The sequence below is a fragment of the Eumetopias jubatus genome, unplaced genomic scaffold (assembly GCF_037043125.1).
Source record: "Eumetopias jubatus isolate StellerSeaLion01/CBP00866 unplaced genomic scaffold, mEumJub1_p1.0 scaffold_9, whole genome shotgun sequence".
NCBI lineage: Eukaryota > Metazoa > Chordata > Mammalia > Carnivora > Otariidae > Eumetopias > Eumetopias jubatus.
Window position 1 is genome coordinate 80,628,450 of NW_028274815.1, and position 56,294 is coordinate 80,684,743.

At 44.3% G+C, this 56,294-nt stretch overlaps 1 protein-coding gene and 1 pseudogene across 1 annotated transcript; both read right to left on the minus strand.

The window, feature by feature from the left end:
* Positions 1-15,065: 15,065 nt before the first annotated feature.
* Positions 15,066-40,817, minus strand: CREG2 (cellular repressor of E1A stimulated genes 2). The gene is made up of 4 exons (XM_028103791.1): positions 40,401-40,817; positions 37,970-38,139; positions 17,717-17,830; positions 15,066-15,213 (listed from the first exon to the last, which is right to left on the minus strand). The coding sequence occupies exons 1-4, from the start codon at positions 40,815-40,817 to the stop codon at positions 15,066-15,068; spliced, it is 849 nt and encodes a 282-aa protein (XP_027959592.1).
* Positions 40,818-46,577: 5,760 nt separating this feature from the next.
* On the minus strand, positions 46,578-47,435 carry LOC114209851 (inositol oxygenase pseudogene; annotated as a pseudogene).
* Between the last annotated feature and the right edge of the window lie 8,859 nt (positions 47,436-56,294).

A 56,294-nucleotide genomic window follows, 5' to 3' on the forward strand; every position in this document is an offset into this window, starting at 1 on the left:
ATGCTCAACATCACTCATCATCAGACAAATGCAAATCAACACCATAATGAGATATCACCTTATACCTGTCAGAATGGCTGGTACAAAAAGACAAGAAATAGCAACTGTTGATGAGGATGTGGAGGAAAAGGAACCCTATGCACTGTTGGTGGGAATGCAAACTGGTACATTAGCCACTGTAGAAAACAGTATGGAGGTACATTAAAACATTAAAAATAGAAAATACCACACAATCCAGTAATCCCACTGTTGGCTATTTACCCAAAGAAAATGAAAACACTAATTCAAAAAAGTACATGCAGGCCTGTGTGCATTATTTACCATAGCCAAGATATAGAAGCAACCAAAGTGTCCATCGATAGATAAATGAATAAAAAAAGATGTAGTATGTGGTACACACACACACACACACACACACACACACACAGGAATATTACTCAGCCATGAAAAAGAGTGAGATCTTTCCATTTGTAACAACATGGATGGGCTTGGAGAGCATCATGCTAAGTGAAATAAGTCAGTCGGAGAAAGACAAATACCACGTGATGTCACTTATATGTGGAATCTAAAAAGCAAAACAAAACAAACAAACAAACAATAAAAGACTCTTAACCACAGAGAACAAACTGGTGGTTACGAGAGAGACGGTGGGTGGGGGAGATGGGAGAGAGGGAGGAAAAGGATTGAGATACAGAAACTTCCAGTTACGAACTACAGAAAAAAAAGGGAAGAAAGAAAAAATAGGGGAGAAAGGGCATTAAAAACTTATAAAGGACTTCTGCCTCTAGCATGACAGAGTAACAGGGACTGGATTCACTCCCCCCTCCCGAAATGACGAAAACAAAGACAAACTACGTGACACAATGGTTTGCAGTCACTGTACCTCAGATCATGAAGAACAGGAGACCTACAAGGAGAGAGGAGTGAGTGCTGACCTTGCTGTCTGGGGACATCTCCAGGTTGTGGGGGAAGGCAGCTCAAGCCCAGGGGGTTCCCTGAGTTGAGGAAATGGGATCAGGAGTTCTGGGAGGCCAAAATGGCGAGAGTGTGCAGGGCAAGAGTCAGAGAGGAGATAGCTGCGCGTGTACACACACACACACAGACACATACTGTGCCAGAAATCGGCAGAGGGTCTTCTTCTAGTCCCAGTGCATGTGTACGAGGGAAGTACTCCAGGCTGCGGAAAGAATCAGCCTTTCAGATTAAAGGGAACAATCCTGAGAGGCCACACAGGGCTAGGAATTGTTCTTGTGCTCACGAGCTAGAGTGGGAAGCCTCACAACTCATGGTCAGTGAGTAGAGTACTCAGAAAATTATTGCCTCAGTAACGCAGGCATATTAGTCACAGACTAAATGCTGCTTTGATCCCACCTAACCAACCCAAAGAGCAAAATCGAAAGGATCAAACTGTTTCTAAATAGCTTAACTTCATCCCAGAACAAAGCTCAATGATATTGCAGGAGTACAAAAACATCTAGTACTCAAAACAAGATACAATATTCAGTTAAAAAAAAAAAGTGCTGGTGTTCTGGTATTCAATCAAAAATTTCTTTTTTTTCCCCCCAAACCAAATCATTTTTTTTCTTTTTTTTTATTATTATGTTATGTTAATCACCATACATTACATCATTAGTTTTTGATGTAGTGTTCCATGATTCATTGTTTGGGTATAACACCCAGGGCTCCATGCAGAACATGCCCTCTTTAATACCCATCACCGGGCTAACCCATCAATCAAAAATTTCTGAGCATACAGGGGTGCCTGGCTGGCTCAGGTCAGTAGAGCATGCGACTCTTGAGCTTGGGGTTGTGGGTTCCACACTGGATCTAGAGATTACTTAAAAAAAAAAATCTTAAAAAGAAATTTTCTGAGCATGCAAAGGAGCAGGAAAATATGACCCACAGCGAGGAGAAAAGCAAATGAATAGAAACAGACCCAGAAATGACAAGATGATTAAATCAGCAGACAAAGCAAACCGTTAATAAAACTCTGCTACTATGTTCAAGAAGGAAAAGCTTGGATGTGTTAAATAGGGACAAGAAAGATATAAAAAAGACACAAATGAAAACTCTAGAGGGTGCCTGGGTGGCTCAGTTAGTTGGGCATCTGCCTTCGGCTCAGGTCATGATCCTGGGATGGAGTCCCACGTTGGGCTCCCTGCTCAGCAGGGAGTCTGCTTCTCCCTCTCCCTCTGCTGCTCCCCCTGCTTGTGCTCTCTTTCTGATTAATAATAAAATATTAAAAAAAAAAGAAAACTCTAGAGATGAACCATACACTAGAATTAATAGCCGATTAGACACTGCAGAAGAAACAAGGCCTAAGTACAGAGGTAACCACCAGGAGAAAACATGAACTTTCCTAAATACTAAGAATGTTTTAATAAATAAGAGTAAAAAATGCACACTTTTTTTTAAATTTTTTTTTTTTAGAGAAAGTGGGCATGCGTGGGGGTGGGGAGAGGGAGAGGCAGGAGGAGAGAGAGAATCTTAAGCAGGCTCCGGGCTGGATCTCACAACTCTGAGATCATGACCGGAGCGAAATCAAGAGCTAGACACTTAACAGAGCCACCCAGGCGCCCCAAGAATACACATCTTGTAGAAAAAGAAGTATAGTAAATAAAATAGACATCATTATAAAATCTGATAGAGACCAAACACACCAGTTGTGAACAGGCCTAACTCACCTACTATAAGAGTAAGGTTTTCACTTTGAGTCACAAAACTAGACCCAACTCTATGCTGCAACCAAGACACATACCCCAAACAAAATGATTCAGAAAGACTATGCATGAAGGTATGCACGAAGCTTCATCAGACTTACAGAAAAAGAAAAGGAGACAAAATATAGAAATTATCACAACAGAGCTTTATGCTTACCCGTACACATTCTTTAGTATTCATTAACAGAATTTTTAACTTCTCAAATCGACCAATGGACATTAAAAATGGTTCTATGTTTGTACTTGGCTTCACTGCCTTTTTTATGTGGGACCGAATATAACTACAGATACCACTTAAAGAATGACTGACAGGCCAGGCACAGCACCAGGAGGCTTGATTTACACATCTCATTTCATCTTCAGAACAACTCTATGGCATTAGATATGTATTATGTGTATTACTCCCAGTTCACTATGGAGAAAATGGAAGGTCAGGGAGGTCAAGTGCTTTGTCCATGGTCATACAGGGGTCAGTGGCATAGCCAGTACTCAGCCTCAGGTCTGTCTGAGTCCCTCGCTCTGGACTCATCCAGTAGTCCACACTGCCTTATCTTTCGTGAAGTCCTGATGAGTATTTAAAAACTATGGACAGGTTACCAGAATACATGTTAAATACTAATCAAATATAAAAATATGCCACATAGAATAAATACCATTCATTTTATTTGGTTTTGTTTTTATTTATTTTTTTGAAGATTTTATTTATTTATTTGACAGAGAGCACAAGCAGGGGGAGCAGCAGGGAGAGGGAGAAGCAGGCTCCCCGCCGAGCAGGGAGCCTGATGTGGGGCTCGATCCCAGGACCCTGGGATCATGACCTGAGCCGAAGGCAGACGCTTAACTGACTGAGCCACCCAGGTGCCCCTAAATACCATTCATTTTAGAGAAGACTTTAAAATGCCCAACGTGGAGCTCCAACTCATGACCCTGAGATCAAAACTACACACTCCACCAACTGAGCCGGCCAGGCACTCCATACCTTTTCTATTTTTAATAAAAATAGGAGGACAGTGCTGCTTTATATTAAATGGCCATTGCAACAGGTTTTGTATAAAGCAAAAGGTTACTTCAGGATCCTAATTAATTACACTATTTTATATATATAATCTCCCACTTAGTTTTTCTCTGGGCACAATCAAATGAGCAGAATCATTAATTAATTGTTGTTTTAAGTTTTCTTAAATATTTTGATGTTATCATAGACATGCTCTATTTTTTTTTTCCAGATTTTATTTTCAAGTGATCTCCACACCCAACGTGGGGCTCGAACTTACAACCCTGCGATCACAAGTCGCTTGCTCCACTGACTGAGCCAGCCAGGTACCCCTGACTTGCTCAACTTCTGAACTGTACAATTTCCATGGGTTATGGATCCTAACACAAACTGCATTTGTATTCCCGACCTGAGGAATGTGAATATGCTGACTGATGCGAATGATACGAATACACACAGCAATAAAGGCTTTCATGAGATTGCATTTATACTAATGTAATTTAAGTACATAGTATCTCCATTCAATTAGGAGTAGTATCAACTTTATTTTTATCTGGATTTAAATTCCCTAAGCATTCTAGCAATGTCCATAATGAGAATTCCTGGCCTCAGGAACTGTGTGACATGATAAATGTTTGTTTGTGTTCAGCTGCTGAGTTTGGGGGTAATTTGTTACATAGCAATAGATAACTAAAACATTGTGATACATTCTACATCAACTAAGCAGATGGTATGGAAGTTATTGGTTATCACGGCAGGACATCTCAAAACTTACTGAGTGGTTCTAATTAAATCAATACGTAATAAATTGTTGGAGACAGAATGTCTCATGGCTTACAGAACAGTGCCTTGGAATATAGCTTTGTCAGTGATATTAAGCATTTACTCATCACCATCTTCTAGGGAGCGAGCCACTAAATCTGGATTATAAGAATAATTTGGCTGCATTCTCTGTTGGGGAATAAAGGTGATCTTGTTTTCCTATCTCTGAATTTAGATGAATGACCCCTGCCAATCTATTCTACTCTTTTGATCTGTTTTATGGCCGTCAAACAACTCTGAATAATAATTCAGCTTTCCTGATGGCTGGGAAGGAGGGTGGGGTGGGGGTCTTCACTGTGAGGCAAGAACATTTGGATCTGTGGATGCTGTCCTAGCCTGCTCAGCCAAAGGCCATCTGGACAAACCCCAAGTCTGACAAAGTTAGGTGTATTGGTTCAAGGAAATAGAGCCTGCCTATCAGCAGAGCCCTGGGGCATTTCACCAAACAAAGAAAGAGATACGTTATTATGTAATGTGGGGGAAGGGAGTTTAGGTAAAATTTAAATGAAGTAATGTTTGGATAACTTCAAGCAAATAGGGCTGTGTGTAAGGGGTCAGTTTTGGGTGTAAACTGCAAATCAGACTCAGGGCTTTGCTTCTTGGAAATTAGCAAATGAAGATAGCTATATAAATGTCTTATCTAGAAAACCCTTATCTGGAGCCTGCATTTGGGTTGAAAGGCAGGCTGTTTCTCTATGTTAAAAGACATAGATCTTCCTGGCAGAGGTGGGATCTTTCATTCTCGCTGATTGGATTTTAAACAGCAAAGTTTCTGACAGCTGATTTTAGGTTTCTCACCAAGAAAACAGAAGAAACTCAAAAGGGGGTTTGTTATGACATTTTACAGCTTTAGCATGACCTTGGGAGTAATACTGTTTCCAGTTAACTTTGCAGCTGGCTTTGCGTCTGTTCTGCTAGCCAGATTCAGGGTAGGGCAGTTTTCCTTTCTCAGTCGAGTGTCCAGAGAGAGAACTGTTTGAATCTTTATTTAAAAAAAAAAAAAAATCACCAGCTACTTTGTTGAATGTAGTACACCACAGATGAATACAATGAAAAATAATTGCTGTTTCAAAACCAACCAACCCCAAACAGTTATACTGTTCCCCTGTTCCCAGATACTTTTAGGTCAACTACATCATTATCTATAAAAAAGTAGCATTCACGTCAGAGAGATCCGGAGCATGATCTTAAAAGTAACTAAAATATTGTATGACTTGGGAAATGTTAGTCAAGACAAAACAGGTGTTTTTTTCTTATTCCATGAGAACCTGAGAGGTCAATGCCAAGAACACGTCCTTCTTGTTAGAAGGTGTTAATCGGTGTCCAATCCGAAAAACAAACACTCTAGATAATTCTAGTAAACATCGATTTAATGCAGGGACTTGTCTAGAAAGACGCTGGAAGGGCTGGAAGAGCCAAAGACCCAAGAAGCGGGGATTATGGCAAAAAGCTCCGACTGCCTGGCTGGGGGACGTGGGTCTGTGTTACCATTCTTATCTTATTGAATCAAGATAAACATTTGAATCGCGATCTGATACTGAAAAATCCACAGATAAGCCTGTGGAGTTCAGAGCACGGACTCGACCAATTCCTAGCTGCGTGACTCTGGGCAGGTTTTCTCACTTGGCAATTAGAGGAGGACCTACCTCCCAGGGTTGCGGCAGTGGCTAAAGTGGGCACAGCTTGTGAACGGCTCATAGCAGGCCTGGACCGTAAATCAGGGGTCCCTCGATCCGCTGGAAGCGGCACCTGCCTAAACCCGAGGCCATGCCAGGGACGGCCACCCACCCTTGTGGAGAATGGAAGGAAAACTACGTGGAAATGACCTGGATCTTCCTGAAACCCCTACAGCTTTGAGAGGAGGGAGGGGCAGTTGGTGTCTGACAGTCCTGGGTTTAGTACCCGCTGGGCTGCCTACCTGGTCCTGGGCGCCGGGAGGGCAGGTCTGAAGAGCTTGCTGAGCTGCAGGTTTTCCACGTGGAAAACGGAAGCATTTTCTTCCTTGCAGGGCAGATGTAAAAACTAAATGAGATTTTTTTTTTTTGAACGTATGTGAAGAACCTAGCTTATACCAGTGCAACGACAGGAACTGCCATAATTAAATAATTATTTTATAAATAATTAACATGTAAATAATTAAAAATAATTGAAATAATTAAATATTTAATTAAAATCACTATCAAAATGTCAACGTATTGTGTCTGTCCTGTCATCATGTGCGGGGAAAACACTTATCTGCGCATGTTTTCAAAGGGAGAGCGTGGTCTGCATGCCTGTCCACCGCGGATACTTCATGAAAGGTGGCTCGGGGCCGCACTCTCTCTGGCCTGAATCCTGCATTCCGGATTTGGGATTCTTTGTCCCCGGATTCCAGGTTCTGGAAAAGGGGAAGTGCCCAAGTATCGCCAGCAGGTGGCGCAGCGATCCTTTGCCAGGCTATCGTGAAAAATCCGCCAGGTTTGGAAGCCTGGGAAGTTGAGTCAGAAGCTCTTGTAGGGTCAGCAGTTTATCTGGAAGTGGCCAGGAGGATGCACAGCCTCAGTGAGGGGCAAGAAGGCTAGGGACGAGGGTCACAGCAGGAGAAGGAGTAAAGAAAATGTGTCAGTGAGAGGTACCCATGGGACTTGGGGTGGGGCTCTGGCCCAGAGCCCACAGATAATTCATCCCTGCTTGCCAAAACATGTGTCGAGTGCTTACCTTGAGCCATAGACAGAGCACAGTGTGAAATCAGCCCCCTCAAGCAGCTCACAGTCTTGCTGAGGAGTTTGACACATGGACAAATGGCTAATATGTAATGTGAAAATAACGGGACATCATGCCAACATCTCTTTAACCCTTAGGACGAGCCAGGCACTTTATGATACTCTTCCTACTTCGCTCATGAAGAAACCGGATTCAAGGGATTCACTCATTTCCCAAATTCACAAAGCTGAGAAACAACGGATTCAAGCCATGCCGCTCTATTTTAAAGGCTATGGTTAGTAGCGCTTTACAAATCACTACTCCTCCACTAAAACGAAACAAAACAGCCCCGCTCCGTTAAAGCTCACCACTTGAGGTTAGTCTCAGCAAGTGTTGTCATGAACATGGTGGGCATCCCCCTCCCCCACTGGGCTTGGGTGCCCCTCTTTCCCTCCTCCCGACTGGCACCTCCCCACCTCCTGCTCACTGTTCACTCTCTAAGGCATCTGGCTCACCTTAACCACCATCTTCTGGTCACTTCAGCGGCCACTCCCACAGCCACAGCCTGGCCTTGGTGATCACTGACAAGAGAGGCTCTAGAGAGCACTAGCTCCCACACTTCCCTGTTTGCAGTGACTTGGCCTTCCTGCTCCTTGGCTCAAGTGCCCCCCTGCAGCTGTGAAAATTGGTAGAAGGAAACCTCATTTAACATGGCGTGAGGAGGCCAGCCACTCGTTGTCAATTGCAGACCCAAAAGGAAGACTTACCCCCGCAGAGAGATAATTGAGTTAGCTACTACACTCTCCAGGCAGGAGGGAGAAAGGGTTCTCCCTGCTCCCACAGCGCAGCCAATGGGAGACTGTCACACTCAGCCAATGAAAAGCCACTGCACTTTGAACTCCCAGTTTACACCAATGAACATTTTGTAACAGCTCCCCCAACTCCCCCCATTTCCTCCAGGAAAGACCCGTCCTCCCCTCTGTTTTGCGGGCTTGCCTAGGATTTTGCCACCCCCTGCTTGTCCCAAGTTGCCATTCTCTGCTATTCCTGAATTAACCCATTTTTGATGGGAAGATAACTGACAGTTTTATTTTTAAGGTTAACACAGCTATTCTTTGCTTTGCTGGGTTCCCTGACAGCTGGTCTAGCTTCTCCCCGCAATCATCTCTCCTGACTTCACTTCCTTCTTTCTCCAGCTTGGTTCCCAGGATGTGGCATGTCAGCTACCCTTAAAGAGCACCGGAAGCTCCCGCTTGTCCCACTCTCCTCCTCCGTGGGGCTGGCTTCTACCTCGGATCACCTGTCCTTGCCCATGACTGCATCCCACAGCTGTGATGGGAAACCTTGCAGCAGAGGAGCCTGTTGGAAGAGGGGGGAAGGCAATTGGCGATTCTGAACGGAGTTGAGGGAGTGCTCATCCGAAGGCTTCAGAGTGCCCTGGGGAGGGGAACGAGGGTGTGGGCTCCCAGGGCTGAAGGCTGTGGAGGGGCCCTGACAGCTGCTTGAGAGAATGGGGAACACCCGGGAGGAGGGGGGACCTCGGCAGCATGGAGGGCCCCGGGGAGGATGTGGACCCTGGATCTAAGGTAGGACCGATTCTGTGGTTGTGGCTTTCCTCTGTTACCACTTGGTTGCAGAGATGAACAACCAGTTTATCCACGGCGGGGGTTTGCCAGGTGGTTCCAACACAAAACAGTGGGGATGTTGGCGATACTGGCCAAAGTGTTGGAGCAGAAGCTGCAGACATTACCAGATGACCTGGCTTAAAAACCTGATTGTTTACCGACTGTTTACAAAACAAGCTTTCTGAGGGCAGGGCCTTGCTCTGCATGGAGTCCTACCCTGTTGTGGGTCATTCCTTGAGCGGGTGAAGTCAGACGAGGAGAATCAAGAACCTCAGGGCTCTGGCAGCAGGACAGAAGGCTGAGGGAGAGAGGGCGCAGCTGCAGGAGATGTCCAAAGGCACACGGTTGGCAATGGGTCACTTCTGGGGATGACCTGCTCAGGACCCGAGGCCCTGAGGTCGAGTGCAGGTGGGTGACCAATCCATCTCCGTTTGCCCAGACCTTCCTGACTCGACCACTGAAAGCCCTGTGTCCTGGAAAACCTTCAGTCTTGGGTAAATGGGCCAAGGGGTCACTAAGCGGTGGACGGGAATATCTCTGAGAAGCCAGGATATCAGTCGGTGGTCTATGGAAGCTGCAGGATTGATCACTCTTACGGGGCCTGTGTCATTTTTTTTGCCATACTCGATGTGGGACTCCTTGGGCATGTTTTCTCAGCTGTGAAAGGGAGCTTTTTCATAGCCCTGAGCTCTAGGAATAACAAGTATGCTAAAAATGGCAAATACTTCCAAGAGCGGCAATGCCAAAGTGTGGCTACATCAGCATATTCGAGTCTGCAAGTTAAAGTGCATTGTACTCAGAGCCTTAAAGAATCCTATCAACAAAGGGCAAAATGAAGGGGGGGACATCAGAGGGGGAGATGAACCATGAGAGCCTGTGGACTCTGAGAAACAAACTGAGGGTTCTAGAGGAGAGGGGGTGGGGGGATGGGTTAGCCTGGTGATGGGTATTAAAGAAGGCACGTACTGCATGGAGCACTGGGTGTAATACACAAACAATGAATCATGGAACACTACATCAAAAACTAATGATGTAATGTATGGTGATTAACATAACATAATAAAATTAAATTAAAAATAAAAAGAATCCCATCGACAAAACTCCCCCGCTAATTCTTTTCTTTCTAGTGGAAATTTTCTTTCTAGTGGAAACTGTTGATTATTATAATAGTATCTATTTTCTTAGGAATATAATAATGTCAATTTGCAATATTATATGAAAGGACTATATATAAATAATCATAATTTTATTTAATTGAGCATAAGAATCATACCATGAATGAAATAGTCTTTGGTTAAATAGACATGACTAGTGTTGAAAACAGATTTCACACTCCACATGCATTACATAGCATAGACAAACCATAGCTTCACTAGAATTCAAATTTTCTAATAACTGACTTGCTGTTATAGTAATCAAATGTGCATCCATAAATTATTCTAGAGATGTTTTATTTTCAGAATGGCATTTGATGGTTCAATCAATAAAAGTGAAATACTGACTTTCTGGAAAAATTGCAGAAATACATCTCAACCAAAAAATAACTCATAATGCATCAATACATACAATGTATATTGAAATAACATCAGAATTGTATTCTCTATGTCAACATCATGGACATGTACAATCACTGTAAATAAAAACATGAGGGTCAGGATGTAGTTATTCACAGAAACAAAAGAATTATTTCCCAGAATATTTAGGAATATTCCAGGAAGATTACCGGGAATACAGTTCTTTGCTATAAACATCAGGGGAGATTCACTATGTACAGACTCGGATTCCTATACGTACCTATAGCTCACTCAACACGCTTATGTCAGAAACTTGAAGATATCCTCCCTTTCTAAGTGTCCCACATAAAATCTATATAGAGATTTGTTGAATTCTTATTAATTTGTATTCAGTATTAAATTGAATACATTTAAGGAAACTTAAATCTTCTCCCTCTTTCACACATGCATATATTAATGGTTAACCAAAGACAACTAATGTCTGTTCTGCTAGATTTTGGCATAGTTCAGTACTTTGTTTTCATTAGGGACTAACAAGATATAGCATAAATGCCTTAGCACATAAGCTAAACCTTATATTTTGTTTCTATTAAACTTTTTACTCTAAGATAATTGTAGATTCTGAGATAATTGCAGAAATTGTAGCTTCACATGCAGTTGTAAGAAATAATACAAAGAGATCCTGTCTGCCTTTTACCCAGTTTTCCCCAAGGGTAATATCTTGTAAAACTATACCATATCCCAACCAGGTTTTGACATTGATACAATCAAGACACAGAACGTTTCTGTCGTAAGGATCCCTCGTGTTACTCACTTCTCTCCCCCACCCTCCTCCCTAGCAACCTCTAATCTGTTCTCCATTTCTAGAATTTTGCATTTCAAAATGTTGTATAAGTGGAATGGTACAGCATGTAACCCTGTGGGATTGACTTTTCACTCAGCATAATTCTTTGGAGATTCATCCAAGTTGTTGCTCACGTGAGAAGTTATTTTTATTGCTAAGTAGTATTCCATGGCATGGATGTTTCACATGTTTAACCAGCCACCCATTAAAGGACATCTGGTTGTTTACAGTTCTTGAGTATTATGAATAAAGCTGCTATGAACATTCATGTACAAGTATTTGTGCGAACATAAGTTTCCATTTCTCTGGGATAAATGCCCAACAGTGCAATTGCTGAATGGTATGGCATCTGTATGTTTAGTTTTATAGGAGACTGCCAATGGTTTTGCAGAGTGACTGTTCCATTTTACATTCCCACCAGCTCTCTTCAACTGATCCAGTTTCTTTGCATCCTTGTTAGTATTTGGTGTTGTTACTTTATCTTAGCATTTTGTTAAGTGCACAGTGGCATCTCACTGTGGTTCTAATTTGCAGTTCCCTAATGATCAATGATGTCGAGTATCTTTTAATGGACTTATGTGCCATATGTGTATCTTCTTCAGTGAAATGTTTGTATATGCCCTCCAGTTTTGAAATGGAGTTTTTAGAAAAACAATTGTTGAGTTTTGTGAGTTCTCCATATATTCTAGATATTAGTCATTTGTCAGATACGTGCTTGCAAATATTTTCTCTCAGTCTGTAGCCTGTGTTTTCATTCTCTTAACATGGTCTTTTTCAGAGCCAAAATTTTAAATTTTGATGAATTTATGTCAAGCTTTCCTTTACGGATTGTGCTTTTTGGTGTCAAATCAAAGTACTCTTGAGGCTTAGCCCTAGGTCCCTATAATTTTCTATTTTTCAAAAAAAGTTTTATGGTTTTACATTTTATATTTAGGATTATGACCCATTTTGAGTTCATTTTCATATAAGGAATGAGGTTTAGGTTGAGGTTTTTATTTGCCTGTTGATATCCCATTCTCTAACACATTTATTGAAAAGACTGTCCTTGCTTGATTGAATTACTTTTATACCTTTATACAAAACCCAATTGAGTATATTTGTGTGGTTCTATTTCTAGATTTTCTATTCTGTTCTGATCTCTGTGCCTTCACCAATAAAAACCATATTGTCTTGATTACTGTAGCTACATAATAAATTTTTATATTGAATAGAGTGATTTCTCCTACTGATTTTTCTTTTACAAGACTGTTTTTAGCTATTCCAAGGCTTGTGCCTTGGAATTTTTAGAAAAACTTGAATATGTCTACAAACTTTGCTGGGATTTTGACAGAAATTGCATTAAATCTATAGATAAATCTGGGGAGAACTGACATCCTTGCTACTTTGTGTCTTCCAATCCATGAACATGGTGTATCTCTTCATTTATTTAGGTCTTTGATTTCTTTCATTAGCATCTTTTAATTGTCAGCATATAGATCTTGTACATGTTTTGATAAATTATACCTAAATATTTATTTTCTTTGGAGTGACTGTAAATGGTATTGTGCTTTTAATTTTGGTTTCCACTTTGTTCATTGTTAATATTTAGAAATGTGATTACATTTTGTGTGCTGACCTTGTATCCTGAAACCTTGCTGAACTCTCTAGTTCTTTGAGTTTTCTTTTTTTTTTTTTAAATAGAGTCTTTGGAATTTGCTATGTAGACAATCATATCATCTGTAAACAGAGATACTTTTATTTCTTTCCAATCATATGCACTTAATTTGTTTTCTTGTTTATTGCCATGTGTAGAATTTCCAGTACACTCTTCAACATTTTCATCAATGTAAATTTTCAGAGATTTGCTGAAACGTACTGGCTTGAATGGGGCCAGATACACTTTCAACACTCATCATCCAACCTGTTTAGACCTCATTTCCTGTCATTTGGATAAATAATTGATAACATTCATTAGTGGTTATAAATGGCACCCACCCTGCAAAGCCCCTTGAAGCAGCAGAGAAGGCTTTAATGAGCTGAGTGGAACCTGATTATAAAAGCAAACTTAGCATACGAACATTATTCTTAAGACAGAATCAAGAGGTAGTGATGCCCAAAGAATTAAGGTATGAGGTTGACTTATGGAGTATGTGGTTTATCCTTCTGGTTTTCCCCTCTTACCTCTAAACTGGGGGTAGCAATAATTTTTAACTCGGAAATACAAAGTACCATCAAAGTGACCTTATTCTTATGTATTAGAAATTGTTATTGTTAGAAACTCTTTTGAGAATTGGCTTTTGACAAAAAAGAATTCTGTGCATCTTACTATGCTTTTAGTAACAGGCACTTAAAAATATTTTGACACCTCAAACTCTGTTCATGTCTTAATTTTTTAAATAAAAGTATAATCGTTTATAACATTTTCCCTATTTTAAAAAATGTATATTTCCTATAGAAAGTGTATTTTTATGTTATACAACACACCTAACCCACCACAGAGGGTTCATAGCCGTTATAAAAAGACGGAAAACTGGGTACTGCTAGATCTTTACAGACTTCAATGTAAGAGGTCTTGGATGTATACACATAAGTCCTTTATAGGCCTTAGATGTGTACTCAGGTACAATGTCATTTCTTGCAAAACCAGGAGCTCCTGCATATAATTTTGTAGAAAATTTTAAATCTGTAGTAACAATCAAATTTCAGAGACTTTTTTTTTTTTTTTGATAGTTAACAGCGGCAAATCAGCCTCAGGCAGGTTAATCCTCACTTTACTGATTTTGCTGATTCAGTGACCACCCATGCATTTCAGTTCTCAAGATTGGAACTTGTCTAAATACCACTCCATCCATTGTGTGTGGAGAGTCAGACCCTGGGACGCTGACCTAGCCTGTCTAATCCCCAGTTTTCTTGTCTGTAAGTGGCAACAATGATGTGACTCTCATTGGTTGTCAGGCTGACACGAGATGATCCTGCCAAGGCCCTGGTCCAAGGCTGGGCAGGGGGTGTGCTTCCAATCACTGACTTCTTTGCTTCCTTGTACATTGTCCTTGCTTCCTTCCCCACTCCTCTGCTCTCCCCTCTCCTCTTCTACATGCCACAGAATGAGATGCCTTTTTTTTTTTTTGGATGCCACTCCTTGTGCCTATGGGACGGGAACCCTCTGTTAGAAGCATTAGCCGTGGGGATCTGGGGAGCTTGGTGCTGAAGCTGTCCCACCCCATGAATGAGTCACCACGGCCTGCTCACACAGAACGGGGCTTCGCCCAGGACTCTGTGTTCTCAGGCGGTTTGTCAGGTTATAGTGGGACAAAGGCTTCCTAGGTGACCAGGACATTCTAGCAAATGTGACTTGATCATGCATCTGCAGTCCAGTAAGTAGCATGATGAGCACTCCACAGACAACCAGTCCTGCGTGCCCACCCCAAACACAAGACCGTGGCTGCGCGATGCACGTTCAGCTCCTTCGTGTGAGCTCCGAATCAAGACTGCTTTGGGCACAGCAAGCAACAAAATACTCTCACAATACAATGCAATCACATGGAACATACTTTTTTGTTTTTGTTCTAAGGAATGGAACGGCAATGGTCTCAGCATGTCGCTTTGAGAACCATGAGGATTCCCTAGTTGGCGAGACTGGGTGGAATACGATACAAATGGAGGCTATATATAAGTGAGTACCTGCGTGAACTGGGGGCTTGCAAATGACCATTCTAATCTCCAGCCAGGCCCAGGGTTCCCCGGTCACCCTCTCTCGTTCTGCTGTGAGGGTGACAGGGCGGCCATAAAGTCGGCGAGAGACAGACAGCCGTCAGGCACCGTGTGGCAGCGCGACGGAAAGGGGTCTCGTTTCCCGCAAACCCTGACGACTTTCTTCTTACTGCATCAGGCCTTTCGTGGGACTGCTTTGAAGTAGTCCTCCTTTGAAATGTCGGATACGCCTCCATACCATTTCTGAAGCCAGATATGTTCTATCCTCATCTTCATAAAGAACCACTCATACTGACGAGGCCACTTCCTCATCACGGGGTGTCTGCAGAAATAAAGGAGAGGTCCCATCAGCGGGTGGGCTCCCGGGGCCCCGCGCCCGCCTCCGTGGCACCGGCCAGGTCATCAGGCCTCCAGAGCCCAGGCCTCATCTGGGCTGAAGCCAGAGGCAGAAGCCAGGGAGCCAGAGCTGGGGTCCGGGACAGCCTCGGGAAGGCAGGGAACGGCCACCTCCACAGAGGGGCAAACCCGCCTTGTCCCAGGTGCCTTGGTTCGAGTCCCAGGGCGGCGGCAGATGAGCAAGAGGCTTCGTGGGCCGTCTGCCCTCTCAAACCCCTGGCCTCCTTACCCGTCATGGGGGACAACGGTGGTGGTGTTCGGATCATGGGGCTGCGTGGGGAGCAAACAACTCTGCATACAGGAAGCACCTGCACAGAGCAAGTGCTCAGTGAACGCCGGTTGCTGATAGCGGGAAACATCAAGAAAGGCTTTCTGCATCTCCGGATGAAAATCCAAAAGAATTGTGAGCCCATGAAACAAATCTGCTGGTGGGAAGATTGGCACCGCTGCCGCAGGCTGAGAGAGGCCGGACCAAGGGGGAGTCAGCCAGAATGCACAGGGCACGGCACACTCCGCCTTCTACTTACCGACTTGCTTTGCTTTCCCCCTCACGTGAAACCCTAGACATATGCATCTTCTTAAGGGCAGGTGCTTGGCTCACTTCTTGTAAAGTTCATAAAAATAAAAAACTAGATTCTTATCTAAACATGTCAAAAACAAAAGTCAAAGGCCACGTGCGGACTGGGAAGGCTATTTGCAACAATGTAGATGCGATAATAGGCCAATGACCTTTTAAAAGAGACAATTTGTTTTGAAATAACTGTAAAAGCCCAGAGAAGTTGAAAGTACAGGGTTTTGTTTTGTTTTTTTTGGAGGGGGCACTATTTTTTTCCCTAAACCATTTGAAATGAAGTTGCTGATCTGATGCCCCAAGGCTCCAAATACTTGTAAAACCAAGATAATAAAAGGATTGTTGCTATTTTAAGCAAACACAGTTTGTACTTGGAACCCGAACACATTTTGGCACTGCAGGTGTGGGGCAGATGTAACAGATCCTAATCCAGGGGGCACCGGCTTTGCATCCAGACAGGGAGGGGCAGGTGGAGGGAACTCCAGGAGACTCACAGTGGGGGGCTTAGAAGAAGGTAAAGATGAGCTTAGTGGAAGCGGGGGTGGGGGGGTGTGTAAAGGGGCCCACGAAACATAGTGGTGAAAAATTTGGCAACACAGCACCTGCCGTGTTTCCTACAGAAAGTACACAATGGTCTACCTAAGATTCTGGCCTCTTCTCAAGGCCTATTATAACACGAAAGAGGAGTGTTTAGAAGTAAAGAGGACAGCGGGGTTCAAAAATATATCGCGGGCACACACACACACAGCACCAATGTTCTCTTCTCAACCTATGTTCTGAAAACCCTGGATTCATGTTGATGTATCCAATTGCGATCCAATTCGAGTCCATTCCCATTTTCTCTGTGCATGTGACACCCTTTTCCATGGCAGTGGGAAACCAGGCTTCCCCTCTCCTTTCTATGCTTACTTATTTGATGGTTCCCCTGTATGGAAAAATCGTCCCTTCTCCGAGGGGGTGTGGGTGGCGCTCCCAGTTTACCACCTGCTGTCATGTCAGTCTTCCACGAACTTAGACAAAGCGTTAATCTGCCTGTTTTCATCACCTGCACCCCGGGGGAGGATACCTGCCGCTCCTTGGCCCAGCTCTGACCTTGCACTCCAGGCGGCCCCCTGCACAGTCGTCCCTCACTCCAGCCCCCCGGGAGACCACCCGTCCCTGCACACACCCTCCTCACACCTTTTGCAAGCTCTTGACCTCCCGCCGCCTCTCACAGGGCTGCCCTCTTGCTCACTTTGACCCCTACAGCCCTGATTCTTAAACTTCAGCATGCATGCTCATTTCCTGGGACATGCTTTTAAAATTTCGAGTGAGTCTTCTCTCCCGAGAATCTGATTCAATAAGCAGGCCGGGGCGGGAGGGCGGGGGCAGAAAGCCCGTGGCCGCCAGCATCCTCAGCGGGTCAGATGTAGGCAGCAGAGGACCACCCTGAGCAAGGTGCTTTTTCACTTCTGCACTGTGCTTTGCTTAGAGTGGATGTTTGAAAATGTTTGTTGTGCTGCCTTCTCTGCAAAGTCCAGTTATTTCCATTTCAAGGCAGGCTGTTGTGGAAGGTGGCAAGTACGCAGGGAAGAGTGCCTGGGATCCCTCAATGCAGGATGCTTTCCAAAGGCGGGGGTGGGGGTTGGGGGGGACACCACAAGACCACCTGCAAGGCCTCTGCTGCCCCCTCCCCCACGGGGCCACCACGACAGCCAGCGTGAGGTTGGCAGCCCTGCCCGCCCCGCGCCCCCCCCAGGGCAGCTCAGACCATTACTATCATTGCTTCAGGGGCATCAAAAGGCACAGTCCTCACCTCTGCTTTTTTTTTTTTTTACCGTGTATTTCTGGGCAAACCGACTTTAAAGCATATACAAACCTTGAAAACATGGCTTGCTTGGCAAATTCTACTTCTTCTGGAGACACCGCGATCATCTGGCCGGTGAGCGTCAGGCGGGCGCATCGGGGGTCTTCTGGGTCCACAATATTTTTTCTGCATACAAAGAACATTTTTCACATGTTAAAAGGATGATAGAACGTCGGTCTGGAATACCAAGGATTTTATTAAAAATGAAAAATAGGCACGTGGCTGGTTATATCATTCAGGTTTTTACATTGTGTGTAATTCCTTTAATATACTTTGGCGTGGGCCGGGTGGGAATTGTGCTTGGGGGAGTTACACACTGATCTGCACCCTCGGGGCAGCAAACACCCGGAGTTCCCTTGTCAACGGGGCCTGTGCTAGCCTGGCCTCTGCAAGACGGCAGCCGGGAGCCACTGTCCAGAATCATGTTGCTGCTCTGCACAACTCTAGGGGGCGCCAGTCGCTTAAAGACAATATGAGCGGTGCTCCTGAGGTCATGCAGTGCATCTGCCTGGATCCAGCGGTGACCAAGGTGAAGGTTTTCAGACACCACTATCAGAAGGTGGAGGCTCCTCGCTCAATATAAGGGACGTTGGAAATAATGAGAACGTTAGTGTGACTACATGTGTGACTGCTTGCTGGAAGTGTTCCCGTGGTGACAGAATGCTTCTAAGACTTGCTTTCATTGAAAGAGTCACCTGGCAGTGAGGGTGTATTTTGTATTCTGGATATCACTCTTTCTCTGGATAAATAGAATTCCATTTTTTTTGGGCTGGGTACAGTATACTTTATTGATGGTACATGACAAGGTAGGGCTCCTCTGGATAAAAAGAATTCTAATAGAATATATTATGATGTGATATGACATGATCTAATATAATTCTCAATTAAAAATTCTCATTAGGGTTGCCAGATAAAATATTGCATGACACATAGTTCTGTGGGAAAAATATTTGTTGTTTATCTGAAATTTAATTTTTTACAGCTTTACTGATATCTACTTATATACATATTTACTGTAATATATATATATATTTACATAAACTTCACCCTTTTAAAGTGCACCGTTGAAGGTTGTTAGGATATTCAGAATTGTGCGACCATCACCATAATCGAATTTTAGAACATTTTCATCACCCCCCAAAAACCCCAGCGCCCATTAGCAGTTATTCTTCATTCCTGACCCCGCACCCCATCCCGAGCAACCGCTGGTCTTCTGCCGCCTCTACAGCTGTGCCCGTTTTGCCGAGACAGATGGAATTGTGCCATATGTGGTCTCCTGTGATTTATCTTCTCTCACTTAGCATGGTGACTTCGAAGTTCATCCATGCTGGAGCCTGAATTAGTATTCATTTTTTCATGGCTGAATATTATTGCATTGTATGGGTAGACCACGTTGTTTACCCATTCATCAATCGATGGACATCTGGGTTGTTCCCGCTTTGGGGCCATTACCAATAATGCTGCCACACACGTGTGCACGTGTTTTTGTGTGGGCATGTTGTTCAGCGGGGGAACAGTGAGAAAGGGAATCCCCAGCTCCCCTGGCAATGCGACGTATAACTTTGTGAGGAACAGCCGAACTGTCTTCCAAAGCAGCCGCACTGTTTTACCTTCCCACCAGCAGTGTGGGAGGCCGGTTCCTCCGCATCACCACAAACACTCAAAGTCTGTCCTTTTCATGCTAGCCAGCTGAGTGAATATGAAGTGATATCTCGCTGTGGTTTTTATTTGCGTTTCCCTGATGGCTAATGATATTGGCCATCTTTTCATATGCTTGTTGGCCAGGTGTATGTCTTTGGAGAAATGTCTGTTCAAATCCTATGCCTGTTTTAATTCAGACTTGATGCAAAATTTTTTTAAAATTTTCATCAAGTCTGAATTACCTATTTTGCTTTTGTTTCCATTTGTGATTTTTTTTTTAAAGCTCCCAGCAACCTAGGGCAAAGGATATTTATCAAAATCCTATACCTATATTATATCTCATGGAACAAGATGAGCATGTCCATATTACTGGATATTGTGGTTTTTGTGGTAAGACAAGAAATAGAAATATGTATAAAGATTGGGAAATAATAAACGAAGTTATAGTTATTTGCAAATGATATGACTGTATACAAAGGAAAATGCAAGAGAATCCACACTTGGAACATTAATATTGTGGAGAAAGCTCAGCAAGATTGTTGAATTCAAGAACAATGATTACAAAACAATTGCATTGCTACTTATAAGCAAAAAACTATTTTTAAATATTAGAAAGTATGGAAGAAAGGGACACCTGGGTGGCTCAGTCGGTTAAGCATCTGCCCTTGGCTCAGGTCATGATCCCAGGGCCCTGGGATAGAATCTGAGTCGGGCTCCTTGCTCAGCAGGGAGCTGCTTCTCCCTCTGCCCCTCCCCCTGCTTGTGCTCTCTTTCTCTCTCTGACAAATAAATAAAATCTTTAAAAAAAAGTATATAAGATGGTAACAAAACCTATAAAATACCCAGAGATGAATTCAACAAAAATTGTCTAATATCTTGGTGGAAAAAATTACAGCTTTATTGAAATACATAAATGGCCTAAAGAGAGAGTTATCCCATATACATGAATGGAAAACCCAATTTAATGGAGATGTCAATTCTCCCAGAATTAATCTTTATAGATGATGTAATTTCCACTCAAATTCTTTTTTTTTTAAAGATTTTATTTATTTGTCAGAGAGAGAGAGAGAGCGGCAGGCAGAGGGAGAAGCAGGCTCCCCAATGAGCAGGGAGCCTGATGTGGGGCTCGATCCCAGGACCCTGGGATCATGACCTGAGCCGAAGGCAGCCACTTTAATGACTGAGCCACCCAGGTGTCCCTACTCTCATTCTTTTTTTTTTTCTTTAAGATTTTATTTATATATTTCAGACAGAGAGATAAAGAAGTGGGGGTGGGGAGGGGCAGAGAGAGAAGCAGGCTCCTGGCTGAGCAGGGAGCCTGACGCAGGGCCCGATCCCAAGACCCTGGGGTCACGATCTGAGCCGAAGGCAGTCGCTCAACCGAATGAGCCACCAGGCGCCCCCTACTCTCATTCTTGATTGATAGTTTGGCTGGGTAGTAAATGCTATGTTTGCAATAATTTCCGCCAAGAAATGTTGAAGGCATTGCTCCATTCCAGTGTTGCTATTAAACAGCCCAATGCGATCCCCTTTCTTGCTCTTTTGTATGTGATCTTCCCCTTGCTCTTTTGAAAACTTTCATAAACTAACCTTTACCCATGAGTTCCTGAAATATCATGATGATGTACCTCGATACAGGCTTTAAAAAAAAAAATCCACTGTTCTGGGTACTTGGTGGATAGTTTTAAATCTGGAGACGTAGGTCTTTTGGTTCTGTGGAATTTTTCTCCAATTATATCTGATAACTTTTTTCTTTTATTTTCTCAATTCACCTTTTCTGGAATTCTTTTATTTTGACTGGTGGACCTTTTGGATTAGTCCTTTAATTTTCTTATTGTTCAGCTCATACTTTTCATCTATTTCTTTTTATTCTACTTTTTGGGAGATTACCTCAAATCTACCTTCTAGTGCTTCAGTTGAGTTTTTTATTTCTGCTATCATAGTTCATCTTTAAGAATTCTTTTCGTCCTCATTGAGTGTTTTTATTTTAAAGCCCATTCTTCTGCAATATATTGTCTTCTCTCCTGAAAAACTGCTTCCTTCTCTTTGTATTAATTTTCCCTAGTTCTTTTTATCTGTTCATTTTGCATGGTAGAGATTTTCCTCAAATGCTTTCCTTGGTTGTTTATCCATATTTAAAATGTGGCATCCCAGAGCCACTTAGAAATTCTGACTGCATAGGTATGGCTTTCTGACTAGTGGACTTTACTCTAAGGTGATCAGCTTTGATGGTTTTGTTGAGGGACCCTTAACTATTCAGTATCTGTGTTTTGTTTTCTCTTGGACTGTTCAGTAACCCTGGGGAAATCCTGAAAGGATTCTTAGACAAAGCCTTGTTAAAGATGAGCTCAGTCCATAATTCACAGGAAGAAGCAAGAGCCAATAGAAACAGAAATATTAGAAATAGATACCCAAGATACACTTCATTGATTATAAGATAAGGATATCTAAAATGAATAAGATCTCCCAATCTTTAAGTGAAAGATTAAAGTGTAGCTCTTTGGAGGTCTGATTTTATACAGGGACTTTATTTCTAACTCTCCATCTGACCTAGCCCAAGCTATTGTTTCTTCTTTCTAGTTGTATTAAAACCTAAGCCTCTGGGCGCCTGGGTGGCTCAGGCCATTAAGTGTCTGCCTTTGGCTCAGGTCCTGCTCCCAGGGCCTAGGATCGAGTCCCGCATCGGGCTTCCTCTCAGTGGGGAGTCTGCTTCTCCCTCTCTCCCTGCTCTCTCTCTAATAAATTTAAAAAAATAAAATCTTTAAAAAAAACCTAAGCCTCTATTTTTCTCAGACTGGTAAACCCCACTAGAGAAGTGCTGGTTCTGGTTTTTTTGTTTCATCTTAATTTTTGACCTCTGGGGATTTCTTTTTGTTTCTTATGAGTGTGCATTTAAAAGAAGGTTTTTCTTCCTACTATTTTTTTTAGATTGATGAAGTCTGTAGTTGTAGTGTATTTCTTTTTTTTAAGATAAAAACACAATCAGTTTCCATATAGAAGATTTGGAGACTATAAAAATATATGTTAGAAAATAAAAATAAGTGTGTTTTAAAATAAACTTGGGATTATATCATACATAGAGCTTTTATCTTATTTTTTCCACCTAAAAATTAAATTGTGAACATTTTATTTGGAGAAGTACATGCTGTGAGGTCTATATACTCACAGAATTCTCAAACATTTTCCTACCATTTCTGTCCACTGAGCATCGAGAAGGGGCTGGAAAACTGTAGCTCTGATGCTGAGTGATGTCCCACTGTATCGTGGGGCCATGCGGAGTAGCTAAATCACAGGAAGTGCACGGTGTCCGCTCTCAGTGCCGCCACTGACCTTGTGAGCTGAAGCCCCATGGACGGAGCCTCAGTTTCCTCTTCTGTAAAGTGAGGACATTAATTTCTTGCTCACCTTCTTCACAGAGCTCAAAGGTGTGTAAAAGCATGAGGAGCATCATAAGGAAGTAATGAACGGTGTTCTCATATAAACGTTAATGCGCGCAGGTTCAAGATAGAGCTCTTCGAGGCAGACTGAATCATTTCCCTTCCCCATCAGTCTATAGCCTCGAAAGATTTTCTGGCACCACATTTCATTATCGAAGGCTAAATGAGAAAATGGACTGTTCTCCACCACATCAAGGGAGAGAAGGAAGCGGGAGACAGCTTGCATTTCCCTTTTGCTTAAGGCCAGGTACATTCAGAAAAAAGAGAGATAAAGTACTCTTTCCCTGTCTGTCTTGTACAGTCTGCAGGGCTGAGCATTCTGATATACGGTAAATGCAGGAGGACGTGAAAGGCATATAGTGAGGTGGTTAAGAGCATGGGCTCCTGGGGCACCTGGCTGGCTCAGTTGGTGGAGCGTGTGACTCTTGATCTCAGGGTTGTGGGTTCAAGCCCCAGGTGGGGGATAGAGATTACTTTAAGATCTTTAAAAAACAAAAAAGCGTGGGCTCCTAATCAGTCTCCTAGACTTGAATCCTGTCTGTGACTCAACCTCTTTATGCCTCAGTTTCCTCACACATAGGAAACAGACATGAAGAGTCCCTGCCTCATAGTGGTGTTGTGAGGTGTCGGTGTGGGGAGACAGGGAGATTTCTTGGTCCTGTGATGAGGGGGGTTCCCCAGGATAACACTCTTGACTCTCTCCACTACTCAGACTTCAATTAATTGGTGAATCTGAAAGAAGATACTGGACATCACCCTACAGGAAGTAACCATTCTATTCTACTCATCTCTGCCCTAAACTGGAAAGACCAGCCGCAGCTCAGGGAGGTCTAGGGTGAAGCGCGGCAGACTTTGTAAATCTGTCAGTTTGGAAGTTTCCTTGCCCACATTCTCCACGTTGGCTTGATCGATGTTAAAGGTGAGACTTTGCTTTACTCTTTTATTTCTCAATTGGTTTAGACCAGGCAAATGATTGCCTGTCACCTCTTTCTTTTTTTTTTTAACACTTTTTTTCCCCCAAAGATTTTATTTATTTATTTGACAGAGAGAGACACAGCGAGACAGGGAACACAAGCAGGGGGAGTGAGAGAGGGAGAAGCAGGCCTCCCGCGGAGCAGGGAGCTCGTCGATGTGGGGCTCGATCCCAGGACCCCTGGACCGTGACCCGGGCCGAAGGCAGAGGCTTAACGACTGAGCTACCCAGGTGCCCCCTGTCACCTATTTCTGTTTGGCGTTGACAGAGAATGGATTTTACATTGTTAGAGGAATGAGAAAAATCAAAAGAAGAGCACTATTTTAGGACACGTGAAATCTATATGAAATTTGGATTTCAGTCTACTTGAAAAAAGTTGTATTGGAGGACAGTCATATTCATTTGCCCGTGGCTGTTTTCACACCCCAACGGCAGAGTTCAGGAGTCGTGACAGAAACTATACGGCCTACCACACCTACAAAATTTGCCATCCTCCCCCTCCAGAAAACATTTTCCGACCCCTGGTTTAGACCGTGAGGCTGTTCATCGGGTCCCCTGGAACCCCTCCATGAGGATTAAATGCATGAATTCACATAACGTAATGAGAACAGTGCCTGGCGTGTAGTAAGCCCTCAGAGAGTGTTGCTGTTGCTTCTCAACTGTCTTGGGGACTGAAAGGATGGAGTGGCTGGAAAGTCCTGGAATTGTACAGCCTCGATTGGTAGTGGTATTGATCATGAAATATCAAGAAGATTGCTATGGACTGAATTGTGTGCCCTTCAAATTCCAATGGTGAAGCACAAACTCCCAGTGGGACTGTATTTGAAAACAGGGTCTTAAGAGAAGTAATTAAGGTTCATTAATTACTTAAGGTTAATGAAGTCATAAGGGTTGTGTCCTCATCCGATGGGACTGCTGATCTTATAAGAAGAGAGCAGGGAGGGGCATGCAGAGGGAAGCCCACGTGAGGACCAAGCAAGAAGGAGGCCATCTTCAAACCCAGGAGAGAGGCCTCAAGAGAAACCAACCCTGCTGACACTTTAGTCTTGGACTTCTAGCTTCCTGACCTGTGAAAAAATAAATTTCTGTTGTTTCGGCCTCCCAGTCCCCCAGTTTGTGATGATAGCCTGGGCTAATACAAAGATGGTAGGGACTGAACGGTGACTCTGAAATGGTGAGGGCACCAAAAGCCTCCTCCTCTGCCTCTTGGGCCACATTTGTTGCAGAGGGAGGATGTTATGGGATGGAAGGGATTAAATTAGGGCTGTAGTAGATAATATATAATGTAGGTGGGAGTTAACTTATAAAATCTTAGAAGTATTTTCTTTTTTAAGCTTAAAATGGAGACCAGTTATGTGTGTGGCAGATCCTCTCCCTCCGTTGGGAGGCTCGGTGTCTAAGGAGCCCAAGGAGATGTGGGAAAGACACTCTAGCTGGCGCCTAGAAGTGTGTGTATTTTTTTTTAAGATTTTATTTATTTATTTCAGAGGGGGAGAGAGAGAGAGAGAGAGAGAGAGAGAGCAAGCATGAGTGGGGGCAGAGGGAGAAGCAGACTCCCCACTGAACAGGGAGCCAGATGTGGGGCTTGATCCCAGGACCCCGGGTTCATGACCCAAGCTGAAGGCAGATGCTTAGCTGACTGAGCCACCCGGGCACCCCTGTTTGTGTATTTTTACCATCCTAATACTATGATGTCCCCTGGCATCATGGTAAAAGCTGTCCCCACTAGAAGAACCTTGACAGTTTCTAGCCGGGCCGTGCATTTCATTTCAAATCTACCTACCTAGTTACCAATCCATTTGTTTTGTTTTATAATTGATTACTGCTTGAGAAAATGCTATCATTTCTATTTTCCTCTTTGAAATCAGGTATCGTTATTTGACATTTACATATTTTCTTTACATAACATGACCTATCTTTTAAGGCATCTGACTTGCTTAATCCCCATGATATTCACGTGATGTAGGTCCCCTCTCATGATGGCCTGGTACATGCTAAAGAGCTAACTCAGCGGGCCGCAGCTGCTCAAACCCTGCGCATTCCACAGAGAGGCCTGTTTCAGGAGGACTAGCCCTTGACTGGCTCCTGGAAGATCACTTCTGGGGCCCTGACACATCCTCCTCCGTGAGAGTGTTTTTGTATGTCCGAGGCCCTGGGCCGCACAGGGCCAATTTGACCTCCTGGGGCCCAGAGACTGAGTAGCTAAAATCAGTCCTGTGGACAACTGTAGCACCCACGTGACTGAATTACAGGAAAAACCTGGGTCTCAAGGCTCAGGTGAGCTTCTCTGGTGTGTTGTTATGCCCCGTTGCTGGGAGAATTAAGTGCATCTCCATGTAATTCCACGGGGAGGGACTCCTGGAAGCTTGGGTCTGCTTTCTCTTGGACTCTGCCTTTGATGACCTTGATCTGTATCCTTTCACTGTCATAAAGCAAGAGCTCCTGAGTCCTGTGAGTCGTCTTAGCGAATCCTCGTGCCCCGGGGAGGTTTGAGGGCTCCCAACACAGCTGGCCAGGCAGACTCCTAGATCCTCTTCTCCCAGATGGCTTGTATCATAAAATGGAAGCCTTGAGGCATGATTCATTAAAACTCATTCTCACCTGTTAAACTGCATTGAAATCTCGAGAAAGGTACATTTGTTGAGCAAAGCATATGTTTTGCTTATATTTAAGGAACTTGTTTTCACCTGTCTGGAAGCTTTTCTGTATTACACAGTCTGTTGAGTTTTAACAAGAGAAAGAGTGGACATGCCCACATTTTCAGGTCAGTTGCTTCATGTGGGAACACTGTACCATTTGAAAGTGTTATAGTCTGCTGTGTTTAGGACACTGCAAAAATGTAGCTGCTGAATTGTGAATTTCTCTTGTGGGTTAAGATGAAAGAATTTTGGGAAGCAATCCACATAATAACTACAAAAACCGAATCTACATTGAACTTTGTAAAAATACCTGAGACAGGAGAAAATAAGCAAGAACAGTAAATAGGAACTAAATTTGCATCTACTGGACAAGACTGTCATCAGGTGTACCTAATGCTTTGTTCACTATTAAAGCTAATTTCTTCAGAAATTGCTCTTTGATGAAAGCAACAAATTAGTATTTATAAGTAAGTCATTACTGAATTTAAATAGGGGCCATCATATTTAAATAGGGAGCATTTTACTTCTCCACTGGTGGTGATTACACAGAATAGAAAGGAGATTATGTAATGATGTACTATATGTTCGTTAACTGAACAAAATAAAAAAAAAAAAGGAGATTCTGTATTTAAATCGGTAAACAGAAAACTTTCCCTTTCCACAGTGGGCAACCCAGGCTAGCCTCACTATAATTTCCTTTCCACCTGTGGTAGGGAGGATAATGCCCCCCCCCCCCAAGATGTTTGCATCCTAACATGTGACTGTGTCACCTTATATGGCAAAGGGAAATTAAGGCGGCTAATCAGCTGATATTAGATAGAGAGATTATCCTGGATTATCTGGCTGGGCCCAATGCAGTCACAGGGGTCCTTAAAGGTCATAGGGAGAGACAAAACAGAGTGTCAGAGAGAAAGACCACTGGCCATTGCTGGTTTTGAAGGTGGAAAGGACCACAAGCCAAGGAATGCAGGCAGTTTCCAGAAGCTCAAAAAGGCAAGAAAATGGGTTATAGAGTGAAATAATGAAAAAGACCTTGCTGGTGTGAAATCTGGAATCCACTGGTGGTCTTGTTCTTTCTGGATTAGTCAGGGCCCTGCTGGTCCATCCCCAGACGGGGGATGTGTGCAGCACGGGCAGGAAAGGAACTGCCTCTCCTACTGTACCTCCCCCACCCACGTCTGTCCATTTACTTCTTGCTCCTGGTTATCATTTTGCACAGCAGCCCCTTCTGATACCCCATCTGCTATTACCTGACCTCTGACTCCAGCTTAATGGCATTCCTTGGCTCCTAATGGAGCAAGAAAATAAAATCACTCCTAAAGAAACAATAGCTGACTGCAGCTAGCCAGGAATTGCTGCGTCTCTGTGTGACTGGGGGAGAGGACCCGGTTGGTGGGGGGGGGTGGGGGTGGAGGGTAGCCAGCACAGCTCAGGAAGGGCTGCTCTTCTGTTTAGGAAAGCACATGAATGAGTCTTGATGATCAGGACAAGGCAAGGCCCCCTCCCTGGTGCACCCAGGCTGGCGTGCAGGAGGGAAGAGAAGTAAGTGGGTACAATCCTGTAAATGGCAGCCTCCTTGATGTTGTTTTTGTTGCATGTTGATGATGTTGCATTTTGGATCCTGGTACTAGCAGAAGACACGGAAGAGTTTGGTTTTGTTTGTGGAGGTTGCTGAGACTCAGGGAAGAAAAGAAAGGCATAGGCAGGAGACACGGAGCTTGGAAGGGATGCCCAGCAGTGTGGTGGGAGGCTGGAGGTAAGGAGCAGCGGTGTTCTCCATGCCTGCAATGAGAGGCAGCCAGTGACTGGAGCGGGGATGCCATGTGATCTTCTGAGATGGGGGCTGGGGGACCCTGGCAGCTCCTCACCTGCAGGGCTAGCCCCTGACTGGATGCTGCCCTGAGACCACTTCCAAGATTCCACCCAAGCCCCCTCTGCCATTCTGCCCGCACCGCTGGAAGCCCGTCCTGGGCTCGCGGGGCTGGTTGCTCAGCTCAGGCGACCTGTGCTTCTTAGATCCACCACGGCTCCTGCCTCAGAAAGAGCACAGCAACTCCCTGCAGAGGCTCCACAGACCACAGGAGCCCTCAGAGTGTGCTTTGCTTTGGCCCTTGGTGTTACAATGACCTAGTCGTTGGGGCTCTAGCCTCAGAGGTCACATCCAAGCTCTCTGATGACACTGTCCGGCATTGCACGTTCACTTGTCCTTCCCCAAGCCCTACTGTCCATCTTGCCCAGAGATGTGCAGCGAACAATGAATTAAGCAAGAGAAGCTGCCTGGCGCTCCGACACTTCACTCACTTGAACGGAGAGAAGCAAAGAAGGCAGCTCGAGAGGAGCCGGAACCGGAGGTTGTGTGCGCTCAGTGGGGAGTAGAGCTGTCTGTCTGCACAGACCATGCATGGGGCGGGGGGGAGGCGGCGGGGATGACCAAACCCTGCACCCTCCACATCTGCCCTCCAGCTCTCAGCCCTCAGCTCCTAACCTGCAGGATGGAAGGCGGCAGCCTCGGCCCAGGCCCTCACAGGCTGTAAGTACTGCTAAACAGTCTGGAGCCCTGCCCCTCTTACAGGGAAAGCTTTGCCTCTTCGAGAATCACATGTGCCTGCAGCCCAGTCAACCTCAGCACTTCCTGCTCTGCAGACACCTCACGGGGAACAGGGCAGAACGGCAGTGGAGAGCGAACTAGGATCAGCAAGTGGGGAGCGTGCAAACACCCTGCTGTCCTGGCAGACCTGGGTGCAGGGGAGTTGGCTTCTCAGAGCAGGGGGTCCTGGGCCTGGGCAGTCCTCGGGGGCTGAGACCTGGGGCTCTCCTCAAGAGGCAGGCAGAAATGAAGTGCACCCTGGGGAATGAACTAACTGGTAAGTACTGGGACTAGAAAATGTGAACACAGCTTTAACATGGGAAGGAAGAGGCAAAGAAAGAAACGACTTTCAAGAGGTTGGCGTCTTTCTTGTTTCTGTTTTTTAGGTTTGTTTATTTACTCTAGAGAAAGAGAGGGAGAGACAGCGTGCAAACGGGGGAGGGGCAGAGGGAGAGGGAGAATCTCAGGCAGACTCCGCCCCGAGGGCAAAGCCCAACCTGGGGCTCCATCTCAGGACCCTGAGACCATGACCTGAGCAGAAATCAAGAAGTCCGATGCTTAATGGACTGAGCCACCCAGGTTCCTCAGTGTCTTAATTTTGAAGGACAGGTCAGGTTGGCTTGGATGAGATGGAAATGGTGGACAGATGTGAAGTGGAGATGCTAAGCTGGTGGAAACCACAGCTACCGTGTGGATTTCTATTCATCTCCCCTACTGTGGAGAGGGTGCCTTTAACAGTTAGGGGCCCTTTACGCACATGGCCATTGCCTGGCACACAGGCAGTGCTCAGTAAATGTCGTTTGAAAGAAAAACTTCCTAGTTTCATCACAATATTTAGGATGTTCCTTTGTACCCAGTATGCCTAATTCAGTTAATGTTTAATTGAACTTATTGTTATCTCCCCACCGCATCGCTACATTATTAGAATAACAGCTTTCCCTCACAAATTCCTTTGTTATCCAATTAATTAAAATCTTTTTTCTTAGACATTTCTTACCATTCTACATTAGATAATTTAGGTACATTTCTGTATTATCTCAGGCAAGTTATCTCAATTATGTCCTTTTCTGATGGGGGAGACCCAGCTTATAGAAGGAAAAGGACACTACCAAGGCTATACAGAATTTATTTATTTATTTATTTAAGATCTTATTTATTTTTAAAAAGATTTTATTTATTTATTTGACACAGAGAGAGAGAGAGAGATAGTGAGAGAGAGAGGGAACACAAGCAGGGGGAGTGGGAGAGGGAGAAGCAGGCTTCCCGCAGAGCGGGGAGCCCGATGTGGGGCTCGATCCCAGGACCCTGGGATCATGACCTGAGCCGAAGGCAGAAAGCCACCCAGGTGCCCTAGAATTTAAATGTCAATATTGAATCCTGAGTTTTTCTATTTCTTCCAATGACAAAAAGAAGAGAAAATTAGACAAAAATTATTTAGGAAAATATCTGCAAATTATACATCTGATGAGGATCATATCCAGAATATAGAAAGAACTCTGGCAACTGAATAATAGAAAGAGAAATGGCCCAATAAAAAGCGGGTAAAGGCATTAAATAGTTCTCCAAAAAAGATATACAGATAGCTAATAAGAACATGAGAAGATGCTTAACATTAGTAGTCATTAGGGAAACACATATCAAAACCACAATGAGATACCACTTCATAGCCACTAGGATGGCCATCATAAACAAGGCAGACAATAACAAGTGTTGGTGAGGATGTGGAGAAACTGGACCCCTCATACATTGCTGATGGGAAGATACAATGGCACAACTGGTGAAAAAAACATTCAGTCCCTCAAAAAGTTAAGCATACAGTTACCATATGACACAGCAGTTCACTTCCACTCTTAGGTGGATACCAAAGAGAATTGAAAAAAAAAAAAAAGTCCATACAAAAACTTACAAATATTCATAGTAGCATAATTCATAATAGCCAAACCATGGAAGCAAATGTCCATCAACTGATGAATAGATCAATAAAAATAGGTAAATAGAATGTGGTATATTCATACAATAAAATGGGATTTGGCCATAAAAAGGAATGAAGTATTGATACATGCTAAAACATAATGAACCCTGAAAGCTGATGAGAGAAGAACTCTCTAAAGAGCCACAAGGGAAACCATTCTAGATTTCTTTCTATGTCAGCATGACTGTACATAAACTTTGTTCAACCTAGAAGCCTGATTTGTGGCCCACCATGCATGCACTATGCATCTGCTTTGTGAAGGAGTAGTCTAAAGGAAAACCTTCTTGTCCTTGAGCTATTGATCAATGTTCCTGTTCCCTGAATTCCTTCATGACAAAACTCGATTCCTGCCTATATGCTAATCCATAATCTTTTGAGCTTCTACAGGATGTAAGAAGTATATAACCTGGTAAAAACAATTCATTCTCCAGAGTACTTTCTTCCCTATGAAGAGCATATTTCCCAGGCAGCTATCCTAACTTGGGCTCAAATAAAATGCTCTTTCTTCCTGTTGGAGATTCTAAAAGATCTGCTCATTTTGCATCGACAAAGCATCATGCTAAGTGAAAGAAATCAGTCATAAAAAGCATGTATTATATAATTCCACTTATAGGAAATGTCCAGAATAGGCACATTGAATAGATACACAAAATAGATTAGCAATTTCCAGAGGCTAAGGGCCTTGTAATAAAACTCTTACATCTATCTTAACAACTCTAAAAGCTTTCTGGAAGGTGTATGTTTATGGGAGTTACATCCTTATCATGAATTCATATCATTTCAGCTCAAGGTGGAATCACCTCTAACAGGTGACTGATGGGGAGAGGTAGTCAGAGATGTGGGAAAGAGGTAGTATAAAGGTAGAGGAACCAGAATCATCAGTGGACCTATGAATTGAGTGCCCTGGGAACCATGGGGACAGACCTTCATGGAGCTGAAATGAAATTTCGGGCAAAGAGGTGGCTGCAGGTGCCTGGGAGCGCTGACCGTGGAAATGAGTGGAAGACAGGAGAGAATACCCAAACACCTGCTCAGGAAGCCTTCTCTCCACACAGCTCCCTTCACTCCCAGACAGCTCTTTTAAAAGCAACTCAGGTTAATGTTAGCTTCAGGGTTTTAGGGATGTGCAGGCAAGGGAGAAGAGGCAACATGAATCTGGACAGAGAGCCGTCTATTTAGAAGATTTGTATGTTGTCTTCAAGGGGAATGAACAAAATTCAGTGAAGAGAAATTGAATTCAGCTTCTTTATCTGATGAGGGCTGGGCCCTGCGCTTTGAAATGCATGTCATGTCTCAGGTAGACAGAGGGCAGACGGAGATACATCTTGGCCGTTAGCAGGCAAGCTGTTGCAAGCACATGCTCACTCTGTGTGTTCACTTGACTGAACTCTTCTACAGAATGACAGAAAAGAGTGCCTTCCACACACAGCTCTAGGGGCACAAATCCCAGAGCCTGCATCTGGAATTGGGCTGGGCTGAGGTTTTTAGCTACCGCTCAACGTTATCTTTTCTTCCTACAAGAACAGTTAAAAAGATGCAGGCTAAGAGACATTCATATTTCTTGATATTTTCTGCAAAGAAGGAACGATTAAACTCAGTACACTATTTTAATTGCGTGTGCCCACCAAGCATTTATCCTGCGCTCGTGGCATAAAGGCAGATCATAACCTGGGATCATAACCTGAGCCGAAAGCAGATGCTTAACCAACTGAGCCACCCAGGCGCCCCTCAGATCCTCCTTTCTTGATAATTGAGTAGAAACCTAGCCTGTGTCTCAACTATCAATCAAATTTTTTTTCATTGCCAGGAAAAGCATCTGATAAGCCCCTTTTGGTTCTATTTATTTCCAGATTCTTCAAAATGAAAATTCCTCTAATGCCAATGAGCTTAATGTCACTCCAAAGAAGAGCCCTCCCTGGCCCAGAGGGCTTACCTCGCCTTGGCTCTCTGAGAAGATGCAAAACCTAAACCCCACAGTGTTCAAGCCTGCACTCTGTAAAGAAAGATGTTGCAGCAGAAATATGTCCAGTGGGCTTTCCTTGTCAATCATTATTTGCTGGATGAACAACTGGGCCTCTGGTCTGAGTATAAATTCACGTAGGCATAAGAGCATCTCTACATGTTTGAGGGGAGAGGAAAATGAGAGAGCAGGGGGTTGCTCATTGCTGGTGAATCTTGTACACTGGAATCTTATTCTCAATTTGTCATGTTAACCTGAGCTGGGAAACCTGAGCTTTGTCCCTTAGAAACCACCAATCCTGCCCTTTTTCGGTACTGAAAGTCGCTTTCTGCTAATTATCCAGTCAGATTCCCTTTCCAAATGATCTCCTCCAGGGAGAAGGGCAGGGTAATAGCACCCAATCCAACATGCCCTGGGGTGGGAGTCAAGACAACTGTGTGCAATTAAATCTAGTAACGTCACTGTGGCATTTTAGGGTACGTTCAGGGACTAGAGGATCAGGGTGGTAAAAAGTTTGGGGTAAATCCCATAACTAGATGGGACGGAGCGAGTATCCCAGGCTGAATTTTACCGATTCACTGAAAAACTCTTCAAGGTCCCCGTAAACCTGTACAGTATGGAGAAATACTTGTTCCCTTGCTTATTCTCAAGATATTGGCCTCGCCCAGCTTCAGTTAAGGAAAGGACATCTGCTGTGTATTTTCATCACCATTAAAATTCCTGAGAGTTTTGGATACTTGATGTCCTTCACCCATAGCAGTTTATTTTTTTTTAAATATTTATTTATTTGACAGAGAGAGACACAGCGAGAGAGGGAACACAAGCAGGGGGAGTGGGAGAGGGAGAAGCAGGCTCCCCGCGGAGCCGGGAGGCCGATGCAGGGCTCGAGCCCAGGACCCCGGGATCATGACCTGAGCCGAAGGCAGACGCTTAACTGACTGAGCCACCCGGGCGCCCCACACGTAGCAGTTTAGATCCAACTTTATCGTTAATTTACAGGCCAGTTGATAGACCCAAGTACCATTTTTGGGAGGCATGATCTGTGTCAACATACATGTGGCATTACTGAATGAAAAACACTTCTTACATATACAGTGGAATATTCCTTAGCCAAGAGAAAAAGGAAACCCTGCCATTTGGGACAACATAGATGGCCCCTGAGGACATTATGTTGAGCGAGAAAAGTCAGACAAAGACAAATATGTATGATCTCATTTACATGTGGAATCCAAAAAAAGCCAAACTCACCAAAACAGAGAGTAGGACGGTGGTTACCAGGGCCTGAAGACTGGGTGAAATCGGGGAGATGTCAGTCAAAGGATACAGACGTGTGATTGGAAGATGGGTAAGTTTCGGACAGCTAATGCACACCACAGTGATCACAGGCAATGATACTATATTATATATGTCAAAGTTGCTAGCAGACCAGATCTTAAATGTTCTCACCACAAGAAATAAATGGTAATTATGGGACGTGATAGAGGTGAACACTGAGCGAACACTTTGGTGGTTGAAATCACAGTGTATGTATGAAATCTACACGTTGTACACCTTAAACTCATATAATGTTAGATGTCAATTATATCTCAATGAAAAAGCACATTTCTTAGCTGCATGCCAAACACCTATATCAGCTTTGATGACAACAAGCTTTTAGGTTAAACCTCTCAAATTAATAAAACTATGATATCAGTCCACTCTTAAGTCAATTAGCAAAGACTCAGGCTCTCTTATCTATTTTGAGGGGGACGCAGGCTCCCAGCCGTGCAGGGCCTCTTAGGCCATTACTGAGGATTTTGATATTTTTTCCCAGTGAAAGCATTTCATCAGGGGAAATCCAGGATCTGATGTGGGTTCTGAAAGATCACTTTAGCTGCTGGATTGAGGATGAATTCAAGGTGACAGAGCAGACTGGGAGGGAACCAGTGGGGGTGACTGACGTATACGCCCTCGGAACGGCTAATAGTTGGATATGCATGTCATAGTACCCACACGTGTGTGCATATGCACACACACACACACACACACACACACACCCAGCTATCTGTGTGCGGAGTTCTACACGCAGAGGGTCGATCAGCCTGCCTTCGCAGTAGAAACGGATGCACCGGGCTCACCCTCGGACGGGAACCGTGTTCAGCCCTCATTCTGGGGCCGTGCCCTGTCCGTGAAAGTGGGTTCACCAGCCTGTCCCAGTGCAGACTCTGCGGGCACCGGGGCCAACCCTGATGCACACAGAGGCAGGCTGTAGCTGAAATGCCCCAGGGGCCATTCAGGAGAGGGCTGGGAAGGCACTTCTTTTCCTTCTCTAGAGCATCAGCGGCCACGTTGCTTCCTTCCTGTCTGGCCTTGGTTTGTGGTTCAGTTGCTGCGGGCTCTTCACCCTTGCATGGCCCTCGGTGCCTGCAGAGCCCCGGGATGCATCACACAGAAAGAACAGGTTCGGGATTTGTCTGCCCACTTGGGAAGGAATGGGGTAGCCCCGACCCCTCCCCAGGGACAGAGAGCGGCAGAAGACCACGAGCACACAGTATGCACCAAATGTGATGGTGAAAATGCTTTTGCATGTTTTCAATTCCCAAGGATACCAGCTTTAAAGACTGAAGGCCATATTTGGTTTTCGGAGGATGAGTGGCCTTCTGAACGTGAAAGGATCAGGTGGCTTTGATTTATCATCATCATGAGAAATGGGAGCTTTGTTTTGTTTTGTTTTGTTTTTGTTTTTTAATCCCGCTGCTCTGCAGGAAATGCTTTGAAGTCCTTGGCAAAGAGTCCTGGTCTCACTGGCCTGGGATCAAGTAGGAGGGCCAGCCCGTTATTGCCTTGCCAGCCCGTAACGTTGAACTTCTTGCGTGTAGGGGTAGTTCTTAGCCACAGACATTTCCACCTGACGCCTTGCTATGCTCCTGTGGCCCGACGAGCTCCCGCTTGGCTTGATTATTCAGGGCTCCAGTGTTGGCCTGTCTCTCTTGTGAAGTCTCTGTGCTCGACATCCCCAAGATTCTGGAGGCAAAACCCAAAATGTAATGCTGAACTTAGATGATGTGAAGCTCACCCAGAGGAAACACACCTGGGCGCAGGCAGTTCATATTGGGAGTAGGGGCCCTCGGGGTGACAACCAGCCCCACTGCCGGTCACCTGAGCTTCGGTGCTTCCTATGGCTAAACTTGACTTTTGAGTGTATTTCTTTAAGCTCCATTTTAATACTTCAGAAGCTTAAGCAGGGCAAGGTGGGGGGGAGCAGTTCTGAGAAGTGGTTTCGCGTGAGGATCTAGACCCGGGTACCAAGGGTGGCAGCTCATCTCTCCTCTTCCAGGCCAGACGTACAAGCATGCTGAGACACCGTGGCCCTGGGGCCTGGGGGGGGCCACCTCGGGTCCCGAGCTGCCTCAGCCAGCTACCCTCGTGGTGCCCTGAGGTTTGCGCCTCCTGTAGGGGGTCTGCACGCCTGAAGATGGTCAGCACGCACGGTTCCAGGCCGCGCACACGGGCTCACCCAGTTCTTATAGACCTGGATCCACCCTAGCGAGGACCTTTCGAAGCCGGATTTCTCATGGCTGCCAGCTTTCAGCTCTAGCTGACCTCTGCCTGGGACCATCCAGTTGACAATTCCTCCCACACCCTGAGCGCTGCCGCGGCTGTGCACTCTGCTCCGTGTCTCCAAGAGCAGGTGTGGCATCAACATGCTCCGGCCTGGTGACGACTTTTAGGATGCCTCACTTAGGAACTCCCCGACGTTTAGAAAGGTATCCTGGGAATATACTTCTGGTGCCAGCAAGCTTGGCTGGCCAAGAACAGAGAGAATATTCCATGAAAGAGGAAACACCCCTTTTCCTGCCTTTTTGCCAGACCCTATAGGGGGAAGTGGGTCAGCTGAACTGTCTCCAGCCCAATGCAGTCCCTCCTTGTCAGTGTTCCAAGGGTAAGCGACAGGGTCTTTTATCTGGGTGGCATTTTACAGCATGTTGTTGCTTTGATTATCAACACCTCCCAACCCCCAAGGAACTAATCAGTTTGTTTGCCTACTATGTTTTTTATGCTTTGCATAAAGAATAACAGAATTTTGGGGCGCCTGGGTGGCTCAGTCGTTAAGCGTCTGCCTTCGGCTCGGGTCATGATCCCAGGGTCCTGGGATCGAGCCCCACATCGGGCTCCCTGCTCAGCGGGAAGCCTGCTTCTCCCTCTGCCACTCCTCCTGCTTGTGTTTCCTCTCTCACTGTGTCCCTCTCTGTCAAATAAATAAAATCTTTAAAAAAAAGGATAATAGAATTTTGGAATTGGGATGAATCCCATCCTAGTTCCTAAAGTGTCACTACCTTTTACAGTGAAGTGACGGAGTCCAGGGGGTTAAGGGACTGCTGAGGCCCCCTGCTGCATTCGCTGCTCCTCAGGGGGCTCCTGCCATGTGGCCCCCACACAAGCTTGGCAGGATGCGATTTCAAGCTCTACATAGTGGTGCTGGGTTAATGTTCCATCTGCATTTAAGTGTCTTTTCTTTTAGAGTTTTTGAAAAAGTGTGTTAAAGAATTCGGGGTCTTTGTGCATACACGTCTTGGAGGGGGATGGTAGGTTTGAAATTAATTTGAAGAACGATAAACAGAGTGAACAAGGGAGCCCGCTGGGGGGCGGTAAATGGATTCCATGCTATGTGGACCTCACAGACCAACTACTGGATCCTTCCTTCCCCAACCTCCCCTCCCTGCCCCTTTTCCATCATAACAAGAGCTGCCATTTGCCCACCAGGTATTGTACAAGAACCTCAACCCTCCCAGTCACCCTATGAGGTAGGAATTATTATTCCCATTTCACAGAGGAGGAAGCCGAGGCTCCCAAAGTTGAAGCCACTTGCCCCCAACCACAGAGCTTGGTAAGTGGCGGAATTCTATTTATCTGATTCCAAGGAGTAGAAAGCCACTCTTTCCACTTCAGGTTGGTGAACACATCACTTTGCATCTCAGGACCCTGTTAAAGTCCCGCGACGCAGAGAGGTCCCACCCCATAGTCTCTCTGCTTTATGCAGAGGACCTGTGCCGGCAAGACTGACCCCTTCGTCTACCTGCAGAATTCTCCTTCCGATTCCGGCAGCAGGAGGGAGGCCATGGGGTTCTTCATCAGATCGGCCACTGCAGGGTCCCTGGGTGTCACATAGAAGAAAGGAACCCCAGTGCTGTTGTTCAAGGGGCCATCGCTGATGGGCAGGCAGTTCCCAAATGGCAGTCCTGGGATCTAACAAACAGCGAAAAAGGCTTTTTCAATGCAGGGTTTTGGATTGATCTGAGGCAGGAGCCTCCTTTGTGTCTCTGGCCAGGAAATATAGCCACGGGGATGGCATGGCATCACCATGGTTTCAACAGGTAGTACATGAAGGCACAGTGGTTCCCAGCTGACCCAGTTCACCCAGGGATGGCTCCAGAATTTCTACAGAAGTGCTGAGCAGGGGCATTCTGTTTGGAAGAACAGCTAGGGGATTATTCTTGAAGCTCCTGCATATACATAGAAAAATACTCCCTTTACGAAATTTAAAGTTATTTGTGGGAGGGGCGATGAAATTTATGGAGCAGTTCTAGAACCCTTCCCACACGCTGCCCGTGGAAGGCCCACTCTCACGAGGTTTTGGAAAACTTCAGGGATAGAACTTAGGTCTTAACTTTAATATCTTATGTGATTTTTGGACTCCGGGAACTTTCTATTAGTGTTTCTTTTAGAGCCACGCCATTTTTTTTTTAATTGTAATCAATATTTCATTATACAATTCAGCAACTCACCCTGAAGTCACAGAAACATGCTACACTTACTTTTGCTCATGATCATCCTGTGGAGGAGGTGAAGTTCTCAGACATATGTGCAAATACTTCTTAGGTTTTCCCAAGCCCTGCTGCGTCCTGCATCCCAAACTTCATGAGCTTTATTTACCCTTTACAGAGTGCTCTTTATCGTCGCTGAGCTCAGAACTCAGGGGCTGTCTTTGCATAAAGTGTTACATGGTAGCAGTGTGTGTAGACTTGGAATAAGGGATGGCTTTCATCTTTGAAGGAGATGCAATGATCAGGAGTCTTCAAAAATGGTAATATAAGTTCAATTCACAGATTGTTTTTCAGCTTGTCATAACTGCCTACAAGTCATGCTTCGCACACGTGATGTATACATGGGAAATGTTTCCTGAATGTACTGAATTTGGATTAAATGTCAATACTGGAAAGGGGAATTCCTAACAAAGCTAAGAAAAGAGATGTTGAAAGTCAAAGTATCTTCAGTACATTGGCACCAGACTTTTAATTGCTTTTAACAATCTGTGTATTTTTTTAAACATTCACTCCATCTAGCTCCTTCTTTTTTTTTTTAAAGTTTATTTATTTCTTTAAGTGATCTCTACATCCAACGTGGGGCTCAAACTCACAACCCCCAGATCGAGAGTCGCATGCTCTTCTAACTGAGCCAGCCACGCGCCCTGAAATAATTTGTATTTTAAACCAAGATCAGCTTCATATCTTTGTAAGGTGTGTCTTATGAGCATAATATATAACTGAGAAACCATCTGGATGCTGTGACAGTGGTTCAGATCACTGCCATAATCAGAATAAACTTACTTATTTTTAAAGAGTAAAACAAGAACTTCAAAACTACATAGTCAACCACTAAGTTTCATATAGGAGGAAAGCAAAGTGGACAACTCAGTGACTTGGCCAGTTTCCAGATGGGTGAGACCCATACCTGGGTCAGAGCTGGCTTGCTGCCCAGTGACCTACCTACATGTTCCAAAAAAATTGGTTTTGCATAAATTCAATAGGATTTCAAACTACCTCCCCGTAATAAAACCCTCATATGGATCTTTCCAGCCCTGAAAGCTTTCTGGAGGGTGTGTAATTATGGATGGCACATCCTCATATTTATCCATGTCATTTTGGCTTAAGGTGGAAACCTGGCTAACAGGTGAGTAAAACATTTGCGAACTGAATGATAAAACTGTAGCTGAAAACAGCTCATTCCAGCATGTATACACTTTGCACCCTAAACCTCCTTTTCCGGAAAAATTCTTGAGTTCCATATTTCAAAATGTCAATTTCCACCACAGCCCCCGTGGTGTCTTTCTCCCAGTCCCCAGTGTCAGTAGGTGACCTCGAAGTTCGGGTCTGTTGGGTGCCGTGGGCTGGGAGGCTGCCCGCACCACTCTGTGATGCCAAAGGCGGGTCTGGCTTCTTTTGTGCAGGTGTCGGGTCAGGCGCTGGTTATGTGTACGCCTCTTTGACCACCTCAAGACTGCACCTCAGTGCCCATCCACCTGGCAGGATGCCTGGCTGTCAGCACCCTCCTCCCCCTTTGCCAGGTTAAGCAAAGCACAATCTGGTTCCGTTATGTATGCGCTGTCCACCGTGCAACCCAACCCGCCGGGCACGTCTGTGAGACCCGGGGGCGGTCGCTAGCATTTCCCCGTCCCCAGGCCACCGCGAGGCACGCACCTGCAGCCGGCTCCCGGCGGGGCGGCTTACCTTCTCGTGGGCGGACACGGTGGCCAGACAGCCCCATGCGCTGGCGTGGGCCAGGAAGCGGGCGGTGCCGGGGCGCAGCCTTGGGCCGCTCTCGCGCCGGTAGGAGAACATCCCGGGCGGCGCGGGGGGCGGCCTGGCGCGGGCGGCGCCGGGCGGGGGCGGCAGGTGCGCGTCCTCCTTGTGCGCGGAGGCCGGGAAGCTGCGCTGCCAGATGCTGCCCGAGTCCTCCAGCAGCGCGGGCAGCGCCTCCTCGGTGGAGGCGCTGTCCAGCTCCTCGTCCACCTCGTTGGTGACGGCCCAGGACACCGAGCTCACGATCACGTAGCCCGCGGCGGGGGACAGCAGGGCGCTGCAGCACAGCAGCCAGGAGAGGCGGGTGGCGGGCCGCGCGGGCCGCTGGCCGCGGCGCACGGACATCTTGCAGCGGCGCGTCCTGCCGCGGGGACCGCCTGGAGCGCGCGGGCGGCCGGCGAGAGCTGCAGCGCCCCCCTGCGCCGGACGCACGGAACTTCGGGCTCGGCTTCCAACCGCCGCAGGATTCCCGGGCGGGGTCCTCACTCCGGGAAGCCCCCGCCGCCTCACGCCCGCCTTGAGAAGTCCAGGCTCCCCGGAAAGCAGATTCCACTCGCACGCTGCACGTCCTGCAGCCGCCGTGCGCAGAGCCCTCACCGCGTGCCAGGTCCGGGGATGGGCTCGTTTCCTGTTGGATGGCACGGATTCTGCAGCCAGACGGTGGTGGGCGTTCAAATCCCGAATCAACACACTCCCCTAGTCACCAGATTTGTGACCCTGCCAAGTCACTTAACCCGTCTGTGCCTCAGTTTCTTTATTAGAAAAACAAGCAAACCACAGTATCTAGCTCAGAGGGGTGATGGATGGGACAATTAAATGAGTTCACCTCTGCAGAGGCTTGGAACAGTGCGTGGCATGGAGCAGGCGTTATATTTTTGTAACAGACAAAGGTAGAGATTGTTACCATTTTATAGAGGAGTAAACAGTGAAGGTAAGATTAGCACCGAGTCAATCTGATGCCAAAGCCGATTCCCTTGCTCTGTAAGGACAAGGACCGTCTTAACACTTTGCTCAGACAGGAATGCATTGCTGCCAGTTCATCTGAAAGCAAAATCAAATGTTTACCTATCAACCAAAGTAAAAGGGCGCAGACACCCAGAGACAAAGTAGCTGGGATGGACGAGGCAGAGAACTGCATGAATGTACCACCGTTTTAAAGCATTCTCTTACTGGTGGAAATTTGGGCTGTTCCCAATAGTACAGTTTTATAGATAGCAACATAATTCTAAGTCATTTACACTTTTGAACCTCTGCTTATGGTATTCCTTTATCTGCTGGTAAGGAGACATATTCTGCTCTAGATTTCCTATCTAAAATCAAATAGTCCTACTTCTAATTTATTATGGATCAAAGTAACAAGAGCTAGCACCAGACTTTTTGTAGACATTTGGGCAAATGTTCCATTGTGCAATAACCAGAAGAGAGGTTGTCCACCCTGCCCTCCATCTACCTCCTTCTTTTTCCTTCTCTTCAAAGCCATTTTTCTTTAAAAAGTCTAGTCTCCTCAGTGCACATCAAGCTGGCCTCTTCCCATCTCACCCCAGACACCTTTCCCAGGATGCCCTCTTTCTATTGATAGTCTCAAGGGGAGATCTGGTATTCTCCCAGCGATCTCATCCGCTCCCGTGGCTCTGCCATCCTTACATACTGCTGACTTGCCATCTCCCTCCCACGCCCCCAGAATGATGTGTGCCACAGTCTTGCAGAGGCGGTATAACAAGTCGTTAAAAAAATGGACTGTCTCAAATGACTTCAAATGAATCCACATCCTGTTCTATCACCTACTGGCTGTGTCTGCAAAATAAGGACAGTTGCATCTATCCCTGCGGCCTAGGAGGAGCACAGAGCAGACCCGCCAGAGATGCACAGCGGCTTGCTCTTCACGTGCTCTGCAGGGAGCTGGGCAAGCCAGGCGGCTGACTCCTTCCGCCAAGGCTCTTGCTCTTGACGGTGAGGGGTTAGGTCTTCCTTTGAGGCTCTGGTGAAGGTGGACGTTTTCCTCCGCCAGCCCCAGCACACAATGTGAAGAAGAAATGCCGGATTCTTACTGTTCATTGCCAGCAGGAAAAAGTCTAAGCTCCTTAATCCAGTGTGTGGGTCCCCTGTAGCCTGGTCCCTGCCTGTATGTCTGTCCCTGTCTGTCCCCACTGCATCTCCCTCCCAGACTCTGCTGCAGCCATACCAGCCTCTTTGTGGTGCTATAGTCAGTGAGCACCCGCATTTGCACCAGGTAGATAATACAATTAACATTTTGATCCATTTGTATCCCCATTCTTTATCTCTCTGTTCATTCATCAAGCTACATGATAACAATTCAAAAATATTTTGATTAAGAGATAGGACATATGCATCAAATGCAGAAAATACATGTGTACAATTTAAAGAATCACTAAAAAGAAAATCTGTTAAAATCACTCAGTGAGGAAATATTACCGTGACCATTACCAGCTCCCCAGAAGCTCTCCATCTGCCCCTCTCCCCAAATCACAATCCCCTGCCTCCTCTCCTGGAGGTAATTACTATCTTGACATTTGTGATACATATTTCTTTGCTTTTCTTTACAGTTTGACTTCCTATATATGCATCCCTCCATGCTATAGATTCATCTTACCTATTCTGAACTTTATATAAATGAAATCATACTTGATGTATTTTTTTTGTGTCAAAATTCTGTTTGTGGGAATCATACTTGTTTTGTTGTTTGTGGCTATATCTGGCTGTATAGTATTTCATTGTGTAGCTATAGGACCATTTATTCAAGTATTCTCAGTAGATGTTTTAAAAGGTTTTCTTATTCAGATAGGGTGAGGCCAGCAGATCAAGAGATGACTGCCATGGCAAGGGTCATTTATTCTACTCATAGATCCCAAGAAAAGGGATCTTTGACCAATGGGGACAGGAGCCAAAGGATAAATATTCCCCATTTCCAGGTCACAGGTGGGCAACTCACTTTACACAGTTTCTCAGAGGGTGTCCAGCAGGATTGCGCCCCAGTTGCTCACAGTGCTAACAACTCAATGACACCCCCTTCGAATGGCTTTCCTTCCTCCCTGGTCTAATCATTCTAGTGTGCCCCTCCTGTTCTTCAGGAGTACATCCCAAGATAAACTACCCGAGTGCCAAGTCCTTGTCTAGACCCAAGCTAAGGCGCTGGTACACACATTCAGGAGTTTCTCTGGAGTATATACCTTGTTGGAGGATTCCTGCTTGTGCGCTCTAAGTATGCTTAATTTTATTATGTAATGTCAAACTGATTTCCAAAGTGATCGTACCAGTTTCCATTGCTGCTATCACTGTATGAGGGTTTCTACGGCTCCACAGTCTCACCAACACAGATTATTGTTAGATTTTCTGGGTTTTGTCTCCTCCCCCCCGGCTGCTGGATAAGTAATGGTAGAGTAATTTTTATTTTATTTTTATTTTTATTTTTTTAAGATTTTATTTATTTATTTGACAGAGAGAGACACAGCGAGAGAGGGAACACAAGCAGGGGGAGTGGGAGAGGGAGAAGCAGGCTCCCTGCTGAGCAGGGAGCCCAACGCAGGGCTCGATCCCAGGACCCCGGGATCATGACCGGAGTGGAAGGCAGGCGCTTAACGACTGAGCCACCCAGGCGCCCTGAGTAAATTTTATTCTAATGACTAATGTGGTTGGTTGATCACCTTTTCATCCTTTTTTGGCCAATTGGATATCCTTCTTTGTGAAATGCCTTTTAATGTCTTTTGTCCATTTTTATTGGGTGCCTGTGCGTTTGTTGTTGTTGTTGTTGTTGTTGTTTTGTACTGATTTGTAAGACTTAATTTTATTTTCTGTATTCCAGTCTTTTGGTGTTGAAAAGTGCCAGAGCTTGTCTTTGGGTAGTTGTTAATGCTAATATTTTTACCTATCAACTTCACGGGGCTAAGGGAGGCCCAGACAACTATGAAACATCATTTTTGGGTGTGCCTGTGAGGGTGTTTCAGGAAGACATTAGTATTTGAGTTAGTAGATGAGGAAAGAAAATGGGTCTCACCAACAGGGGTGGCATCACTCAGTCCTTGAGGGTCTGAATAGAGCTGAGACACCTGTCTTCTCCTGCCCTTGGACATCAGCACTCCTGCTTCCCAAGTTTTCAGTTTCAGGCTGGGATTGACTCCGTTGACACCCCTGGTTCTCAGAGCTTTGGGTTTGGACCTGGGCTACACCGCTGGTTTTCCTGGGCCTACAGCTTGCAAATGGCAGATCTTGGGCTTCTCAGTCTCCATAATCACATGAGCTAATCCATGTTGTTCTATGTGTCAGTAGTGTTTTCCTGTTTATTGGTGACTAATATTCCCTTGTGTGGACATAGCACATTTGTTTATTCATTCAACAATTGATGGATACTTGTGCTGTTTCCTTTTTTTTTTTTTTTGCCATTATGCATAAAGCTGCTAATAACATTTGCATCCAAGTCTATGTGGGGACATATGTTTTCATTTTTCTTGAGTAAATACTTAAGAACAGGATTGCTGGGTTGTATGGTAATTATAGGTTTACCTTTATAATAAATTGTCAAGCTTTTTTCCCCAAAGTGTCTATGCCAGTTTGCATTCCCACTGACAACACATGGCAGTTCCTGTTGCTCTACAGCCTTGGCAACACTTGGTATTGAGTGGCTTTTAATTTTAACCATTCTACTGCATATGTAGGGATGTTTCACTGCAGTTTTAATTTACATTTCTCCAGTGATATTAATATTGGGCAGCTTTAAAAAAATAAAAAAATAAATAAAACTGAGCAAATCTCATGAAGAAGTTAAGCCATTATGTCCAACTGCTCAATAAAAATATGTATTCTCACCAAAAAAAAAAATTGGACAGATTTTTATGTGCTTACTTACTTTTTGTCTACAGTGAACTTTTGTCTTTGGTGAACTCTTTACTCATTTAAAAATCTGGTTGTGTCTTCCTATTGTTGAGTTGTGAGAGTTATTTTATATATTCTCCATACCAGTCCTTTGCCAGGTATGTGTTTTGCCAATATTTTCTCCCAGTTGCATTTCATTTTCTCCCTGAATTTCCATTTTCTTACCAGTGTCTTTTGAAGAACAAATATTTATAATTTTGATGACATCTAGTTTATCAATTTTTTTCTTTCATGGTTTGTGCTTTCTGTATCATTTCTAAGAAATCTTTGCCTGACCTAAGCCAATGAAAAATATCTTTGATGTTTTATTCTAGAAGCTTAATAGTTTTATCTCTTACATTTAAGTCTATAATCCATTTAAAGACATTTTCTGTATATGGGTGAAGTTCATTTTGTCCCTGCACAGATCAAATTGATCCACCACTCTTTGTTAAAAAGACTATCCCTTCTCCTGACTTACATGTTATTATTGTTTTAATGCTGTATTTCTCTTAATACAATGAGACATTGTTATTAGTCTTTTATTCAGTCCACACTTATTTATTTTTAAAGATTTTATTTATTTGAGAGAGAGAGAGAGAGAAAATTTGAACAGGGGAAAGGGGCAGAGGGAGAGAATCTCAAGCAGATTCCCCACTCAGCAGGGAGCCGGACTTGGGGCTTAATCTCAAGACCCTGAGATCACGACCTGAGCTGAAATGAAGAGTTGGACACTTAACTGACTGAACCACCCAGGCACCCCTAGCCCATATTTATTTAGATTTAGCTACATATTCTCCAATTTCCTCACTCTTCATCTTTTCTTGTATCTCAGATCTTCTGTGATCATTTTCTTTCTTACTGAAGTATATCCTTTAGAATTCCCTTTAATGAGGGTCTATTAGTGGCAAACTCTCTTTTGTTTGTCTGAAGTTTACTTCTCTTTCACTCACAGAAAATATTCCCTCTGAGTATAGAATTCTAGCAGTAGCAATGTCTTCAACACACAGAAGTTATCGTTCCACTTTTGGTTTCCATGTTGCTGCTGAGAAGTCAGATTTCAGCCTCAAGGCCGCTCCTTTGAAGATGATGGCTCTTTTTTTTTTTTTTTTTTTTTTTTGGCTGCTTCAGTGTCTTTATTAGCACTGGGCAGAGTGGTCAGGGCAGGGAGCATTGACTTAGGTGTGCATGTGGAGTCCCAGGACAGCGGCCGTCCCCTCGGGCACCTGGCCAGGCTGGTCACCAGCTCAGCACACCAGGGCAGTACTTGTCGATGAGGCCGTGGTCGTAGGGCCGCAGTGCGTCCACATCTGGCAGTTCGGGACTCTTGGTGTAGAGGTCAAATTTGTTAAACTCCTGCACGCAGGGAAGCATGGCCAAGTCCTGCTCACTGCACAGCTGCCGGTAGTCGCCACCCGTGTACCAACGGTAGAAGGAGTGGAATCGGACCATGTAGAAGGCCTCTGGGGGAAGAGAGAATTTGTTGAACTTCATCATCTGGTACATGTACTCGTCATGGCCCCAGGACATGAGGACGTTCTCCAGGCCGCGGTGAGGCTGGTACATGCCGAGCTCCGTGCTGTATCCAGGATCCTGGAGGTCCGGGTTGTCCTGGAAGGTGGAGTCACAGAAAACCACAGAGGCCTGGGGACGGCAGTCAACTGGGAAGGTGTCTCCAACGACCGCCCACTGGGGCTCCCCTCTCAGAACCAGGACCTTCCCCAGGTCATGCAGCAGCCCCACGAGATGGAACCAGTCCTTGTCAGGGTGGGCTTTCCGGATGCCCTCAGGGGTCTGGAAGGCATGGAAGGAATTGGGGAAGTCCCCATCTGGGTCCGACTCGTCCACCAGCCTGTCCAGCATGTCCACAGCTTCCAAGACGGTCATTTTCTTGTAGGAGAAGCCCCCAAACTGGGTGTGCTTTTTCCTGACGAAGTCCATGGTCTGCTGCGTGTGCATAAGCTTGTACGTGGCAAAGACATGGTCCAGGAGTGGGCCAGATGTGTAGTTGCAGAAGCTGCCCTTGTCTTTGGCCACCTCTGGGTCCACATCAGGCCAGTAGACCAGGGAAGGGTCTGGGCCCACAGCCATCTTCATCTTCATCTTGAGGGAGTAAAGTTGGCAGGTGGGGGAGAGTCCCACGGGCTGTGTGCCCCTGATTAGGACCCGGAGGCCGAGGCCGGAGTGAGTGTGCTGCCCGAAGATGATGGCTCTTTATTCCTCCCGTGGCTTTAAAATTCTTCTCTATGTCTTTGGTATGCGTCTAGGTGTGGGTTTCTTCCTTCCTCCTTTCTTTCCTTCCTTCTTTCATTAGCAACGTCTTAGACCTCTCTGGTCTCCAGCCTGTCTTTGATGTCTGTGTCTATCTTTGTGCTACGCCTTCGAGAATTTATTGTTGTGGACAGAAGCTTTGTGTCCACCCCCCCACCCACAGTTCATATGTTTGGGGTTTGCCAGATTTGGGGTTAAGGCCTCTAAGGAAATAATTAAAGTTAAGTGAAGTAAAGGTGGGCTCTGATCGGATAGAATTAATGCCCTAAGAAGGACACCAAAGAACTCTCTTTATTCCTGTGTATGCAGCACCAAGTAAAAGCCATGTGATGGCATAATGAGAAGGTGGCCATATACAAGCCAGGAAGAGAGCTCTTACCAGAAACTGAATCAGCTGGAGCCTTGATCTTGGATTTCCCAGGCTCCAGAACTGCAAGAGAAGAAATTTCTGTTCTTTAAGCCACCCAGCCTGTGGTGCTTTGTTATGGCAGCCCAAGCACAGGAATACAATGAATATACTGAAATGGGTTTGTCCCTTATCCTATTGATGGATATTAGTCTTGTTACCAGCTATTGTCTACTATAAATAAAGCTTCTATAAGTACCCTTGTACAAGTCTTTTTGTGAATATAGGTTTTCTTTCTTTTGGGTAAATACCTAGGAATAAAATTGCTGGCTGATAGAGTAGGTATATGTTTATACAACACTGTGTTATGGGCTGAATGTTTGTGGGACTCCCCCTTCGTATGTTGAAGCTTTACCCCTCATTGTGATGGTATTTAGAGATGGGGTCTTTGGGCGGTAATTAGGGTTAGATTAGGTCATAAGGGTGAGGCCCTGTGTTGGGATTAACAGCCTTATAAGAAGAGGAAGAGAGAGTGTTCTTCCACCCACCTTCCTGCCCCACTGTGTCTATGCACCAAGGAAAGCTGTGTAAGGACCACAGCAAGAAGAGAGATAGTTGAAACCAGGGAGAGAGCTCTCACCAGGAATCAAGTCATATGGCATCTTGATCTTGCACTCCTAACCTCCAGAATTGTGAGAAAATGTTTGTGGTTTAAGCCACCCAGTTTATGATATTTTGTTATGATAGCCCAAGCAGACAGAAACACTGTCAAACTGTTTTCTAATATGATTTTTACCATCTTACAGTCCCGTAAGCAGTGTGTGACTACCACATGAGGTCTCTAAATGATGCATGCGGTCATAGCACTTAGCCAGAAGGAGCTATTTTGAATTGGAACTCAGTTACTTGGCTTACTAACATTTTCCAGAGATTTTAGTTTTGTTTACTGTAAGCAATCCAGAACCATCTGGTATTTGCTGCTATCGCAAAGGACTCTCCCACTAGCAAATACTCTCAGGTTTGGTTGCACGAGACTGGCCATCGGTATCTTTACAAGAAGATATGACTAGTAATGGAAGAGAACGGGTTGCAGATCTACTGCTCATCCTTACTTCCCACTCACAAATACTTTGTCAAGAATAATGAGAGGCATGTGGTCAGAGGTAACAAAGCAAGGTTTAAGGTTCGGGGCTGGGAATGTACAAGACGCGCCTGGGATGCTTTCGCCTGGGATGCCTCCTCCAGTCAGAAAAGAAACAGAGCTAGAAAAGATTAATAGGTCATGTCAGAAAAACACAGGAGGCAACTCGAAAGGTCTTCCACTGGGAAGAGATGGAATAATTTAAGCATCAAAAAGAATAACGGTGGAAGGAAGTTATTTTAAAAACTAAACATACATTTATTTACTGTACTCCCTGGCAATTGTTCTCCTGGGCATTTTCCCCAGAGAACTAAAACCGTGTGTCTCCCACAAAAACCTATATACATCAGTGTTCATAGCAACTTTATTTGTAACAGCCCCAAAATGGCAGCAACCCAAATGTTCCTCAATATGTGAATGGCTAAACAAATGGGTATACCTACACCATGGAATACTACTCAGCAATAAAAACTGATACATGCAACAACTTGGGGGGATCTTATAAACATTATGTTGAGTGAAAAAAAAGTCCCAGACTCAAAAGGTCACACATTGTATGATTTCATTTATGTAACATTCTCAAAATGACAAAGTTATAGGGTTGGGAAACAGACTAGTGGTTGCTAAGGGTTAGTGATGGTACATGGGGGTAGATGTGTAACTATAAGGGGGTAGCATGAGGGAGCTCTTTGTGATGGTGGAAGAGTTCTGCATCTTGATTGTGGTGGTGGTTACACAAATCCACATGTGACAAAATGTCATAGAACTCTACACACAAGCACCAATGTTCAATTCCTGCTTTTGATGTTGTACAATAATCCTGTAAGATATAAGTATAGGTAATGGGTACACTGGTCTTTTGAGTTAATAATGATTAAAAACAAAAACAAAAACAAAAGACAAATCCTCAATAGTCATCACTGGAAACTACCAGGGCATCTGATTTATTCTATTTTTTTCTAAAGCAAAAATAATCTAAGCATTTATCCTGCCTTTCCTCTTATATTTCAATTATATTTCAAGGTAACCAAACTGTTGATGAGGGAAAGATTTTCTTTCTAGAAAAATTCTAGCTAATACAGCTAGAAGGAATTAGAAAATTAGAAAAAAAAATCATTTTGCAACCCCTAATGGAGCCATCAATATAGGCAACGATAATCAGTGTATAAAATACTAAGTGAAATTTCGAGTGGAATCTTATAGTGGATACATCTGCCTGGCAACACTTGAGCCCCATGACCAATCTTAATTCTTAATTTCATCAAATGTGGGACAAAGGACAGTCTTAGTCTGTTTGGGCTGCTATAACAAAATAGCATAGACTAGGTGGTTCAAACAACAGACATTTATTTCTCACAGTTCTGGAGGCTGAGAAGTCCAAGATCAAGGTGCTGGCAGGTTTGATGTCTGGTGAGGGCTCTCTTCCTGGCTTGTAGACGGCCACCTCACTGTGTTCTCACATGGCCTTTCCTCTTGTTCTCTTTTTATAAAGGCACTAATCCCATCACGAGGGCCCCACCCTCATGACCTCATCTAATCCTAGCTGCCTCCCAAAGTCCCCACCTTTAAACACTGGGGTCTAGGGCTTCAACATATGAATTTTGGAGGAACACAAACATTCAGCCCATTACAGTGACATCATGTATTTCCTGATGTGATGTAGTAGTGTGTACACAAGTAGGAATTGCACAGGGCTATCTATGAAGTGCTTTAAAAAAATTTGGCCTGACCTACGAAATGGGAGAAGATATGTGCAAATGACATGTCTGATAAATGGTTAGCATCCAAAATCTATAAAGAACTTATCAAATTCAACACCTCAAAAACAAATAATCCAGTTAAAAATGGGCAGAAGACACAAATAGACATTTTTCCAAAGAAGGCATCCAGATGGCTAGCAGATACATGAAAAAGTGCTCATCAGGGAAATACAAATCAAAATTATGATGAGATACCACCTCACACCTGTCAGAATGGCTAAAATTAACAACTCAGGAGACAACAGATGCTAGTGAGGATGTGGGGAAAGGAAAACCGTCTTATACTGTTGATGGGAATGCAAACTGGTACAGCCACTCTGGAAAATAGTATGGAGGTTCCTCAAAAAGTTAAAAATAGAATACCCTATGACTCCGCAACTGCACTACTAGGTATTTACCCAAAGGATACAAAAATACAGATTTGAAGGGGTACATGCACCCTGATGTTTATAGCAGTATTATCAACAATAGCCAAATTATGGAAAGAACCCAAATGTCCATTGACTGATGAATGGATAAAGAAGATGTGGTATATATACACAATGGAAAATTACTTAGCCACCAAAAAGCATGAAATCTTGTCATTTGCAATGATGTGGATGGAGCTCGAGTGTATTATGCTAAATGAAATAAGTCAATCAGAGAAAGACAAATATCATACGAATTCACTCATACGTGGAATTTAAGAAACAAAGCAGATGAACATAGGGGAAGAAAAAAAAGAGAGGAAAGCAAACCATCAAAGAGTCTTAACTATAGAGAACAAACTGAGGGGTGTTGCAGGCGAGGTAGGTGGGAGGATGGGCTAAGTGGGTGATGGGTATTAAGGAGGGCACTTGGGATGAGCACTGGGTGCTCTATGTAAATGATGAATCACTAAATTCTACTCCTGAAACCAATATTACACTATATGTTAACTAACTAGAATTTATTATTTTTTTGTTATTTTCCATAGAACTTTTATTTTTTATTTCTTAATTTAATTTTATTTAAATTCAATTAATTAACATACAGTGTATTATTAGTTTCAGGGGCAGGGGTCAGTGATTCATCAGTTGCATATAACACCCAGTGCTCATTAATCATGTGCCCTCCTCAATGCCCATCACCCAGTTACCCCATCCTCCCCATCTACCTCCTCTACCCTCCAGCAACCCTCAGTTTCCTATTAACTAACTCGAATTTAAATAAAAACTTGAAACAAACAAACACACAAAAATTTTGGCTTGAGGGGCGCCTGGGTGGCTCAGTCGTTAAGCGTCTGCCTTCGGCTCAGGTCATGGTCCCGGGGTCCTGGGATCGAGCCCCGCATCGGGCTCCCTGCTCGGCGGGAAGACTGCTTCTCCCTCTCCCACTCCCCCTGCTTGTGTTTCCTCTCTCGCTGTCTCTCTCTGTCAAATAAATAAATAAAATCTTTAAAAAAAATTTTTTTTGGCTTGAATCTGCCCAAGCATCTGTTTTAACTTCTAGATAACAGAAAAACAGAATGCAATGGAACAAGTTATATAATTCAGAATGTGGAACACTCCATGGTATGAATAACCCAGTTTCTTCAACAAATAAATGGCCTGAAAAATTATGGGTATATGGTTATAGATATGAAAAGATTTAGGAGACATAAGATGAGGTACAATGTAGGGATCAACTGTTAAAATCTATTATTGAGGTAAGTAGAGAAATCTGGATGTGGGCTAAGTATTAGAAGATATGAAAGAATGTTGTTATATTTATTAGATGTGATAAAGACTTTTTTGCTAGGTAAAACATTCTGTTACAGAGACATCCTGCAGTATTTACTGTTACAATATTTGCAAATCATGTACCTGACAAGGGACTTGTATCCAGAATATCCAAAGAACATCTACAACTCAATAACAAGAAAACAAATAAGCCTATCTAAAAATATGCGAATGGAGTGCCTGGGTGGCTCAGTGTGTTAAGTGTCCAACTCTTGATTTCAGCTCAGGTGATGATCTCAGGATGAGATCCACTCCGCACAGAGTCTGCTTGGATTCTCTCTCTCCCTCTCCCTCTACCCCTTCTGCTGCTCACATGCTCTCTCTCTAAAATAAATAAATACAGGGACGCGTGGATGGCTCAGTTGGTTAAGCGTCTGCCTTCGGCTCAGGTCATGATCCCAGGGTCTTGGGATCGAGCCCCGCATCAGGCTCCCTGCTCAGCTGGGAGCCTGCTTCTCCCTCTCCCTCTACCTGCTGCTCCCCCTGCTTGTGCTCTCTCCCTCTCTCTCTCTCTGTCAAATGAATAAATAAAATGTTAAAAAAATACATAAAATCTTTAAAAATAAATAAATAAATAAATAAGAAAAAATGTGCAAAAGATTTGAATAGACATTTCTCCAAAGAAGATATGCAAATGGCCATAAGCACATGAGAAAATGCTCAACATCGTTAGTCATTAGGGAAATGCAAATCAAAACCACGATGAGATACCACCTCCACCCACTTGGATGCCTATGATCAAAGAGGCAAGTGATAGATATTGGTGAAAATGTGGAACCATTACCCATTCCTGATGGGAATATAAAATGGTGCAGTCACTTTGGAAAACAGTTTGGTTGTTCTTGAAAATGTTAAACATAGAGTTAGCATATGAACCAGCAATTTCATTCGTAGGTATATATACCCAAGATAAATGAAAACGTATGTCCACACAAAAACTTGTACACCAATGTTTGTAGAGGCCTCATTCAAATGGAAATGACATTATTTATGTTTCCATTCAGGGAAAACAACCTAAATATCTATCAAATGATGAATGGATAAATGAAATGTGGTTTATCCATACAATAGAATACCATTTGTCAATAAAAGGAGTGGTTGCTAGGGGCTGGGAGAAAGGGAGAAGAGTGAGTGACAGCTTTCTCCCCCACCTCATACACACAGCAACCTTCTTTGAAACCTCCTGGATGTGGAGCGGGGGTGGGGTGGAGAGGGCAGAGGCGCGTTTACTTCTGACTCACCCTTACCTGGAGTGTATAACCCTTCAGATGTTCCAATTTGTGAGGTCTGCTCTTTGACTCCCTACCCTGGGTGGGTTCTGGTATTCGGCTACTGCTCTCTTCACCCTAAGAGGTCATCAAACCTGAAGTTCAAAGTTATGTAGATTGGAAAAAGTAGACCTAGTGGTTAGCTTATCCCACTAAAGTCCACTTTCTCTTAGACTTTGATCTGGAGATTTTTTTTTTTTTCTTCCTATCTAGTCAGCTTCTTGATGCTTTTAAAAAGATGTTTTCTATTTTTCCCAATACACATAGTAGTTTTCACCTGATAAATTCATTCAAATAAACAAGTTTGCTATATTTCTGAAACCGATAATTGATTTTAAATCCCTTAATAATTTTAAATTCATGGCCATTAATTTCAAGAAGCCGCTGGGGCTGCCTGGTAGTGCTACTCAACAACTCTGATTCATTGTCTCACCCTTCTAGAAGATTCTCACAATTTCTTTTTTCCTACTTTCTTCAGCTCTCTTTTTCAAATTACACCTTCTGAAGGAGACCTTGCTGGCGAACCCTATAAGTAACACCTGCCTCCCCATCACTATCTCCCTTCTTGCATGTTATTTTTCGTATTATACTTAGTAATAGCAATCACTACCTAAGATATCAGACTTCTGTTGATTAGTTAAGTGTTATTCTTCTACCAGGAATATAAACTCCAGAGGAGCAGGAATTTGCCTGTTTAGTTCCAGGATGATCCCCGATGCTTAGAGTACTTGATAAGAGAGTATACATGACAAATATTTAATTTCGGAACACATCGCCATACATTTTAGATCAAATATCTGTGTTTGCAAGATCTGTCTGCTGCCAGAATGTTAGTGGGCTTCCAGTTTAACATCATTGTGGGTGCAATTTTATGTTCCAAGATCTATGTGCTATTTGATGTGCTTCTCTTTTTGCAAGCACCATATTGACACTAGTGATGGGCCCTGGGAAGATTTCTGTTTGTACACGGTCTCATTAGTATTTCTATTTCGGATGACTGTTCCAGAAAATACTATTGTCTCCGTGGCAGATGGCTGAGTGAGGCCAGCTGAGGTGCACGAGGTCCAGCCCAGATCAGCATAACTGTCCAAGCAACCTGAGGACCGGTGACGAACAATACACATAGTATGGCTGTTTTAAGCCATTAAGGATTAGTTTGTCATGCCCAAATTGTGAAGTGATAGATGGTGCAAGCAGAAAACAATCTTTGCCATTCACTCTGTGAATTATTTCTGGCTCTTGGATAAAAACCCAAGTTTGGGGAAGGGGCCAGAGGGAGCTCCTATTTATGCTCATGTTCATGTTCACATCATAGACCAGGTCACTTTCGATCATAAGACCTGTTATGACTTCAAATCCACTTCTTTATGGCATAAGTGACGCTGTCTTGATCTAAGGGTGACTTGGTTTACATTTAGGTGGCCATGTCAAAAGGATGTCCCCAAAGCTGCTGCACTCAGTGCTTATAGATAGAAAACCCTTAATACTAAACATTTGTGAAGACTTACCAAGAGTGTTCCATCTGGGCAAGGCTACTCTTTGGTGATCTAAAGAGCTCTTTGAAGACCTCGGGACATTAGCTCCTGCTGTGGCGAGGCTACTCATTGCTGGGGAGCCTCTTCCCCGCCAACACCAGCCCCTCGGCTCTGCTAGCATGGTGCTCTAGCAACAAGATGCTTTCAATCTGGGCTGGCTGCTGGACATCCGCTCTCGGGTAGCTCAGCCGACTCTTCTGAGAACCAACTGGTGGAAACGTACCCCTCGATTAAATTTGGACTTTCTTTCTTTCATCTCCCCTTTGCCTGGGACAGTAGTGTAATTAATCTATCACTGGTTTGGAGTATGTTCTTTCTTTATTGGCTCATGAAGAGACATTATCCTGGATGCTACTGGCTTTGACATATCATTATTATAAATTATAATTCCCGCAGTGAACTTTTGTTAAATAAATTATTGGCGAAAACAGTCTCAGTCTCTGAGCATAATTTGCCATGAATGAAACAGGAACCATCTCTGTTGGGTAATTAGAATGTCTGATCCAGTGTAATAATCCAAATGTCAAACTTTATTAAGGATAAAAGCGTCTTCTCTCCCCTGGCTGAGAACTATGCTGGGTCTTGAGGCCTGAGGTGAGGGAGGAGGATGTGGTTAGATTCTTGGTCTCCTTGCTCGGCCTCCTGCCTCAGCTCATCAGGGAGGTGGACTGAGTAGGAAAAACAAAGATGTACATGGCAGGGGCAGTCCCATGTTCACATCGGTGCTCGGTGGTCTTCGAGGCTTTCTAGCCTGGCTCACTGTCTCTTGAAATCTTGTGTGCTTCTTAGCCATTCTCCCACCAGGAACCTCTAACACAATCCCCATTACGTGTGCAATGCCTTCTATTTTTAAAAATACATTTTCACACATAACATAAAGCAGAAAAGTAAATCAA

What these genes read in the sequence shown, in the direction of transcription:
- CREG2 (XM_028103791.1), bottom strand. Translation starts at nt 40,817, where the DNA reads ATGTCCGTGCGCCGCGGCCAGCGGCCCGCGCGGCCCGCCACCCGCCTC. An exon ending in CCGTGTCCGCCCACGAGAAG is followed by an intron (nt 38,140 to 40,400) that starts GTAAGCCGCCCC and finishes GCTGTTTGTTAG; the next exon opens with ATCCCAGGACTGCCATTTGG. An exon ending in TCGGAAGGAGAATTCTGCAG is followed by an intron (nt 17,831 to 37,969) that starts GTAGACGAAGGG and finishes CTTTGTATGCAG; the next exon opens with AAAAAATATTGTGGACCCAG.